Below are 72,089 nucleotides of genomic sequence, written 5' to 3'. Positions count from 1 at the left end.
ATCTCAGCTGGACTCTGGCATTGCTTCACAGTTGTGGCCTTTCATAATTATAAACCCTCTCACACACTGCAATCTCCAACAGGGCCAAGTGGTGACAACACCACACCATGACAATCGGACAAACTCATCTGGCATGTCACGTTAATCGTGTCTTTTTCTACACGCTGTTGTTGCCTTGTGAACGTCGATAGGAGATGAAAGGTGGAGGGATCAGAATGAAGTGCACTATAATTGGACATTATTGTGTTGATCGCAGGGTCTCAGTATTGTCAGAGGTTGTGAGCATCAGTAAAAAATGAATTATCTTCTTGTCAAAAGCATAAAGATTCTCTGCCAGAGAGACTGCATTAACCTTTTCTGATTGAGCCATGCTCAATAACTATTATGGGATGACGTCAGACCTGCTACCGTCCGGGGAAGAGGGGAGAAGTGACATAGAGTCAAGGTCGAGGAGGTGACGTGTGAGCAGCGAGCAGAGAAAACCACAGATTCAGGAAGTGAACTTGTTAACATCTTACGTTATCTGTGCTCCATGCAGTTTCTATGTGAGCCCTAACCCCACAGCACCATTCGATGGACTGTTTAATACAAAATAGCAATTCCTGTCCAGACCTGTGGACACTAAAGGGTGAGAATCATCCCGAGGGGAGATTATGTTAAACAGATATTGTCCAGCTCCTCCAGTGGCTCAGGATTGCTGGACTTGCAATCACACTGCGTGAGTTGGAGGTACAAACAGATACAAACACTCCATGATGGAGATTTGCACTCACACTGAAGAACATGTCACAGCGTCTGATCTCAGCTGGACTCTGGCAGTGCTTTAAATAGCGTTGCCTAGTTTGGTACTGAGGCAAACAGGGCCAGAAGGATCCCAAATTCAATCTGTGACCAGTGCTGAGGGAACTGTTCCCGGCTCGGGTCCAGTCAGTGCCCCAGTGCTGAGGGAACTGTTCCCGGCTCGGGTCCAGTCAGTGCCCCAGTGCTGAGGGAACTGTTCCCGGCTCGGGTCCAGTCAGTGCCCCAGTGCTGAGGGAACTGTTCCTGGCTCGGGTCCAGTCAGTGCCCCAGTGCTGAGGGAACTGTTCCCGGCTCGGGTCCAGTCAGTGCCCCAGTGCTGAGGGAACTGTTCCCGGCTCGGGTCCAGTCAGTGTCCCAGTGCTGAGGGAACTGTTCCCAGCTCGGGTCTCGGTGTCCCAGTGCTGAGGGAACTGTTCCTGGCTCGGGTCTCGGTGTCCCAGTGCTGAGGGAACTGTTCCTGGCTCGGGTCTCAGTGTCCCAGTGCTGAGGGAACTGTTCCTGGCTCGGGTCTTGGTGCCCCAGTGCTGAGGGAACTGTTCCTGGCTCGGGTCTCGGTGTCCCAGTGCTGAGGGAACTGTTCCCGGCTCGGGTCCAGTCAGTGCCCCAGTGCTGAGGGAACTGTTCCCGGCTCGGGTCTCGGTGTCCCAGTGCTGAGGGAACTGTTCCTGGCTCGGGTCTCGGTGTCCCATTGCTGAGGGAACTGTTCCTGGCTCGGGTCCAGTCAGTGTCCCAGTGCTGAGGGAACTGTTCCCGGCTCGGGTCTCGGTGTCCCAGTGCTGAGGGAACTGTTCCCGGCTCGGGTCTCAGTGTCCCAGTGCTGAGGGAACTGTTCCCGGCTCGGGTCCAGTCAGTGCCCCAGTGCTGAGGGAACTGTTCCCGGCTCGGGTCCAGTCAGTGCCCCAGTGCTGAGGGAACTGTTCCTGGCTCGGGTCTTGATGTCCCAGTGCTGAGGGAACTGTTCCTGGCTCGGGTCTTGGTGCCCCAGTGCTGAGGGAACTGTTCCCGGCTCGGGTCTCAGTGTCCCAGTGCTGAGGGAACTGTTCCCGGCTCGGGTCCAGTCAGTGCCCCAGTGCTGAGGGAACTGTTCCTGGCTCGGGTCTCGGTGCCCCAGTGCTGAGGGAACTGTTCCTGGCTCGGGTCCAGTCAGTGCCCCAGTGCTGAGGGAACTGTTCCCGGCTCGGGTCTCGGTGCCCCATTGCTGAAGGAACTGTTCCCGGCTCGGGTCCAGTCAGTGCCCCAGTGCTGAGGGAACTGTTCCCGGCTCGGGTCTCGGTGTCCCAGTGCTGAGGGAACTGTTCCCGGCTCGGGTCTCGGTGTCCCAGTGCTGAGGGAACTGTTCCCGGCTCGGGTCCAGTCAGTGCCCCAGTGCTGAGGGAACTGTTCCCGGCTCGGGTCTCGGTGTCCCAGTGCTGAGGGAACTGTTCCCGGCTCGGGTCCAGTCAGTGCCCCAGTGCTGAGGGAACTGTTCCCGGCTCGGGTCTCGGTGTCCCAGTGCTGAGGGAACTGTTCCCGGCTCGGGTCCAGTCAGTGCCAGGAGAGAATCAGGAGAGACACAGGTGGTTCAGTTGAACCCAGGTCTGAGCCGCAGGCTTCGCTGTGGCGTTGCCTGAGGTGAATCACTTCACTGTTCCACGGCCAGAGTTGGTCTGTGGCTCAGGTAGACCAAGAAAGTGAAGGGCAGGAGATGTCATTCTCAAAACAAAGGGTTAAAGATGACTTCAGTGTCTCCGTAATTTCACCACACCCAATGGAAAGTTCAGCGTTTGTGTTCAAAACAGCGGATTGTAAATGGTTCGTGTTTTCAAAATAAAACACCTAACCCTCCTTCATAGAGGGATGCCCTTTACTCTTATGTTTTTGGTGGTTCCTTGCTCTCGCCTCTGAGTCAGAAGGTCGTGGGTTCAAGTCCCACTCCAGAGCCACTCCCTCCCAGTGCCAGTACCGAGGGAGTGCCGCACTGTCGGCGGTGCCGTCTTTCAGGTGAGACGTTAAACTAAGGCTCCATCTGCCCTCTCAGGTGGACATGAAAAATCCCACTGCACTATTGGAAGAAGAGCAGGGCCGTTTTCCCCAGTGTCCTGAGGCCAATATTTATCCCCCATCCAACATCACTAAAACAGATTATTATCTGGTCATTATCTCATTGCTGTTTGTGGGATCTTGCTGTGCGCAATTCGGCTGTTGCGTTTCCTGCATTACAACAGTGACCACACTTCAAAAGTACTTCATTGGCTGTAAAGTTTTGGGATGTCCTACAATCATGAAAGGCAGCAAATAATGGAAATCTTTCTTTCTTTCTTCTTTTCTATCTTTCTTTCCAGATTTCTTTTGGCTTCTTTCTTTCTGTGCCTCAGACTACTCTTGGAGATGAACTGTTGCTCCCGATGTCTTGAAGGGACAGATATCTTGCCCAGATATTGAGTAAATCTGCAGCTCCCCCATGGATTGAGCAGAGAACTCCCTGATTATTTCAGCCTCTCACGTCCTCCTCTTTGTCCTTTGGCGACAGCGTGTGACACTTTACAAGATCTTATATTAGGTTTTGCTGTCAAACACATTTATTAAATGGTAATAGACCAAGTGTATAATACCAGTAACACAACATAGGCCCGGAATGTTCTCGATGTGAGTTACACCCGCCGGTCGCCAGCAGAGGGAATTACACGCAAGTTTCCTGGGTGAGCTCATTTGCATATCCATAGCTTCGACAGATGGTGAGAAGAGGAAAAGAACGGAAAAACATTCCAGATTCTTCAAATCCAAACAAGTCCTCATGTCCGCCTTGATCGTGTGACACAGGCAGCAGTCTATCTCACCCAGAGTGCGGTACGAGGGAAATCCAGTAAATTACCTGCCATCACCACCTCTCGTCATCCACTTGGACCAAAAAAAGATCGATCCGAGTATTTATTAAATGGCGAAAAGCTCGGAACAGTGGGGGTCCAAAGAGATTTAGGGGTCCATGTACAAAGATCACTAAAATATAGTGGTCAGGTACAAAAAGTAATCAAAAAGGCTAATGAAATGTTAGCCTTTATATCTAGAGGGCTGGAATATAGGGGAGGAAGTTTTGCTATAGCTATACAAAGCTCTGGTTAGACCACATCTGGATTACTGTGTACAGTTCTGGGCACCGCATCTTCGAAAGGATAGATTGGCCTTGGAAGGAGTGCAGCGCAGATTCGCCAGAATGTTACCAGGGCTCCAGGGGTTAAATTGTGAGGAGAGATTACACAAACTAGGCTTGTATTCCCTGGACTACAGAAGCATAAGGGGTGATTTGATTGAGGTTTTTAAGATTTTGAAAGGAATTGATAGGGTAGATAGAGTGAAATGTTTTCCGATGGTGGGGGAGTCTAGGACAAGGGGAGATAACCTTGAAGTCAGAGCCAGGTCATTCAGGAGAAAAGTTAGGAAACTCTTCTTCACACAAAGGGTGGTAGAAGTGTGGAACTCTCTCCCACAAAAAGCAGTAGATGCTCAACTAATAATTTTTCATCTGAGATCGATAGATTTTTGCTCGCCAAGGGTATTAAGGGATATGGAGCCAAGGCGGGTAAATGGAGTTAGGATACAGATCGGCCAAGATCTCAGTGAATGGCGGAACAGGCTCGAGGGGCTGAATGGCCTCCTCCTGTTCCTATGTTCCTGTATTAAACGGTCCCTTACTCCAGCACGTCACTAACCTCTGGGGAGAACGGGGTAAAAGTGAAATCAGGACAAATATTTCATTAAAAACTTCATCTTCCAGCTGTGGAGGTTGGATCAGATTGACCTCTGACCTCTGTTGACCTGTGGTCACTTACAATAGGCCGAGTCAGACTTTGTCGGTTTCAGTTTCTCAATGTGCCCGCAGTCTCCTCGCCCCTCCGCCAACCCCCTTCCCCCTCTCCCCGTGCGCTGAGGTAAATAAACTTTACTGTCTGAGAACTGACAGAAGTCGCTACACATGTGGTTGGTGGTTTGAAGTGATAGTTGGACCTCGGGCTCAAACCCACAACCACAGCAATGTGAAATATCTCCCACTCTCGGAGTGCTGACCTCCAGTCTGATCGCACCAGCTTTTCATCAAATCCGCTTCCTTTCAGTCCAAAATCTCTCGATTCACATTCTTCTAATGATGGCCCAATCTCAGAGGGAGGCCGTAAACGTAATGGGAAAGGAACAGTGCAGGTTGGCTGGGGAGTTACCTGGGATGAGGAGTAACAGTTAGGAAGAGAGACTTGAGAATTTGTGCCTTTTTCACTGGAGCTGAGAGGGTTAAGGGGAGACCTGATAGAGGCTTTCACGATTATAAAGGGTTCTGACAAGGTAAATAGTGAGAGATTGTTTGCACTGGTCTGCGAGAGGGTAACAAGACAATAATGAGAAGAAGAATTAAAGGGTTGTAAAAATTCTGTTTACACAGAGGCACGAGTTGGATCACAATCCTGTGGGAATTACCAGCAGAGGCCATTATTGGATCATGCAGGTTCCCCACAGGACCACTCCTGCACCCACCAGTCCACCTGAGAGGGCAGACAGGGTCTTAGTTTAACAACTCATCCGAAAGACAGCACCTCCGACAGTGCAGCACTCCCTCAGTACTGACCCTCCAACAGTGCAGCACTCCCTCAGTACTGACCCTCCAACAGTGCAGCACTCCCTCAGTACTGACCCTCCGACAGTGCAGCACTCCCTCAGTACTGCCCTTCTGACAGTGCAGCACTCCCTCAGTACTGACCCTCCGACAGTGCAGCGCTCCCTCAGTACTGACCCTCCGACAGTGCAGCACTCCCTCAGTACTGACCCTCCGACAGTGCAGCTCTCCCTCAGTACTGACCCTCCGACAGTGCAGCACTCCCTCAGTACTGACCCTCCGACAGTGCAGCTCTCCCTCAGTACTGACCCTCCGACAGTGCAGTGCTCCCTCAGTACTGACCCTCCGACAGTGCAGCGCTCCCTCAGTACTGACCCTCTGACAGTGCAGCTCTCCCTCAGTACTGACCCTCCGACAGTGCAGCACTCCCTCAGTACTGACCCTCTGACAGTGCAGCGCTCCCTCAGTACTGACCCTCCGACAGTGCAGCACTCCCTCAGTACTGACCCTCCGACAGTGTAGCACTCCCTCAGTTCTGCACTGGAGTATCGGCCTGGATCATGTGCTTAAATCTCTGGATTGGGACTTGAACCCACAACTTTCTGATTCTAGTCCTGAGGCGCTCCCCACTGATCCACGGCTGATAAGTTTAAAGTGTCCGAGTTATGGGGAGAGTTTGAAGAGCCCGGGATTTTTTACTTTGAATAGAATGGGAGAAATCATAAAAGGAATCCCGATCCTTCATGGAATCAATTAATTGGGCCCTGATAATATGTTGGAAATTGACACAATCTCTGGAACCAGGGGACACAGGCACAAGGTTAGGATGAGAGAGGGATTGAACTCTGAACTCAGAGGGGGGTGAGTGTGTGGGATGGACTGTCCAGGGAGGGGGTGGGGCAGAGTGTTTTTTTTGTTATTCGTTCATGGGATGTGGGCGTCGCTGGCGAGGCCGGCATTTTTTGCCCATCCCTAATTGCCCTTGAGAAGGTGGTGGTGAGCCGCCTTCTTGAACCGCTGCAGTCCGTGTGGTGAAGGTTCTCCCACAGTGCTGTTAGGAAGGGAGTTCCAGGATTTTCACGCAGTGATGATGAAGGAACGGCGATATATTTCCAAATCGGGATGGTGTGTGACTTGGAGGGGAACGTGCAGGTGGTGTTGTTCCCATGTGCCTGCTGCTCTTGTCCTTCTAGGTGGTAGAGGTCGAGGGTTTGGGAGGTGCTGTCGAAGAAGCCTTGGCTTCAGCACGGTGTGAGGACTTACGACTGGGAGATAGTCAATCTATTAAAGCTTGTTGTTTACTAACCACTCGGGCCCGAATCACACACGGAAGTTATTGTTGAAGGATTAACAATCATTTTGTAATGACAGTAATGGGAAAATCCGCTAACGCACGATAATCTCACAACATGTTCTTTCTTTTCTCTTTCAGAAATTGTTCTTGTTTCCTGCTCACTGTTTGTAGCAACTGTGAAACTTCACCGAAGTCAAGAATTAAATGGTCGTTTGCAGAAATGATTCTGTGTCTGAGGTGAAATCTGTTGCTTGGTAAATGACTCACTGATTTCACTGACTCCTCTAAAAAACAATCTCACCCTCTCTTGAAACTCAGGCCAGAGGCTGGAAACAGTGCTGATGTGGGCCAGTGTTTGCTCAGCTTGTTCTGATCACTGATACAGCCAGGACATCCTAATGAAATTATGGGGCTGGGGCAAAGGCCAATCACATTGTTTCTGAAGATGCTTTACCTCGCAGGTGGAGATGATCTGGATAAATCGGTACAGTCAATGGAGTGCTGCTTAAAATCTCACTTTTACTGCCCACCAACCTTCACCGTTCCTCAGGCAGTTCCTTTAGTGAAGACCGCCCTTTAGTAACCAGTCCAAGTAACCATTCTTCTTGTATGAACCTGGACTGTGGGTATGGAAATACTATTTGACTGTGGTGGGCATCACAGTTGACCCAGTCCCTGGACCTGTGTGGCCCAGGTTCATGCTGAGCTATCAGGATAGTGTCCTCGGTCTTATACCATGATCCTGTTTTTATTTCTGAGGGCACTTGTCCTTTATCCCTCTCAAGGTATGAACAATATTAAATACCGTACATAACATAAATCCAGATTGTGACATCAAAATCAGGAGTGGAGGAAAAAAATGGAAACAAGTGAAATTTAGTCCCCTCATATGGTGGGTGATAAAGAGGCTTCAGAAAAGGTTCAGGGAGGGGTCACAGAATGATTCCCAGCCTCATTAAACTTCGTCACTCAGAGAGGCTTAAACAGCTGGGGTCTGTTCATTTTACAGATGCAAAAACCCGGGGCGATTTGATAAATAATCAGAGAAAGTCCATCTGACTCATCAATCCTGCCCCCACAGTTGTGATGCCTGAAGCATCGTGATTGGACTCTTTCCTCCTCTCCTCCCCCTTCCCCCACCCTACCCGCACCCCCCCACCCTCCCCCTCCCCGCACCCCCCCACCCTCCCCCTCCCCCACCCTCCATCCCCACTCCCCTCCCCTCACCCACTCCCCTCCCAGTCCCCTTCCCCCACTCCTTCCTGCCCTCCACCTCCCCACCCTCCATTCCCACTCCCCTCGCCCACCTCTTCCCCTCCCCACCCCTCCCCCACTCCTTCCTGCCCTCCATCTCCCCACCCTCCTCCCCCTCCCCCACCCTCCTCCCCCACTCCCCTCCCCACCCAGTCCCCCTCCCCCACTCCTTCCTGCCCTCCCCCTCCCACTCCCCTCCCCCCACCCCCTCTGCCCTCCCCCACCACCCCTGCTCTCCCCATTCCCACCCTCCCACTCCACACCCTTCTCCCCTACTTCCTCTCCCCCCCTCCCCATGGAATCTCCAGGGAGAGGCAAAAAAAGCAGATAAAAACCCAAGAATCAATCAGGGGGAAAAATCTGGAAGATTCCTCTCTGACCTCCAGGGACCACATTGAACGAGTCCAGGGACCACATTGACTGTGTTTATATTTCCTGGTTTCTCACCTCCCTTTTGTAAGACTTGACCTCGGCCCCAGGAACCGGTTCCCTCTCGTTCGAGGGTTTGCAGAGAGTCAGCACTCACCGCACGACATGCCACCTTGTTCCATAGGTCGACTATCGACTGGGAACAGGAGAACCACCAAACATCGAACTTGGTCCCACCCACCTGACCCCGGTAACCCCCATCTATTGAATTGAAATAATCCATCAATTGGTACATAATTCAGTCCCCTAACTATTTTATATATCAAATCACCCCGAGTTTATGCATCTGTAAAATGAACAGACCCCCACAGCTGTTTAAGCTTCTCTGAGTAACGAAGGTTAATGAGGCTGGGACTCATTCTGTGACCCCTCTCTGAACCTTTTCCAAAGCCTCTATGTCACCCACCATATGAGGGGACCAAAACTGGACACAGTATTGTAAGTGAGGTCTAACCGAGGTCTAGTACAAGAACAAGACAGTGTGCTTTGTTTTATATTGAATCGTCAATTAATACAAATTAATACCCTATTTACATTGGCTATAGCTTCTCGGCATTGGTCATGAAGCTTTAGAGAACTATAGAATATAAATCCAAGATCCTTTCCTCTCTCAACTGATTCTGATTCTGTTCCAGGTGAAGTGTAAAGAGATCAGGAAACATTCCAGCGTTTGAATCTTGTGTGTCTGTTATTTGAATGTGATCACAATAGACCCACCCACGTATGGATGAACATAACCAGTCACCTCGGGCAGGGAATCAATCAGGCTTGAAAGTGGGTGCAGACACGGTGAAGCCCCTCCCTCTGGTACACTAACCCTCCCATCGAAGCCCCTCCCTCTGGTACACTAACCCTCCCATCAAAGCCCCTCCCTCTGGTACATTAACCCTCCCATCGAAGCCCCTCCCTCTGATATATTATCTCTCCCATCAAAGCCCCTCCCTCTGGTACACTAACCCTCCCATCGAAGCCCCTCCCTCTGGTACACTAACCCTCCCATCGAAGCCCCTCCCTCTGATACATTATCTCTCCCATCAAAGCCCCTCCCTCTGGTACACTAACCCTCCCATCGAAGCCCCTCCCTCTGATATATTATCTCTCCCATCAAAGCCCCTCCCTCTGGTACACTAACCCTCCCATCGAAGCCCCTCCCTCTGATACATTTTCTCTCCCATGGTAGCTTGGCAGCACCACACTGGGCCAAACTCTGTACTTTTATAAGAGTGACTGCTCCAGGTTCACCATGGGACAATACACAATGTTACCACAGTGAGTTGGCATTGGCTGAGAATTATCTGCTGAATTCCATCGCTTTTGCACAGACCTGGTCTTTCCTGTCTAACAACTGTGGCTCAATTAACAGGTTTGTTCAAGTCAACAGGTGTTGCAATATTTTAATTCTGAAGTTCTCCAAGTCGGGATGGTGTGCGACTTGGAGGGGAACGTGCAGGTGGTGTTGTTCCCATGTGCCTGCTGCCCTTGTCCTTCCAAATGGTGGAGGTCGCGGGTTTGGGAGGTGCCGTCGAAGAAGCCTTGGCGAGTTGCTGCAGTGAATCTTGTTGGAGTTCTTTGACGATGTAACTAGTAGAATAGATAAGGGGGAACCAGTGGATGTGGTGTATTTAGATTTTCAGAAAGCTTTTGATAAGGTCCCACACAGGAAGTTGATGAACAAAGTTAGAGCACATGGAATTGTGGGCAATATATTGGCATGGATTGAGAATTGGTTAACAGACAGGAAACAGAGAGTAGGAATAAACGGGTCTTTTTCAGGTTGGCAGACTGTGACTAGTGGGGTACCACAGGGATCAGTGCTTGGGCCCCAGCTATTCACAATATATATCAATGATTTGGATGAGGGAACCAAATGTAATATTTCCAAGTTTGCTGCTGACACAAAACTAGGTGGGATCGTGAGTTGTGAGGAGGATGCAAAGAGGCTTCAAGGGGATATGGACAGGTTAAGTGAGTGGGCAAGAACATAGCAGATGGAATATAATGTGGAAAAATGTGAAGTTATCCACTTTGGTAGGAAAAACAGAAATGCAGAGTATTATTTAAATGGTGAGAGATTGGGAAATGTTGATGTTCAAAGGGACCTGGGTGTCCTTGTACATGAGTCACTGAAAGCTAACATACATGTGCAGCAAGCAATTAGGAAGGCAAATGGTATGTTGGCCTTTATTTCAAGAAGATTTGAGTACAGGAGCAAGGATGTCTTACTGCAATTATACAGGGCCTTGGTGAGACCACACCTGGAGTATTGTGCACAATTTTGGTCTCCTTACCTAAGAAAGGATTTACTTGCCATAGAGGGAGTGCAACGAAGGTTCACCAGACTGATTCCTGGGATGGCGGGATTGTCGTATGAGGAGAGATTGAGTAGACTAGGCCTGTATTCTCTAGAGTTCAGAAGAATGAGAGGTGATCTCATTGAAACATTCAAAATTCTTACAGGGCTCGACAGGTTAGATGCAGGGAGTCTAGAACCAGTCTCAGAATAAGGGGTCGGCCATTTAGGACTGAGATGAGGAGAAATTTCTTCACTCAGAGGGTGGTGAATCTTTGGAATTCTCTATCCCAGAGGGCTGTGGAGGCTCAGTCATTGAGTATATTCAAAACAGAGATCGATAGATTTCTAGATATTAAAGTCATCAAAGGATATGGGGATAGTGCAGGAAAATGGCGCTGGGGTAGAAGATCAGCCATGATCTGATTGAATGGCGGAGCAGGTTCATGTTCTTCATGTGCCCGCCTGGACAATGGGTGTCAGTGACTGTGGAAGGAGGTCACAGCCAAACCCAATCGTGATCACACACACACACACACACCAACATGCACGGCAACACATGCACACATGCATGTACATGCCCATTTACATGTAAACACATGCATGTGCCCCAGAGCGCACATACACACACAGACACAGACACACACACAGACAGACACACACAGACAGACACACATACACACATACACACACACACGCGCAGACACACACAGACAGACAGACACACACACACAGACACAGACAGACGCACACACACACAGACAGACACACACACACACACACACAGACACAGACAGACACACACACGCACAGACACACACGCACAGACACACACACATACACATACACACACGCACAGACACACACAGACAGACACACACACACATACACACACAGACACTATTCCAGCAATAGTCACTGGCAGTGATGAGGAGTTGGTGCATTAACTGAGTTTACTGCTCCTTATCCCAGGACACTGAGACCGACTGTACGATCCCAACCTCTTCTCCAATTGAGATTATCTAACTCAAGATAGACTAGTGATCCAAGCTTCCTGCCTCACACTGGACAGTGTCCTTATTCACTGAACCATTGCATGAAAGAATTGAAAGAAAAATCTTTAAAAATTGTAAAACATAATAATAGTGAGTTGGGAGACAATGGACTTCATGTGGTTTATAAACTCTACAACATTTTGTTTTCTAATTCAAGATTTTCTGAAAGTATCTGATTTTGTCTCTCCCTCTCATTTCGAGCTTCTCTCACAATGAGCCACTCCCTTGTGTACTGACATCATTTGCAATCCCTTCAAACTTATGTTCTTTGCTAACCAATCTCCAGGTGGGTTTGGTACTGGCCGTGGGATGCCTGTGGATTGGTGGACATTATATGATGCATAAAACCAGAGCCTATCGGGCCTGTTTGCACACACCTTGCACAAACCTCTCTACTCAACTCGATTCATTGTCAGCAAACTCTTTGCTAAGAGTCCTCCTGACCCTAAAGATAAGATAAAGCAAAGCTCCAGAACTGCTGTTTATTACACACTACCTTTTGTTTCCTTTCTGGATATAATGTTTCCCTGAGCTCCTGTAGATCAGAACCACTCACACCACTCGATTAAGTCTGCATTTACCTTCATTTCCCTCAATCCCAATCCTAACCAATACAGGTGGGTGTTAACTGGTGTAGTGTTAACTGCTTAACAAACTTACAAAATTGCCGGGCAGGAAAAGACCAGCTGATCCATCAAACCGGCCCCTCACTCATGATGGCCAGAGCATGAGGACTAAACACTTCTTCCCTCCCTCCCCACCCAGAGACGTGGTTGCAAGGTGACCAAGGTCGGGAGCTAAATATTCAGGGTTATTTAACATTTCGGAAGGACAGGAGAAAAGGTAAAGGTGGTGGGGGAGCTCTGTTAATAAAGGATGAAATTGGTATAATAGTGAGAAATGATCTTGGCTCAGAAGATCAAGATGTCGAATCAATTTGGGTGGAGGTAAGAAATAGCAAGGGAAAGAAATCACTGGTGGGAGTAATATATAGGCCCCCTAACAGTAGCTACACTGTAGGGCAAAATATTAAACAGCAAATAAGGGGGGCTTGTAAAAAAGGTAATGCAATAATCATAGGTGATTTTAACTTTCACATAGATTGGACAAATCAAATTGGCAAAAATAGCCCTGAGGAGGAGTTCATAGAATGTATTAGGGACTGTTCTTTAGACCAATATGTCGGGGAACCAACCAGGGAACAGGCCATTTTGGATCTGGTAATGGGTAACGAAACAGGATTAATTAATGATCTCAAAGTAAAGGATCCCTTGGGAAGCAGTGATCATAACATGATAGAATTTCACATCCAGTTTGAGAGCGAGGATCTTGGGTCTGAAACTACTGTATTAAACTTAAATAAGGGCAATTATAAAGGAATGAGGGTGGAATTGGCTAAAGTGGACTGGGTAAACAGATTAGATGGGATGATGGTGGATAAGCAGTGTACAGGGTGCTGGTGAGACCACACCTGGAGTACTGCGTACAGTTCTGGTGCCCTTATTTAGGGAAGGACATACTTGTATTGGAGGCAGTTCAGAGAAGGTTCACTGGGTTGATTCCGGGTATGGAAGGGTTGTCTTATGAGGAAAGATTGAACAGGTTGGGTTTATACTCACTGGAGTTTAGAAGAATGAGAGGAGATCTTTTTGAAACATACAAGATTCTGAGGGGACTCGATAGGGCAGATGCTGAGAGGATGTTACCCCTCATGGGGGAATCTAAAACTAGGGGGCATAGTCTCAGAATAAGGGGTCGCCCATTTAAGACAGAAATGAGGAGGAATTTCTTCGCCCAGAGGGTTGTGAATCTTTGGAATTCTTTACCCCTAAAAGCTGTGGAGGCTGAGTCACTGAATACATTCAAGGCTGAGTTAGACAAATTTTTGATCAGCAAGGGAGTCAAAGGATATGGGGAAAGGGCGGGAAAGTGGAGTTGAGGTAAAAATCAGATCAGCCATGATCTCATTAAATGGCGGAGCAGGATCGAGGGGCCGAATGGCCTACTCCTGCTCCTATCTCTTATGGTCTTATGGTCTCACCCCTATCCTTTCCGCCTCTCCCGCAACCCCCCTCCCTCCTGGGAGAGGCAAAAAAAACAGAGGAAAACCCAGGGCCAATAAGGGAACAAATACTCTGGAAAATTCCTCTCCGACCTCCTCAGGCGATGGAAACTGGTCGAGGAGATCACACGGCTGGGAGTCCATTCCAAACAACCACCAGAAATTCTTCTCATCCCAAATCTTGCTTGAGGCCTGTTAACTTTATTCACGTGTCCTCTAGTTCTGGTCTTGTTTCGATCTGGTTTCAGGAGTGCAGTGTCTGTCAGCCAGTTCCCTGCACTTAGGCCGCTAAATTTACCTCCCTAATCCTGACAACAAAAAAGGGATCCATGATTTTGCAACAGAATAAAGGAAGGTGGGATTATCCAGGATAATGAGTTGGCCCCGGGGCTCAGTGAGCAGCATTCTCGCCTCGGAGTCACAACATTGTGGGTTCCAGCCCCATTCTAGAGTCTGGAGCCCATAATCCCAGTGCAGTACTGAGGGAGTGCTGCACTGTCAGAGGGTCAGTACTGAGGGAGCGCTGCACTGTCGGAGGGTCAGTACTGAGGGAGTGCTGCACTGTCAGAGGGTCAGTACTGAGGGAGCGCTGCACTGTCGGAGGGTCAGTACTGAGGGAGTGCTGCACTGTCGGAGGGTCAGTACTGAGGGAGCGCTGCACTGTCGGAGGGTCAGTACTGAGGGAGCGCTGCACTGTCGGAGGGTCAGTACTGAGGGAGTGCTGCACTGTCAGAGGGTCAGTACTGAGGGAGTGCTGCACTGTCAGAGGGTCAGTACTGAGGGAGTGCTGCACTGTCAGAGGGTCAGTACTGAGGGAGTGCTGCACTGTCGGAGGGTCAGTACTGAGGGAGCGCTGCACTGTCGGAGGGTCAGTACTGAGGGAGCGCTGCACTGTCGGAGGGTCAGTACTGAGGGAGTGCTGCACTGTCGGAGGGTCAGTACTGAGGGAGCGCTGCACTGTCGGAGGGTCAGTACTGAGGGAGTGCTGCACTGTCGGAGGGTCAATACTGAGGGAGCGCTGCACTGTCAGAGGGTCAATACTGAGGGAGCGTTGCACTGTCGGAGGGTCAGTACTGAGGGAGCGCTGCACTGTCGGAGGGTCAGTACTGAGGGAGAGCTGCACTGTTGGAGGGTCAGTACTGAGGGAGTGCTGCACTGTCGGAGGGTCAGTACTGAGGGAGTCCTGCACTGATGGAGGATCAGTATTGAGGGAGTGCTGCACTGTCAGAGGTGCCGTCTTTTGGATGAAACTGAGGACCTGTCTGCCCTCTCAGGTGAATGTTGAAGATCCCAAGGCCACTATTTGAAGAAGAGCAGGGGAGTTCTCCCTGGTGTCCTGGTCAATATTTATCCCTCAACCAGCATCACTGAAGCAGATTATCTTGTCATTTATCTCAATGCTGTTTGTGGGATCTTGCTGTGCAAAAATTGGCTGCTGTGTTTCCTACATTACGGCAGTGACTACACTTCAAAAGTATTTAATTGGCTGTGAAGCACTTTGGGACGTCCTGAGATCATGAAAGGCGCTGTAAAAATGCGAGTCTTTCTTTCTTTTTAAAAGTGAGGATCCCACTGACTGGTGTCCCAGAGACTGAAGTGATGAACTCTCAAGCCCTGCGGCCGACAAGATTGGTACAAGCAGAGGGTCAAGCTGGGGGGCAGAGTGCTTACCTCCCTGCTGACACCACACTCCCCATGTTCTACCTGGGGGTTTAGGGGGCTCTCATCACAGGCCTCATAAATAATCGAAAGTTAGTGTCTGAAGATATCATTCGGACCCTGACACCCCTCGCTGAACGCCAATCGCACCTGGGGAAACCGGCGATGAATGGATTGAGGGCCAGGAGAGGTCCAGCAAGATAAGTGGTTCAAAATTCAGAGTCAATATTGACACTACTCTGCAGCCAATAGGTTGAAAGAAAGAAAAGAAAAAAAAGACTTGTATTTATGTAACGTCTTTCATGACCTCATGACGTCCCAAAGCGCTTTACAGACGATGAAGCACTTTTTTTTGGTGTGTTGTCAGTGTTGCAACGTAGCGGTTGGAGGTGGGGGCGGGACTTGTGAGTCGCTGAACTCACGACCGAAACTACAGCAAAGTCTCCTGATAAAAGCAGGATTATTCCTCCAGCAAAATGCAGTGAGTGGAGGATAGTTACAGAACACAAGCTATGTGCATAAAATCAATCCCAGTCACTTCCAGCGGTGCAGTCTCCAGATGTGATTGACGGGGTCTTTCCCAAACACCTCCATTCTGGCCCCATTGTGAGGTCACTGTATGTAGCCTTTAAAATTTTCTCCAGGGCTATCCTGGAGGGTTGGCAACTCTATCTCCCATCATGGCCATTCCCCCAGTTCTGATAGAAACATAGGAACAGGAGGAGGCCATTCAGGTGGTTGTGAGGTAGAGCTGGGTGTTGTCAGTGTACATGTGAAACCTACCGTCGTGTTTTCAGATGATGTCACCGAGGGGCAGCATGTGATTGAGAAATAGGAGGGGGACAAGGGTAGATCCTTGGGGCTCATTCAACATGATGTGGGGTCAGTGATGAAATCTCCCGGAATACAGTCCAACCACAGTTGGCTGCCCGATGATGACACCTGGAGTACTGAGAGCAGTTCTGGGCACCGCACCTTCGGAAGGACATATTGGCCTTGGAGGGAGTGCAGCGTAGGTTTACTAGAATGATACCCGGACTTCAAGGGTTAAGTTACGAGGCGAGATTACACAAATTGGGGTTGTATTCTCTGGAGTTTCGAAGTTTAAGGGGTGATCTGATCGAAGTTTATAAGATATTAAGGGGAACAAATAGGGTGGATCGAGAGAAACTATTTCCGCTGGTTGGGGATTTTAGGAGTAGGGAGCACAGTCTAAAAATTAGAGCCAGATCTTTCAGGAGTGAGATTAGAAAACATTTCTGCACACAAAGGGTGGTAGAAGTTTGGAACTCTCTTCCGCAAATGGCAATTGATACTAGCTCAATTGCTAAATTTAAATCTGAGATAGATAGCTTTTTGGCAACCAAAGGTATTAAGGGATATGGGCCAAAGGCAGGTATATGGAGTTAGATCACAGATCGGCCATGATCTTATCAAATGGCAGAGCAGGCATGAGGGGCTGAATGGCCTACTCCTGTTCCTATGTTCCTATGTTCCTATCATCCGAAAACACGTCAGATTCCACATGTACGCTGACGACACCCAGCTCTACCTCACCACCACCTCCCTCCACCCCTCCAATGTATCTCATTTGTCACATTGTTTGTCCGGCATCCAGTTTTGGATAAGCAGAAATTTCCTCCAAATAAATATTGGGAAGATCGAAGCCATCGCCTTCAGTCCCCGCCGCAAACTCCATTCCCCATCCACCGACTCCATCCCTCTCCCCATCCACCGACTCCATCCCTCTCCCCATCCACCGACTCCATCCCTCTCCCCATCCACCGACTCCATCCCTCTCCCCGGCCACCGACTCCATCCCTCTCCCCGGCCACCGACTCCATCCCTCTCCCCGGCCACCGACTCCATCCCTCTCCCCGGTCACCGACTCCATCCCTCTCCCCATCCACCGACTCCATCCCTCTCCCCATCCACCGAGTCCATCCCTCTCCCCATCCACCGAGTCCATCCCTCTCCCCATCCACCGACTCCATCCCTCTCCCCATCCACCGACTCCATCCCTCTCCCCATCCACCGACTCCATCCCTCTCCCCGGCCACCGACTCCATCCCTCTCCCCATCCACCGACTCCATCCCTCTCCCCATCCACCGACTCCATCCCTCTCCCCATCCACCGACTCCATCCCTCTCCCCATCCACCGAGTCCATCCCTCTCCCCAGCCACCGACTCCATCCCTCTCCCCGGCCACCGACTCCATCCCTCTCCCCATCCACCGACTCCATCCCTCTCCCCGGCCACCGACTCCATCCCTCTCCCCGGCCACCGACTCCATCCCTCTCCCCGGCCACCGACTCCATCCCTCTCCCCGGTCACCGACTCCATCCCTCTCCCCATCCACCGACTCCATCCCTCTCCCCATCCACCGAGTCCATCCCTCTCCCCATCCACCGAGTCCATCCCTCTCCCCATCCACCGACTCCATCCCTCTCCCCATCCACCGACTCCATCCCCCTCCCCGTCCACCGACTCCATCCCTCTCCCCATCCACTGACTCCATCCCTCTCCCCATCCACCGACTCCATCCCTCTCCCCGGCCACCGACCCCATCCCTCTCCCCGGCCACCGACTCCATCCCTCTCCCCGGCCACCGACTCCATCCCTCTCCCCGGCCACCGACTCCATCCCTCTCCCCAAACACCGACTCCATCCCTCTCCCCATCCACCGACTCCATCCCTCTCCCCATCCACCGACTCCATCCCTCTCCCCATCCACCGACTCCATCCCTCTCCCCGGCCACCGACTCCATCCCTCTCCCCATCCACCGACTCCATCCCTCTCCCCATCCACCGACTCCATCCCTCTCCCCGGCCACCGACTCCATCCCTCTCCCCGGCCACCGACTCCATCCCTCTCCCCATCCACCGACCCCATCCCTCTCCCCGGCCACCGACTCCATCCCTCTCCCCATCCACCGACTCCATCCCTCTCCCCATCCACCGACTCCATCCCTCTCCCCATCCACCGACTCCATCCCTCTCCCCATCCACCGACTCCATCCCTCTCCCCGGCCACCGACTCCATCCCTCTCCCCGGCCACCGACTCCATCCCTCTCCCCATCCACCGACTCCATCCCCCTCCCCATCCACCGACTCCATCCCTCTCCCCGGTCACCGACTCCATCCCTCTCCCCATCCACCGACTCCATCCCTCTCCCCATCCACCGAGTCCATCCCTCTCCCCATCCACCGAGTCCATCCCTCTCCCCATCCACCGACTCCATCCCTCTCCCCATCCACCGAGTCCATCCCTCTCCCCATCCACTGACTCCATCCCTCTCCCCATCCACCGACTCCATCCCTCTCCCCGGCCACCGACTCCATCCCTCTCCCCGGCCACCGACTCCATCCCTCTCCCCGGCCACCGACTCCATCCCTCTCCCCGGCCACCGACTCCATCCCTCTCCCCATCCACCGACTCCATCCCTCTCCCCATCCACCGACTCCATCCCTCTCCCCATCCACCGACTCCATCCCTCTCCCCATCCACCGACTCCATCCCTCTCCCCATGCACCGACCCCATCCCTCTCCCCATCCACCGACTCCATCCCTCTCCCCGGCCACCGACTCCATCCCTCTCCCCATCCACCGACTCCATCCCTCTCCCCATCCACCGACTCCATCCCTCTCCCCATCCACCGACTCCATCCCTCTCCCCATCCACCGACTCCATCCCTCTCCCCGGCCACCGACTCCATCCCTCTCCCCGGCCACCGACTCCATCCCTCTCCCCATCCACCGACTCCATCCCTCTCCCCGGCCACCGACTCCATCCCTCTCCCCATCCACCGACTCCATCCCTCTCCCCATCCACCGACTCCATCCCCCTCCCCATCCACCGACTCCATCCCTCTCCCCATCCACCGACTCCATCCCTCTCCCCGGCCACCGAGTCCATCCCTCTCCCCATCCACCGACTCCATCCCTCTCCCCATCCACCGACCCCATCCCTCTCCCTGGCCACCGACTCCATCCCTCTCCCCATCCACCGACTCCATCCCTCTCCCCATCCACCGACCCCATCCCTCTCCCTGGCCACCGACTCCATCCCTCTCCCCATCCACCGACTCCATCCCTCTCCCCATCCACCGACTCCATCCCTCTCCCCGGCCACCGACTCCATCCCTCTCCCCATCCACCGACTCCATCCCTCTCCCCGGCCACCGACTCTATCCCTCTCCCCATCCACCGACTCCATCCCTCTCCCCATCCACCGACTCCATCCCTCTCCCCGGCCACCGACTCTATCCCTCTCCCCATCCACCGACTCCATCCCTCTCCCCGGCCACCGACTCTATCCCTCTCCCCATCCACCGACTCCATCCCTCTCCCCATCCACCGACTCCATCCCTCTCCCCATCCACCGACTCCATCCCTCTCCCCGGCCACCGACTCCATCCCTCTCCCCGGCCACCGACTCCATCCCTCTCCCCGGCCACCGACTCCATCCCTCTCCCCATCCACCGACTCCATCCCTCTCCCCATCCACCGACTCCATCCCTCTCCCCATCCACCGACTCCATCCCTCTCCCCGGCCACCGACTCCATCCCTCTCCCCGGCCACCGACTCCATCCCTCTCCCCGGCCACCGACCCCATCCCTCTCCCCATCCACCGACTCCATCCCTCTCCCCATCCACCGACTCCATCCCTCTCCCCATCCACCGACCCCATCCCTCTCCCCATCCACCGACTCCATCCCTCTCCCCATCCACCGACCCCATCCCTCTCCCCATCCACCGACTCCATCCCTCTCCCCGGCCACCGACTCCATCCCTCTCCCCAAACACCGACTCCATCCCTCTCCCCATCCACCGACCCCATCCCTCTCCCCATCCACCGACTCCATCCCTCTCCCCATCCACCGACTCCATCCCTCTCCCCGGCCACCGACTCCATCCCTCTCCCCATCCACCGACTCCATCCCTCTCCCCGGCCACCGACTCCATCCCTCTCCCCATCCACCGACTCCATCCCTCTCCCCATCCACCGACTCCATCCCTCTCCCCATCCACCGACTCCATCCCTCTCCCCATCCACCGACTCCATCCCTCTCCCCATCCACCGACTCCATCCCTCTCCCCATCCACCGACTCCATCCCTCTCCCCGGCCACCGACCCCATCCCTCTCCCCGGCCACCGACTCCATCCCTCTCCCCATCCACCGACTCCATCCCTCTCCCCAAACACCGACTCCATCCCTCTCCCCGGCCACCGACTCCATCCCTCTCCCCAAACACCGACTCCATCCCTCTCCCCGGCCACCGACTCCATCCCTCTCCCCAAACACCGACTCCATCCCTCTCCCCGGCCACCGACTCCATCCCTCTCCCCATCCACCGACTCCATCCCTCTCCCCATCCACCGACTCCATCTCTCTCCCCATCCACCGACTCCATCCCTCTCCCCATCCACCGACTCCATCCCTCTCCCCGGCCACCGACTCCATCCCTCTCCCCGGCCACCGACTCCATCCCTCTCCCCATCCACCGACTCCATCCCTCTCCCCGGCCACTGTCTGAGGCTGAACCAGACCGTTCACAACCTTGGCCTCCTATTTGACCCTGAGATGAGCTTCCGACCCCATATCCTCTCCATCACCAAGACCGCCTACTTCCACCTCCGTAACATCACCCGTCTCTGCCCTGCCTCAACTCAGCTGCTGCTGAAACCCTCATCCATGCCTTTGTTACCTTTAGACTTGACTATTCCAATGCTCTCCTGGCCAACCTCCCATCTTCCACCCTCCATGAAATTGAGCTCATCCAAGACTCTGCTGCCCGTATCCTAACTCGCACCAAGTCCCGTTCACCCATCACCCCCTGTGCTCACTGACCTACATTGGCTCCCGGACCGGGAACACCTCGATTTTAAAATTCTCATCCTTGTGTTCAAATCCCTCCATGGCCCCACCCCCTCCCTATCTCTGTAACCTCCTCCAGCCCTACAGCCCTCCGAGATCTCTGCGCTCCTCCAATTCCTGCCTCCTGTGCAACCCTGATTTCCATCACTCCACCATTGGCGGCCGTGCCTTCAGCAGCCTGGGCCCTAAGCTCTGGAATTCACTCCCTAAACCTCTCCGCCCCTCTAGGCTACAGCTTGAGTACAGTTGAGTACAGTTCTAGCCACCACATTGCAGGAAAGTTGCAACTGCACTAGAGAGGGTGCAGAGGAGATTTACGAGGATGTTGCCAGGGCTGGAGAATTTTAGCTATGAGGAAAGATTGGATAGGCTGGAACAGAGGAGGCTGAGGGGAGATTTAATTGAGGTGTATAAAATTATGAGGGGCCGAGATAGAGTGGATAGGGAGGACCTATTTCCCTTAGCAGAGGGGTCAGTAACCAGGGGGCATAGATTTAAAGTAATTGGTAGAAGGATTAGAGGGGAGCTGAGGAGAAATTTTTTCAAGATCAGAAAATAATTAGTGCTAATGAAGGCCATTTTGTCTATTTTAATTCATATAATCCGGAGAGATCTGAATGGTTTCCTCACCCCCAATGCCATATTTAAATGATTGTAGAGTTTTGCCACAGTGTCTCTACCCCAGAGTTTATTCCCCACATTGATCACTGTTTAGGGCAGGTCTTGACTTTGTGCATTGGTGTAAAATGGATGATAGCCAGACCGCAGCCCGTTCCACCTCACTCCCGACTTTGTGTGAAGAAGAATTTCCTGAGAAGCTGGCTCCCTTCTCCCACTGTCTCTGCTCCCAGGTCCTGCATGTGGTGTACGCAGCATCGAACCCGCCACTGAACCCCTTCGGGGTTGGGTCCTGAAGGTCCAATTAGGGAACCGTTCCTCGCAGCTCCTCGTTGCCATGGGCAACCTTCAAACAGGGGGTGGGGGAGAGGCTGCTCCATATCCCCATCACCAGGCCTTCCCTTCACTTCACCTGGGCCTGGAACTTCCACCGTCTCACTCCCCTCCTTGGCAGAGGACGAAGAATGTCAGAAATGAATATTTAAGCTTGATAATGGCTGAAAGAATATTTGAAAAGCTGATGGTTTGCATGTTTGATAATTATTCAAATGAGTGAAAAGGGGAACTTGGTAATGGTTGGTTCCCTGCTCCACCAGCTCATTAACCTCACTGGTGCTGCTGTAGTGAAGCATTTCCCCTGATATCTGCAGCCTTTAGTTATTCCCCCCCTCTCTCCCCTCCCTCCAGGTGCAGTACGGATGCAGTACCCCCATCGCACACTCCAACTGACCTGAACTGACCCCGCCTGGATTTCCAGATTCAGGCAGTCAGCATTGGCTCAACATTCCCCAAGCATGGGCCTGCCCCTTAGCTGAGGCCTTTTGTCCAGAATTGGGAGCTGACATTCAGCCACTGTTGCAGGCGGGAAGGCCTGGTCTGTGTCCTTTGGCCCTGTAGAAGGAGGCCAGTTACCTTCTGGCCTACTCTGATCCTCCGATTTGGGGATAGGCCTCAACTGAGGCCTGCTTTTACTGGAAGGCCCTCCAATTCAACTGGAAAACAAGGCAGGAGAGTCTGTTCAGGCCCATCTGCCTCATCTGCACAGCTGCCTGCTCTTGGTAAAGTGCTCTGCCCCGCCTAGGGGATCCCTAAGCAATCCCTGGGCCCCAATATTTCCTTTCTTTATTCTTCCTCCCAAAATGTATCACCTCATGCTTCTCCATATTAAATTTCATCTGACATCTACCTGCCTGATCTACTAACCTGTCCACGTCCTCCTATAATCACCAACAATCCTCGTCACAGTTAAGTATGTTGCGTAGTTTTGCATCATGTGCACGTGTTGATATTATGCCCTTATTGCCAAATCCAGATCATTTATCTATATTAAGAGCAATGGTCCCAACACTGACCCCTGAGGGACACCACTGTTTACATCCCTCTAGTCAAAATACACCCTACTCTCCATCTTCTGTCCTTTAACCAACTCCCTATCTGTGCTTTACACTCCCTTTAATACCATGAGGCTTAACTCTATTAACAAATCACTGATGCAGCACTTTATCAAATGCCTTTTGAAAATCCATATACACAACATCCACTACATTTCCTTTATGAATATATGCTGTTATTTCCTCAATCAACGCTATTAAATTTGTCAAACACAACTTGCCTCTTACAAGTCAAGTCTCTGGAGTGGGACTTGAACCTACGACCTTCTTGGTTAGAGGTACAAGCCCTTCCACTGAGCCACGGCTGACACCTAGAAGCAGGACATGGAGGAATGTCAGATGGGCAGATCGTAAGCTTATAACAGAGCCATCTGATGTTCTGTTCATTAATGGGTCAGAAATGGGTCAGGAAATGGGGCACAGAATGGGACCAGAATTGGGGCAGAAAATGGGGCAGGAATTGTGGCAAGAAATGGGGCAGGGAATGGGGCAGAGAATGGGGCAGGGAATGGGGCAGGGAATGGGGCAGAGAATGGGGCAAGAAATGGGGCAGGGAATGGGGCAGAGAATGGGGCAGGGAATGGGGCAAGAAATGGGGCAGGGAATGGGGCAGAGAATGGGGCAGGGAATGGGGCAGGAAATGGAGCAGAGAATGGGGCAGGGAATGGGGCAGGGAATGGGGCAGGGAATGGGGCAGAGAATGGGGCAGGGAATGGGGCAGGAAATGGAGCAGAGAATGGGGCAGAGAATGGGGCAGAGAATGGGGCAGGGAATGGGGCAGAGAATGGGGCAGGGAATGGGGCAGGGAATGGGGCAGGGAATGGGGCAGGGAATGGGGCAGGGAATGGGGCAAGGAATGGGGCAGAGAATGGGGCAGGGAATGGGGCAGGGAATGGGGCAGGGAATGGGGCAGGGAATGGGGCAGGGAAAAGGGCAGAGAATGGGGCAGGGAATGGGGCAGCGAATGGGGCAGAGAATGGGGCAGAGAATGGGGCAGGGAATGGGGCAGAGAATGGGGCAGGGAATGGGGCAGAGAATGGGGCAGGGAATGGGGCAGAGAATGGGGCAGGGAATGGGGCAGAGAATGGGGCAGAGAATGGGGCAGGGAATGGGGCAGAGAATGGGGCAGAGAATGGGGCAGGGAATGGGGCAGGGAATGGGGCAGAGAATGGGGCAGAGAATGGAGCAGGGAATGGGGCAGGGAATGGGGCAGGCTGCATTAACGGGGCACGATTCTCCATGAGCTCTCTTCTTCCTGTGTGTGCTGTGCCCGAGTAGTGTTACCAATTTCCAGGATTGTCCCGGAAATGCCAGGAATTAAGGATTAATCTCCTGGACACCGCTGCGAGAAACCGGGGAGTAAAATCACAGAGGCGTTAAAAAAATTGTGCATTTTTTTTAGTCTCTTTGAACACTTCTGTTTATTAGTTATAAAAATATTGGAGATGGGGAAAAAAAATTCTGTTTGACCGGGCCAGGCGGTTGGAGGCAGGAGGTCATGTGATGAAACCTCCAGGAATACGTCCAACCAGAGTTGGCAACACCTATCAGTGCAATCTGCCCCGAGAATCCTCCAGAATATTGGAGAAAATGTAAACAACAGTTTGAATTGTTTTGTCGCAGTGATTGAGGGAAAAGCAATGAATGGAGAAAACATCCATTTTCCTGTATGTTACAGGGGAGGAAGCACTAGATAGTTATTATAATGTAAACTTTGAGGAAGGAGAGATCTGATGTGGATGTAATGATGAGCAAGTCCGAGAAATACTGCAACACTATAAATTAAAATTGATTTATGAAAAGCATAGATTTTTCATGTGTGAAAAATGAGAGAAAGTGTTGATCAATATGTAACTCAAGTAAGAACTTGTAATAAAACTCGTGTATTTGGTGACCTAACTAAATCAGTAATAAAGAACAGGGCAGTGTTTGGAAAACTCGATAAATCTCTCAGAGACAGACTGTTTCATCGGGAATAACAGGTTAAGTGTGGCTATACAAACCTGTCAAGCAAGAACTTGCATTTATAAAGCACCTTTCACAACGTCCCAAACCACTTCACAGCCAATAAAGTACTTTTTGAAGAGTAGTCACTGTTGTAATGCGGCAGGTAATTTGTACACAGCAAGATCCCACAAATAGCAATGGAACAATCTGTTTTAGATGGTAGTTGAGGGATAAATATTGGCCAGGTCACTGGGGAAACTCCCCTGCTCTTACTTCAAATAGTATTATGGGATCTTTTATGTTCACCTGAGAGGGCAGACAGAGCCTCAGTTTAACATCTCATCTGAAAGACAGCTCCTCTGACAGTGCAGCACTCCCTCTGTACTGACACACTGAAGTGTCAGCCTGGATTATGGGCTCAAGTCTCTGGAGTGGGACTTGAACCCATGACCTTCTGACTCAGAGATGAGATTGTTACCCACTGCGCCACAGCTGAGACCTAAATTCAGAAACCATCAAAGAATGGCAAGTAACTGCAGTCAGGAAAGTGGAACAATTATGACATTGTAAAGAACGAGAAGGAGAAACAATCAAATCGACAATCTGAAATGCGATCTGTCAAATCTAAAACAGAGAGAAATGATGTGGATTTAATCAGGTGGCAGAGATTGAGGGCTGTCACTGGTAGTGTATGATTTAAACAAAGACACAAGTGAATGACATATCTGAGTAGAAGATTATGGCAAAGACCAGATTGCAATAGATTTAAGATAAAAGTACCAGGATCTAGTTTGCCCTCTTGGGTGGACGTAAAAGATCCCACACTATTCAACCAACATCACTAAAACAGATGATCTGGTCATTAATCACATTGCTGATTGTGGGATCTTGCTGTGCACAAATTGGTTTCCTACATTACAACAGTGACCACACTTTTAAATCTGAGATAGATAGCTTTTTGCCAACCAAAGGTATTAAGGGATATGGGCCAAAGGCAGGTATATGGAGTTAGATCACAGATCAGCCATGATCTTATCAAATGGCAGAGCGGGCTCGAGGGGCTGAATGGCCTACTCCTGTTCCTATGTTCCTATGTACTTCATTGGCTGTAAAGCCCTTTGGAACATCCTGAGGATATGAAAGGCGCTATATAAATGCAATTTCCTTCTGTATGTATTTAAAAAGTGGGTGGTGGGACTTTTGTCCACATGGAGGTGCTTAGTGACCATGGCTGACCGTCTAACCTCAAGATCATTACCACACTAGGGGTCCTGGGTCACTGACCCTGGGCTGTGGGGCTCCTGGGTTGCTGACCCTGGGCTGTGGGGGTCTTGAGTCGCTGACCCTGGGCTGTGGGGGTCCTGGGTTGCTGACCCTGGGCTGTGGGGCTCCTGGGTTGCTGACCCTGGGCTGTGGGGGTCCTGAGTCACTGACCCTGGGCTGTGGGGCTCCTGGATCGCTGGCCCTGGGCTGTGGGGGTCTTGAGTCACTGATCCTGGGCTGTGGGGGTCCTGGGTCACTGACCCTGGGCCATAGGGGTCCTGGGTCACTGACCCTGGGCCATAGGGGTCCTGGGTCACTAACCCTGGGCTGTGGGGCTCCTGGATCGCTGACCCTGGGCCGTGGGGGTCCTGGGTCACTGACCCTGGGCTGTGGGGGTCGTGGCTCACTAACCCTGGGCCATGGGGGTCCTGGGTCACTGACCCTGGGCCGTGGGGGTCGTGGGTCACTGACCCTGGGCCGTAGGGGTCCTGGGTCACTGACCCTGGGCCGTAGGGGTCCTGGGTCACTGACCCTGGGCTGTGGGGGTCATGGGTCACTGACCCTGGGCTGTAGGGGTCCTGAGTCACTAACCCTGGGCCGTAGGGGTCCTGGATCGCTGACCCTGGGCCGTGGGGGTCCTGAGTCACTGACCCTGGGCTGTGGGGGTCCTGTACAGCAGAGGGTCGAGCTTTGACGTGTGGGGCATTGGGGAAGTGATGTGTCGGGATACAAGTGGTCTCCATGTTGCACTGTCTTGGGCTTTTAGGAATGTTGTTTCTCTTAATCTCTGACCTCTCCCACCGATCTTATTCGTTACTGGGCCGACAGGAACAACTGCACAAGCCCTGCAATGGCTGCTCACTGATTTCCTGGCTCCTGTCTGCTGACTTTCGAACACTCTGTACCTGGGCCCAACATGTAGCCCCTGCCTCCAGCGCTCCTGAAATGCAGACAGCGGGAGACACAGTGAGGGTTCCCCTACGACTGGTCCCCAACTTGCTTTCTTCTCCAGCTGGTCCCAGGCCCACAAGTGGTGGAGGGGCGAGAAGCCTAAGTTTTGAAATATTTTTATTGAAATACGCCTTGGGCATGCAGGAACAGAGACTGGGGGGGTGACAGGTTGAGAAGGCTGTTAAAAAAGTATACGGGATCCTGGGCTTTATAAATAGAGGTATAGAGTACAAAAGTAAGGAAGTTATGCTAAACCTTTATCAATCACTGGTTAGGCTGCAACTGGAGTATTGTGTTCAATTCTGGGCACTTTAGGAAGGATGTGAAGGCCTTGGAGAGGGTGCAGAAAAGATTTACTAAAATGGTACCAGGGATGAGGGACTTCAGTTATGTGGAGAGACTGGAGAAGCTGGGATTGTTCTCCTTAGAGCAGAGAAGGTTAAGGGGAGATTTAATCGAGGTGTTCAAAATCATGAAGGGTTTTGAACACCTCGTGTAAATAAGGAGAAACTGTTTCCAGTGGCAGAAGGGTCGGTAACCAGAGGACACAGATTTAAGGTGATCGGCAAAAAAGCCAGAGGGGGGATGAGGAAACATTGTTTTACGCAGTGAGTTGTTCTGATCTGGAATTCACTGCCTGAGAGGGCGGTGGGAGCAGATTCAATAATAACTTTCAAAAGGGAATTGGAGAAATACTTGAAGGGAAAAAAAATTGCAGGGCTCTGGGGAAAGAGCAGGGGAGTGGGACTAATTGGATAGCTCTTTCAAAGAGCTAGCACAGGGATGATGGGCCAAATGGCCTCCTTCTGCACTTTATCATTCTATGATTTTTTTTTATTTATGCAATGTGGGTGTCACTGGCAGAGGCTGGCATTTATTGCCCATCCCTAATTGCCCTTGTGAGCCACCTTCTTGTGCAACTGAGTGACTTGCTCGGCCATTTCAGAATCAACCACATTGCTGTGGGTCTGGAGTCACATTTAGGCCAGACCGGGTAAGGACGGCAGGTTTCCTTCCCTGAAGGGAACCAGATGGGTTTTTGCAACAATCCAGTAGTTTTATAGCCACCATTACTGATACTAGTTGTTTTATTCCAGATTTTTATTTAATTAATTAAATTTAAATTCCCTAGCTGTTGTAGTAGGATTTGAACTCCTGACTGTAGAATATTAGCCCAGGTATCTGGATTCACTACTCCAGTAACATAACCACTATGCTACCGTACTCTATACAGTCTATGGGAGGAATTTTAACGCCCAAGAACGGGTGGGTTGGGGGCGGGCAGGAAGTTAAAATTATTGATTTTTCCAATGTGCCCACTTGTGGGTTTAACGGGGGTGTATGTGGATATGTGATTAACCTACTCGCTGGAGGTGGGCCACTAATTAGTGCAGGAGGGCGGGCCAGTATCGGAGACGTTAATTAGGTCTTTTTAAATTGATTTTAAGAGACCTTCAAATTTATCGCCTCCAGTGCGGGTTTCCCGGGGCTCGTGAATCTTGCCAGTGAAGGGGAGGCGGGGAGAGCTGGATCATCAGGTGAGGGCCTTTATTGCACTGCTTGTGGGCCCGGAGGGGCAGGAGTGTTTCCTCCAGGCTCAACAAGCTCATTTGCTGCAATCGGACCCCCGCGATCGGCCGACCCCTTCCCCCCGCAATGTCGGACTTCCCCCATCCCCCCCCCCCGCGCGTTATCGCCCCCCTCCATACAATCCCCGATGTCTCTGATCTTTCCCTGACTGCTTTTCTGCCTGATCGCCACTCAATCTGGTCGGCTGTCGGCCACGAAACCTGTTGAAAATATTTTAAAGACGTCCTAACGTCAAAATCGTCACGACATGTGGGAAATCCTCACTTCCAGGTTTCCTGTCCGAAAATCCCTCCCGTCCCCCAATCCCTGCTCTCTTCCCGGCTCTGAGTTAATATCCAGGCCTATGATTCGATGACTTTCAGGGGTTGGTTTTAGGAATTAGCACCAGGTAGAGTGATACAGATCGGGAATGAGGCCATGCACAGTGTCTGAGCTCCGCCTCTGACTTCTCAACGTGTGTTGAGCACTGGGAGCTTTAATTAATTAAATCTCGCCTGCAAAAAATGTTAACAAGTTAAAGTTTGTAAATACAACAATGTCTATCTGGTTATTGGGATTTAACAGAGTCTGGATAATTGAAGTCCCTTCTACTACAAAATCATCAGGAGTTGATGCAAGTGAAAAAATAGTAATGGAGCCATTTAATTCTAGATAAGTTGAAGTTTAGCTTTGAGAGGCGAATGTTGTCGTGATTTAATCAGATAATTTGTAGATGTTCCCTTACTTCAGTCCTGGGTGAAGCCCAGTGTCAAACACTGACCCAGAAGGCAGGCACCGGTGATAAATAACGAAAATGCTGGCCTGAAATATCTTGTAAATAGTAATTATGTGATTTGGATGCAGAAAGTATTCAATATCTAGCCTTGCCTGACCACTGTGCAAAGTTACTTCAGTGAGTGCCAATGTTTCATATTAGTTTGAGGATATAATTTAGAGACAATCCCTTAATAATAAGGGTCAGATTCTCTCCTTCCTGCACCCTGGGACTCTCGGCTCGCTGGGTGTGGCAAGTGCACGGGTGAGGGGGCTTCATTAGGGACCTTCCATCCCCGCCTGATTTTTCTGTACTTACTGATGTTGAGATTCTTCCCTTTTAATATCTGACAATGAGTTAATTAAAAATATTGCAAATGCTGGCAATACAAAGCAGGTCGTTCCCTCACCAGCTGATCGATGTCACAGAAGTCTCAGTTTTCCTGTTGAACAGTCTGCAGGTCATTCAACCCATTAAGCTCCTCCTTGTGATTGGACTATCTGCTATCTCCCAGCCCCTATACAATTTACCATTCCACTCTTCAAAGAACTTTGATTAAATCCCAGTTTTACACTCTGAGGAAAGGTCTCAGATTCTAAACGTCTTTATAGACGCTGACTCACTTGCTGTGCCTCAAACAACAATGGACTTGAAACAACTGCTCCAGGCAGAGCCCTGAGATTACACAGAACGTACATCACAGAAACAGGCCACTCGGCCCAACAGGTCCATGCTGGCCTTAATGCTTCACACGAGCCTCCTCCCCCCCTACTTCATCTCACCCTATCAGGATATCCTTCTATTCCTTTCTCCCTCATGTGTTTATCCAGCTTCCCCTTAAATGTATCTAAACTATTCACCTCAACTACTCCATGTGGGAGCGAGTTCCACATTCTCACCACTCTCTGGGGAAAGAAGTTTCTCCTGAATTCCCTATTAGATTTATTAGTGATTATCTTATATTTATAAGATGGAGTCCTGTTAGCAGAGGCTGAGTTGCTATATACAATGTTGGTTTTAAACCATAATGAAATTATTCCTTTTCCATTCAAACTTGATTGTTGATCCTGAAACAAGTTGAATATAAGCCCCTTGTGTGGGCAGAGGTCGGGGTGGGGGGCAGTACAAGGTTGGACGGTGGAGTCAGGGGGTGGAGGAGGCAGGGAAAGATAGGAAAATGGGCTCCTGACCTTCTCCGAGTCGCTCCCTCTGCCTCCTGCTGGAGTTACGACAGGAGTCCAGGAGAACGGTGGGGAAATGGAACCTCGAGGCATCTTGAGAGATTGGGGACCAATGTAGGTTAATGAGGTTTGGGGTGATGGTTGAGTGGGACTTGGTGCGGGGTAGGATTTGGGCAGGAGACTGTTGAATGAGCTGAAGTTTATGCAGGCTGGAGGATGGGAAGCCGGCCAGGATTGCATTGGATCTGGAAATGACAAAGGCCTGGATGAGAGTTTTCAGCAGCAGGAGGGCTGAAGTGAGTGAAACTATAGAGAGCAGAATCAGGAATATTTGAGAATTACACGAGTAGTGAAGATGTTCTGATATACTTTTTATGTCAATTTCTTAAAGATATTGAGAGGTGTTGAATATTATAAATGGAACAACCCATTTTTGAGGGAACATGAATGGTTGGGAGTGAACCCTGGAAAGCAAATGCATGAATCTTCCTGTATCGATCCGACACAGAGTGACTCCCGGAACCCGATATGTGAAACTTCCAGCTTCCTCCTTACCAGAATCTGGGGACAATTCACTCACACATTTTCCTGACCTCCCGACAGAAGCTCTGAAAAAGAAAAGTATTAGACAGAATTACATAGACATTACAGCACAGAAACAGGCCATTCGGCCCCACCAGTCCATGCTGGCGTTTATCCTCCACACCAGCAGTATCCTAATCCCACGTTCCGTCGTGTTCCCAGATCCCTTTATCCTCCTTCCCTTCAACCACCTATCGAACCTATTGTTAAATGATCTCTGCTTCAATTCCACGGCCTCACAATTGTCTGTGTAAGAAAACGTTTCCTGCTCTCTGTCCCAAATCTCTTGCATTTAAAGAAAGAAGAAAGAATGAACTCCCATTTCTATCGCGCCTTTCACCACCTCAGGACGTCCCAAAGTGCTTTATGCCAATGAATTACCTTTGAAGTGTAGTCACTGTTGTAATGTAGGAAATGCAGCAGTCAATTTGTGCACAGCAAGATCCCACAAACAGTAATGTGATAATAACCAGATGCTTTGTTTTAGGGATAAATATTAGTCAGGACACTGGGGAGAACTCCCCTGCTCTTCTTCAGAATAGTACCATGGGATCTTTGGCATTCAACTGAGAGGGCAGATAGGTTTAATGTCTCATCAGAAAGACAGCACCTCTGACAGTGCAGGACCCCCACTGGCATATTGACCTGGATGATATGCAGCAAGTCTCTGGAGTGGGGCTTAGAACCCACAACCTTCATGACTCAGAGGCCAGAGTGCGGCCCACTGAGCCAAGACTGACACAGCTAAGATCAACGTAGGAACACTAATCGAAATGAGTGGGATGCCTGATAATCTGAACCTCAACAGAGCCACCCCCAGGGGTGGGAGGGGGACACTTTCCACAGAGATAGCGGAAAGAAACATTCAGAGAATCAGAGAATGACTCAGTAACACACACGGTGGCAATAGATGTAAAAATGGAATTGATCATGAACGCAGATATAAGACGTTGTAATAACAAAGGGCAGAATGTGACTTGGCGCCTTTGTAAACGACAACAGCAGGTATTCTCATATTTCATCAAAGGAACAAGGGACACCCTTTCTCACTGTGAAAGCCAGCGCAACAGGAAGTGGAAAGAATGTGCTGTCAGACTGAGCACTGCTCCCAGCATCAAACAGGTCTTTAGGAGGCAACTACAGGGTAAAGATTTAACTATCTCTTCAATCTGTTTCTAACTTTCTCTCCCTTTCTCTGCCCTCTCCTGTAGGTGCTGACTTGGTCGGGGGTGCAGCTCTGTGGTTATGGGATGCCTGCTACCTCACCCATGCAATCATTGTTTATGAGTGAGCCTGGAGAGTGAGTGTGGGAAAGGCCATCATATCACAGCTCGTTCCCCCCCTCACTCACGGATAATTCTCTCCTTCACCTTGTTTTGTGTTCTGTTGTGTTGTCAGGGGCTGCGTTTAGACAATTGCACACGTTACACCTGTAGACCAAGCCCATCCTAATCTGCCCAGACATTGTTCGAATCAGGTCGATCACCTAGTTAGGGGAGACACAATAAAGATGAATATCCTCAGCCTCTCCTTCACCTACACCAGGCCATTATCACCGTGTCGTCAGCAAGACCTGTAGCCAGAGAGCTGGACCTCCTCACTGACCCTCCCGGACAGCCTGGCCTTCATAGACCACTGCAGAAAGATCGAGAGGGCTCCAGGGGCAACTCATTCTCACATTGACCCCTCTCAGCCCAGAGGGAGCTCTGTGCCCACAGACACAGTGACCCCCCCCACAGTCACAGTGACCCCCCCACACAGACACAGTGACCCCCCCCACAGTCACAGTGACCCCCCCCACAGACACAGTGACCCCCCCACACAGACACAGTGACCCCCCCACACAGACACAGTGACCCCCCCACACAGACACAGTGACCCCCCCCACAGTCACAGTGACCCCCCCACACAGACACAGTGACCCCCCCACACAGACACAGTGACCCCCCCACACAGACACAGTGACCCCCCCACAGACACAGTGACCCCCCCACACAGACACAGTGACCCCCCCACACAGACACAGTGACCACCCCACACAGACACAGTGACTCCCCCACAGTCATAGTGACCCCCCCACACAGACACAGTGACCCCCCCACAGACACAGTGACCCCCCCCCACAGACACAGTGACCCCCCCACACAGACACAGTGACCCCCCCACACAGACACAGTGACCCCCCCACACAGACACAGTGACCCCCCCACACAGACACAGTGACCCCCCCACACAGTCACAGTGACCACCCCACACAGACACAGTGACCCCCCCACAGACACAGTGACCCCCCCTACAGTCACAGTGACCCCCCCACAGACACAGTGACCCCCCCACACAGACACAGTGACCCCCCCACAGACACAGTGACCCCCCCTACAGTCACAGTGACCCCCCCACAGTCACAGTGACCACCCCACACAGACACAGTGACCCCCCCACAGACACAGTGACCCCCCCTACAGTCACAGTGACCCCCCCACAGACACAGTGACCCCCCCACACAGACACAGTGACCCCCCCACAGACACAGTGACCCCCCCTACAGTCACAGTGACCCCCCCACAGTCACAGTGACCACCCCACACAGTCACAGTGACCCCCCCCTACAGTCACAGTGACCCCCCCACAGACACAGTGACCCCCCCTACAGTCACAGTGAACCCCCACAGACACAGTGACTCCCCCACAGTCACAGTGACCCCCCCCACAGTCACAGTGACCCCCCCACAGACACAGTGACCACCCCACACAGACACAGTGACCCCCCCACAGACACAGTGACTCCCCCACAGTCACAGTGAACCCCCACAGACACAGTGACTCCCCCACAGTCACAGTGACCCCCCCCACAGTCACAGTGACCCCCCCACAGTCACAGTGACCCCCCCACACAGACACAGTGACCCCCCCACACAGACACAGTGACCCCCCCACACAGACACAGTGACCCCCCCACAGTCACAGTGACCCCCCCCCCACAGTCACAGTGACCCCCCCCCCACAGTCACAGTGACCCCCCCCCACAGACACAGTGACCCCCCCTACAGACACAGTGACCCCCCCTACAGACACAGTGACCCCCCCTACAGTCACAGTGACCCCCCCACAGACACAGTGACCCCCCCTACAGACACAGTGACCCCCCCCCACAGACACAGTGACCCCCCCACAGACACAGTGACCCCCCCTACAGACACAGTGACCCCCCCACAGACACAGTGACCCCCCCCTACAGACACAGTGACCCCCCCACACAGTTAGTTGAGGACAGTCACCTCCAAACGAGAGGACCCCTAGAGAGTGGGATCTTCTCATTCCCAGTCCACCTGAACCCAAGACCAAAGACAATTTGTTGGAGCTGTGAAACCCGTGTCACTGTCAGTGAATCACAATCAAAGCACGGGACTGAGGTCTCAGCGTAATCACTCAGCAAACCCCGAGCAATCCAAACATACAATGTCTTCAGAAAATATAAACATGAATGGATAATCATGAAAAATGATGAAAAAACTTTAAATAGGCTGTGTTGTGAAGGAGAGATGATGTGGAGATGCCGGTGATGGACTGGGGTTGACAATTGTAAACAATTTTACAACACCAAGTTATAGTCCAGCAATTTTATTTGAAATTCACAAGCTTTCGGAGGCTTCCTCCTTCCTCAGGTGAATGTTGTGGAAATGAAATCCTCGAACCCTTCGCATTTATAAATCACAGAACAATACCTGGTGATTACAGACATTCTTTCCAACTGCCCGTTGCCAAGGCAATCAGTGTGCAGACAGACAGGTGTTACCTACAAGGTCTCCGAATATACAAACCACCAAAAAAAAACACAGAGATAGAGAGGCAGAAACATGGAAAAGACAGCAAATGATCCGTTATAATGAACCCCCAGCTTCTGTCGCGACACTACAGACTTCCTACAAAAACTCAGTACCCACGGACCAGTTGAACCAGGAACACTTCTCACCATGATGGACGTCTCGGCACTCTACACCAGTATCCCCCACGATGACGGCATCGCTGCGACAGCATCAATACTCAACACCAACAACAGCCAATCTCCAGATGCCATCCTACAACTCATCCGCTTCATCCTGGATCACAATGTCTTCACCTTCGATAACCAGCTCTTTACCCAAACACACGGAACAGCCATGGGGACCAAATTCGCACCCCAATACGCCAACATTTTCATGCACAAGATCGAGCACAACTTCTTCACTGCACAAGACCTCCAACCAACACTATACACCAGATACATCGACGACATTTTCTTTCTATGGACCCACGGCGAGGAATCACTAAAGAGACTACATGATAACATCAACAAGTTCCATCCCACCATCAAGCTCACCATGGACTACTCCTCAGAATCAGTTTCTTTCTTGGACACACGAATCTCCATCAAAGACGGGCACCTCAGCACCTCACTCTACCGCAAGCCCACGGACAACCTCACGATGCTCCACTTTTCCAGCTTCCACCCTAACCACGTCAAAGAGGCCATCCCCTATGGACAGGCCCTGCGAATACACAGGGTCTGCTCAGACGAGGAGGAATGCGATGGACACCTACAGACGCTGAAAGACGCCCTAGTAAGAATGGGATATGACGCTCGACTCATCGATCGACAGTTCCGACGGGCCACAGCGAAAAATCGCATAGACCTCCTCAGAAGACTAACACGGGACGCAACCAACAGAGTACCCTTCGTCGTCCAGTACTTCCCCGGAGCGGAGAAACTACGCCATGTTCTCCGCAGCCTTCAACATGTCATCAATGACGACGAACACCTCGCTATGGCCATCCCCACACCTCCACTACTCGCCTTTAAACAGCCACCCAACCTCAAACAAACCATCGTTCGCAGCAAATTACCCAGCTTTCAGGAGAACAGCGTCCACGACACCACACAACCCTGCCACGGTAACCTCTGCAAGACATGCCAGATCATCGACACAGATACCACCATCACACGAGAGGACACCACCCACCAGGTGCATGGTTCATACTCCTGTGACTCGGCCAACGTTGTCTACCTCATACGTTGCAGGAAAGGATGCCCCAGAGCATGGTACATTGGCGAGACCATGCAGACGCTGCGACAACGGATGAACGGACACCGCGCAACAATCGCCAGACAGGAGGGTTCCCTCCCAGTCGGGGAACACTTCAGCAGTCAAGGACATTCAGCCACCGACCTTCGGGTAAGCGTACTCCAAGGCGGCCTTCGAGACACACGACAACGCAAAATCGTCGAGCAGAAATTGATAGCCAAGTTCCGCACCCATGAGGATGGCCTCAACCGGGATCTTGGGTTCATGTCACGCTACACGTAACCCCACCAGCGAACAAATGTTATCTGTCTTTAATATAACGGATCATTTGCTGTCTTTCCCATGTTTCTACCTCTCTATCTCTGTTTTTTTTTTGGTGGTTTGTATATTCGGAGACCTTGTAGGTAACACCTGTCTGTCTGCACACTGATTGCCTTGGCAACGGGCAGTTGGAAAGACTTTCTGTAATCACCAGGTATTGTTCTGTGATTTATAAATGCGAGAGGTTCGAGGATTTCATTTCCACAACATTCACCTGAGGAAGGAGGAAGCCTCCGAAAGCTTGTGAATTTCAAATAAAATTGCTGGACTATAACTTGGTGTTGTAAAATTGTTTACAATTGTGAAGGAGTGTCAGTGTTTACATAGAATTATAGAATCATAGAAAGTTACAACACAGAAGGAGGCCATTCAGCCCATCGTGTCCATGCCGGCCGAAAAAGAGCTATCCATCTTAACCCCACTTTCCAGCACTTGGTCCGTAGCCCTGTGGGTTACGGCACTTCAGATGCACATCCAAGTACTTTTTAAATGAGTTGAGGGTTTCTGCCTCTACCACCCTTTCAGGCAGTGAGTTCCAGACCCCCACCACCCTCTGGGTGAAAACATTTCTCCTCAGCTCCCCTCGAATCCTTCTACCAATCACTTTAAATCAATGCCCCCTGGTCACTGACCCCTCTCCCCCTCCCCCGCAATTTCTTCCTCCCCACCATCTCCCCCTCCCCCGCCATCCCCTCTCCCTGCCATCTCCTCTCCCCGCCATCTCCCCCTCCCCCGCCATCCCCTCTCCCCGCCTTCTCCCCCTCCCCCACCATCTTCCGCTTCCCTGCCACCTTCCCCCTCCCCCATGCTCGCAAATTCCCATTGGACGCGGGGTTAGAATCAACCCTCTGGGCTCTGGCCCGTGTGTCTGTCCATCCAGTACGGATTCGGCAGATTACAGGAGGATCCAGGCGAAGGAATTGTGATTGGCGGTGATCTCGGAGGTCACTCCATCAATGATGTGTTTGCAATGAGATGGAGAGGCCGAGGATTAACACTATTGTTCTCAATAAGCTGCGAGAAATTCATATCAGATTCTGAAATGTTCCACTGATCAATAATCTGAGGGGTTTATTGTGAGACTCATTCATTTAATGATTGCCGCTCCCTTCACAGGAATATTGATCTCAAACCCGACTGATAACAAATCCCAGCTATCCAAGCAAACATCTTCCTGTTAATCACACCTGCACTTGTTCAGTTTGTGGGCCACTGTTGCTCAGTAGATTATCTCAGAGGACAATTCATAGCCTTTATTAGAGGGCAGTGTGAGGGTCTATTAGATGCAGCACAGGTCTGTCCTGCCTCCTCTTCCTCAAACAATATCCCAGTGAAGCAGCAGTGCTCTGAAGGTTCATGGGTTTATTCCCACCGGGAACGGGTGGAAATTGGACAAGGACCATATTAATGAGGCCTGGGAATTAAAATGGCCTGAGTCTCACATCGACCAGGGTCTGAATCCGTGTCTGATTTTTGTATCATTATATCTCTCTAACCCCCAAGCCCTTTCCCAATTTTGATCCAGCTCCTTTTACAAATGGAAGTTGACCCCAATTAGGTCCCTTCTCTGGGCGCCTGCTCCAAGTCCACTGTCCTGGGGAGAAAAATATATTTTTTAATAATCTCTAACCTCGTACGAGCTGAGTGAATGTTGTGGATGCGTGTAATTCAATGTTCACTGGCCAAATTAAATAGCTTGTACTTCACCATATCTACAATGTCCATTGCTTTGTTGTCCTGTATTATAGGGGGATTTTAACTGGGAGCTAGTTTTGGGCGTGTGTCATCACTTTGGCTATTTTAACTCCAGGGTCTCGGCGGCCAGCCTCCGGCCTGAAACAGGCAGAAGGAGAAAGGTCAATATTGTAGAGTACTGAGGCTGCCCGCTGGCATCAAGGTAAGTGTTGGAGCAGGAGATTGGGCAATTCATGGGTGGGACGAGGAGGCGACCTGGGGCAGCAGAGGCCCAGATTCTCCTTGTGGTTCCTGGAGGAGCTCTCCTGGTCCTCCTGACCCCGCAGGGAAAGCTTCTGACCTTGTTAGCAATCCTCCTCTTCTTCCCCACCAGGTTGCTCACTGGGCCTCAATCAGGCAGGTGCCTCAGCTGCCTGATAAAAGGGCCTGGTTATGATGACAGCGGGTGGGAATCGAGGGGGATGGGCACAAAGTTCCTATATTCCGATGTTCCGATGTTCCTATCTATGTTCCTATGTTCCTATCTATGTTCCTATGTTCCTATCTATGTTCCTATGTTCCTATGTTCCTATCTATGTTCCTATCTATGTTCCTATGTTCCTATCTATGTTCCTATGTTCCTATGTTCCTATCTATGTTCCTATGTTCCTATCTATGTTCCTATGTTCCTATGTTCCTATCTATGTTCCTATCTATGTTCCTATCTATGTTCCTATGTTCCTATCTATGTTCCTATCTATGTTCCTATGTTCCTATGTTCCTATGTATGTTCCTATCTATGTTCCTATGTTCCTATCTATGTTCCTATGTTCCTATCTATGTTCCTATCTATGTTCCTATGTTCCTATGTTCCTATCTATGTTCCTATCTATGTTCCTATGTTCCTATCTATGTTCCTATCTATGTTCCTATCTATGTTCCTATCTATGTTCCTATGTTCCTATCTATGTTCCTATCTATGTTCCTATGTTCCTATGTTCCTATCTATGTTCCTATCTATGTTCCTATGTTCCTATCTATGTTCCTATGTTCCTATCTATGTTCCTATGTTCCTATCTATGTTCCTATGTTCCTATGTTCCTATCTATGTTCCTATCTATGTTCCTATGTTCCTATCTATGTTCCTATCTATGTTCCTATCTATGTTCCTATGTTCCTATCTATGTTCCTATGTTCCTATGTTCCTATCTATGTTCCTATCTATGTTCCTATGTTCCTATCTATGTTCCGATGTTCCTATGTTCCGATGTTCCTATGTTCTTATCTATGTTCCGATGTTCCGATGTTCCTAAGTCTTTGCACGGCTATTTTATCCAACCTCTGCCACATTCCCACGGGCGCGATGGGTTAAAATTCCCCCTAAGTCTCTGCTCTACTCAAATGAAAAAGAGCCTTTTTGAAGGTTGATGATGCATATCTCCCTACAGTAGATGGGAGGGTCTGTGATAGGACTCTACTACTGGGCTTTCAAAGTCCCATTAGCACAGGATTTAAAGGGCAGAGACATAAAAAGAGGAACGCAGAATGATGTCATTGCGACATTGATTGCATCTTCTCAACCATCATCAAGAGCAAAGTTTTATTGCATTATAAATGGTCATATAGTCAATGCAGGACATGTTGAACTTTCACTGATGCAGAGAGGTTTTAAATACCAGTGACAGCACAGTGAGAGGCACATTAGACAAACACCAAACACTAAACTGGGCACCGCACCTCAGGAAGGATATATTGGCCTTGGAGGGGGTGTAGCGCAGATTCACCAGAATGATCCCAGGGCTAAAAGGGTTAAATTATGAGGACAGGTTGCATAAACTAGGCTTGTATTCCCTCGAGTAAAGAAGATTAAGGGGGGATCTAATTAAGGTGTTTAAGATGATTAAAGGATTTAATAGGGTAGAATCATAGAAGTTTACAACATGGAAACAGGCCCTTCGGCCCAACATGTCCATGTCGCCCAGTTTATACCACTAAGCTAGTCCCAATTGCCTGCACTTGGCCCATATCCCTCTATACCCATCTTACCCATGTAACTGTCCAAATGCTTTTTAAAAGACAAAATTGTACCCGACTCTACTACTGCCTCTGGCAGCTCGTTCCAGACACTCACCACCCTTTGAGTGAAAAAATTGCCCCTCTGGACCCTTTTGTATCTCTCCCCTCTCACCTTAAATCTATGCCCCCTCGTTATAGACTCCCCTGCCTTTGGGAAAAGATTTTGACTATCGACCTTATCTATGGCCCTCATTATTTTATAGACTTCTATAAGATCATCCCGAAACCTCCTATTCTCCAGGGAAAAAAGTCTCAGTCTATCCAATCTCTCCCTATAAGTCAAACCATCAAGTCCCGGTAGCATCCTAGTAAATCTTTTCTGCACTCTTTCTAGTTTAATAATATCCTTTCTATAATAGGGTGACCAGAACTGTACACAGTATTCCAAGTGTGGCCTTACTAATGTCTTGTACAACTTCAACAAGACATCCCAACTCCTGTATTCAATGTTCTGACCAATGAAACCAAGCATGCTGAATGCCTTCTTCACCACCCTATCCACCTGTGACTCCACTTTCAAGGAGCTATGAACCTGTACTCCTAGATCTCTTTGTTCTATAACTCTCCCCAACGCCCTACCATTAACGGAATAGGTCCTGGCCCGATTCGATCTACCAAAATGTATCACCTCACATTTATCTAAATTAAACTCCATCTGCCATTCATCGGCCCACTGGCCCAATTTATCAAGATCCCGTTGCAATCCTAGATAACCTTCTTCACTGTCCACAATGCCACCAATCTTGGTGTCATCTGCAAACTTACTAACCATGCCTCCTAAATTCTCATCCAAATCATTAATATAAATAACAAATAACAGCGGACCCAGCACCGATCCCTGAGGCACACCGCTGGTCACAGGCATCCAGTTTGAAAAACAACCCTCCACAACCACCCTCTGTCTTCTGTTGTCAATCCAATTTTGTATCCAATTGGCTACCTCACCTTGGATCCCGTGAGATTTAACCTTATGTAACAACCTACCATGCGGTACCTTGTCAAAGGCTTTGCTAAAGTCCATGTAGACCACGTCTACTGCACAGCCCTCATCTATCTTCTTGGTTACCCCTTCAAAAAACTCAATCAAATTTGTGAGACATGATTTTCCTCTCACAAAACCATGCTGTCTGTTCCTAATCAGTCCCTGCCTCTCCAAATGCCTGTAGATCCTGTCTCTCAGAATACCCTCTAACAACTTACCCACTACAGATGTCAGGCTCACCGGTCTGTAGTTCCCAGGCTTTTCCCTGCCGCCCTTCTTAAACAAAGGCACAACATTTGCTACCCTTCAATCTTCAGGCACCTCACCTGTAGCTGTCGATGATTCAAATATCTCTGCTAGGGGACCCGCAATTTCCTCCCTAACCTCCCATAACGTCCTGGGATACATTTCATCAGGTCCCGGAGATTTATCTCCCTTGATGCGCGTTAAGACTTCCAGCACCTCCCTCTCTGTAACATGTACACTCCTCAAGACATCACTATTTATTTCCCCAAGTTCCCTAACATCCATGCCTTTCTCAACCGTAAATACCGATGCGAAATATTCATTTAGGATCTCACCCATCTCTAGTGGTTCCGCACATAGATGACCTTGTTGATCCTTAAGTGGCCCTACTCTCTCCCTAGTTACTCTTTTGCCCGGGTAGATAGAGAGAAACTATTTCCTCTGGTGGGAGAGGCCAGATCAAGGGGGCATAACCTTAAAATTAGAGCCAGGCCGTTCAGGGGTGATGTCAGGAAGCACTTCTTCACACAAAGGGGAGTGGGAATCTGGAACTCTCTCCCCCAAAAAGCTGTTGAGGCTGGGGGTCAATTGAAAATTTTAAATCTCAGTTTGATAGATTTTTGTTGGGTGAGGGGATTGAGGGATATGAGGAGACATATAAGATTGCCAGAAAAAAGCAGCAAGCCTGAGGATTGGGAGCAGTTTAGAATTCAGCAAAGGAGAACAAAAAGATTGATTAATAGGGGAAAAATAGAGTATGAGAGTAAACTAGCAAGGAACATGAAAACTGACTGTAAAAGCATCTATAAATATGTCAAGAGAAAAAGATTAGTGAAGACAAATGTAGGTCCCTTACAGTTAGAAATGGGGGTAATTATAATGGGGAACAAAGAAATGGCAGAACAATTAAACACATACTTTGGTTTTGTCTTCACAAAGGAGGACACAAATAACCTCCCAGAAATGTTAGGGAACCAAGGGTCTAGTGAGAGGGAGGAACTGAAGGAAACCAGTATTAGTAAAAAAATACTGCTAGGGAAATTAATGGGACTAAAGGCTGACAAATCCCCAGGGCCTGATAATCTACATCCCAGAGTACTAAAGGAAGTGGCCCTGGAAATAGTGGATGCATTGGTGATCATCTTCCAAAATTCTATAGACTCTGGAACAGTTCCTACAGATTGGAGGGTGGCAAATGTAACCCCACTATTTAAAAAAGGAGGGAGAGAAAAAGCAGGTAATTACAGACCAGTTAGCCTAACATCAGTAGTGGGGAAAATGCTAGAGTCTATTATAAAAGATGTGATAACAGAACACTAGGAGGGGCATTAACGGGATTGGACAAAGTCAGCATGGGTTTATGAAAGGGAAATCATGCTTAACAAATCTACTGGAGTTTTTTGAGGATGTAACTAGTAGAATAGATAGGGGAGAACCAGTGGACGTGGTGTACTTGGATTTTCAGAAGGCTTTTGATAAGGTCCCACACAAGAGGCTAGTGTGCAAAATTAAAGCACATGGGATTGGGGGGAATATACTGGCATGGATTGAGAATTGGTTGACAGACAGGAAACAGAGAGTAGGAATAAATGGGTCTTTTTCCGGGTGGCAGGCAGTGACTAGTGGGGTACCGCAGGGATCAGTGCTTGGGCCCCAGCTATTCGCAATATATATCAATGATTTGGATGAGGGAACCAAATGTAACATTTCCAAGTTTGCAGATGACACAAAGCTGGGGTGGAATGTGAGCTGTGAGGAGGATGCAAAGAGGCTCCAATGTGATTTAGACAAGTTGGGTGAGTGGGCAAGAACATGGCAGATGCAGTATAACGTGGATAAATGTGAGTTTATCCACTTTGGTTGTAAAAACAAAAAGGCAGATTATTATCTGAATGGTGATAGATTGGGAAAAGGGGAGGTGCAACGAGACCTGGGTGTCCTTGTACACCAGTCGCTGAAAGCGAGCATTCAGGTACAGCAAGCAGTTAGGAAGGCGAATGGTATGTTGGCCTTCATTGCAAGTGGATTTGAGTACAGGAACAGGGATGTCTTACTGCAGTTGTACGGGGTCTTGGTGAGACCATATCTGGAGTATTGTGTGCAGTTTTGGTCTCCTTATCTGAGGATGTCCTTGCCATGGAGGGAGTGCAACGAAGGTTTACCAGACTGATTCCTGGGATGGCAGGACTGACGTATGAGGAGAGATTGGGTCGACTAGGCCTATATACACTAGAGTTTAGAAGAATGAGAGGTGATCTCATCGAAACATATAAAATTCTAACAGGACTAGACAGACTAGATGCAGGGAGTATGTTCCCGATGGCTGGGGAGTCCAGAACCAGGGGCCACAGTCTCAGGATACGGGGTATGCCATTTAGAACTGATGTAAAGAATCTTACAACACCAGGTTATAGTCCAACAATTTTATTTGAAAATCACAAACTTTCGGAGGCTTTCTCCTTCGTCAGGTGAAAGCCTCCAAAAGCTTGTGATTTTCAAATAAAATTGTTGGACTATAACCTGCTGTTGTAAGATTCTTTACATTTGTCAACCCCAGTCCATCACCGGCATCTCCACATCATTTAGAACCGAGATGAGGAGAAATTTCTTCACTCAGAGGGTGGTGACCTGTGGAATTCTCTACCACAGAAGGCAGTGGAGGCGAAGTCATTAGATGTATTCAAGAAGGAGATAGATATATTTCTTAATGCTAAAGGGATCAAGGGATATGGGGAAAAAGCAGGAACAGGGTACTGAGTTAGATGATTAGCCATGATCATCTTGAATGGCGGAGCTGGCCCGAAGGGCCGAATGGCCTCCTCCTTCTCCTATTTTCTATGTTTCTATGTTTCTTTGAACAAAGGCTGTAAAATGGAGTTAAGATACAGATCAGCCGTAATCTAATTGAATGGTGGAACAGGCTCGAGGGCTGAATGGCCTCCTCCTGTTCCTATTTTCCTGTGCAATTATATCAGGCAGATAAATCAAAAGGCTCACATGCTGGAGACTTGCAAAATGTAATTACCTAAGTGGACTGAGCACAGTTCCCAGAGATACTGGGCAGCGGGGCCGACAGTCTCGAGTCAGTGCCAGGCCTGGGGGAGAGCAGAAGAAGCCCCAACTCTAGAGGGGAGAAATTGGTCGTATTTATAGGACGGCTGCCAAGGGATTTTTAAGGACTTTCAGTGGTCAAAGGGTAGGGAGCCGTGATATGCCCACTGGTCAATGGTCAAAGGGTAGGGAGCCGTGATGTGCCCATTGGTCAATGGTCAAAGGGTAGGGAGACGTGATATGCCCACTGGTCAATGGTCAAAGGGTAGGGAGCCAGGATGTGCCCATTGGTCAATAACCAAAGGGTAGGGAGCCGTGATGTGCCCATTGGTCAATGGCCAAAGGGTAGGGAGCCAGGATGTGCCCATTGGTCAATGGTCAAAGGGTAGGGAGCCGTGATGTGCCCATTGGTCAATGGTCAAAGGGTAGGGAGCCGTGATATGCCCACTGGTCAATGGTCAAAGGGTAGGGAGCCGTGATGTGCCCATTGGTCAATGGTCAAAGGGTAGGGAGCCAGGATGTGCCCATTGGTCAATGGCAGAGCAGATTGAAAATAAAGGCTGTGTTTTTCTATATTGTGGACCAAGGCACATGGTGCCAAATTTAGAAAGAGTAGGAAAGAAGAGAAGATCGATCAGGAAGTAGTGATTAGGAGACACCAAGCTTGGGTTTTAAAAGCCTGTAGATTGTGGGAGGAAGGGAAGACTGAGGGGAGGGGAGGAGTTCCACAGTTTAGAGATTCTGAGAATGAGTTAAAGTAGGAGATGGTGCAATGAATTTTGATTTCAATACAGTGAGGACATAGGGAGGAGGGAGAATGTGTAGGACAGGGGAATGGGAGCATAGGAGAAATGTGGAGGAACATTCAGAGGAGAACTGACCATAGTATCAGAAAAATAGAGAGAGGTTGGAGTGAGAGAGTGGTTATCTATCAAACAATAAGCTTCTTGTTGTAACCTAGAAGGGTGTCCCCAGGCGTGGGAGTAGTGTTCAAACCTGGAAGGGTCTCGAGCTTCATTGAGAATTAAGAGCTGTTGAGGGAAATGAAGAATTTGGGATGAAAGAGGGAACTTGAAGGTTTTGGAAGTAGCTTTACCAATGGAGCAGTGATGTGTCAGTGGTAAAATGTGGTGTGGTGTGAAACCATCGATAGGTCCCAGAAATGTCCCAGCTTCAAACATTGGTCTGTGCTGAATTGGCTGCCCTTACCTGGAGGATGTGCTGGAATTAACCTCAGTGTTCCTGCACCAGAGGGGAAAATCCGTCCAAGGCCCTCGACTCCTAACTTCAATCAAAAGTTAACTGTCGTGTCTTCAGTCTATTGTGGCCTGGCAGTGTCTGATAGATCAGAGTTAACTCCACCTGCATGGAGGTGTGTCCAGTGATCCAGAATGGCACCAGCACCAGACCTGCCAACCTGAAGGGTATCACCTGCCAACCTGAAGGGTATCACATCCCTATCGTTGATGATGGCAGGATGGAAGCAGCTTGTAACTGGGGAGTGCTGAGGTCAGTGGTGGAGATTATTAATATGAATAATGGTGTCCATTTCCAATTACTCGCTGACTCTCCCAGCTAGTGCAAGACCCATTGTTTAAAGGGAAATCAATGTGTTTGATTATTTCTTATTAAAACACTTGTCATAAATCAGTGACACAATACAACGAGGAAACAAGATAGTTTATTAAAAGGGAATGTACAGCACTTGTACAAACTCACAGCCAATAGAAAACAATAAACACCAGCAGGGACCGGGAACAGCGGGATTTCTGGCACATTCTCGAGGTTTCACACCTTTCCATTTAGTATGTGGGATACGCCAGGTCTAAGCTGGGTAGGGGCAGTGCCAGGGCTGCAGCTATGTTTTAGGGAGGGGAAGGTCAGCCAAGGACCATCACTGGCCCCTCCTGTAAAGTACCTATGTAGATTTTGAAGGAGGGCAGAATCGTGCTCAGCTGTGATGCACTCCTCAGTCGAATATCTTGTGAATGCTCACAGTCTAGGCTCACACACGAAGAACAGCACTTAGGTGAAGGGCCGGAGGGCACCCAGTGACCGAGGACCATTGCCCCACAAAGAGCCAGCAACTTCAGGGGAGGAGCAGAGGTCCCTGGCTAAAAAAACCCAGCATCTTCAGTGTAAAGGTTTGCTGATGTTAAATACACAGAACCTTTACAGCAGCGAATTGAAGATAGATAAGTAGGCACTGGCCGCCTACGGATGAATCTCGCTTGGCTGCGCAGAATTAGCAGGTGCTGTGAGTTACTGATGCATTCTCGGGTTTCCTGTCATTCACACCAAGTTCCACTTTCATTACATCCCACACTTTCCAACACACAGAGAAATTAAAAGTGCAGAAAAGCCCTCTCAGTGCAATCCGCTCACTCAAACACAACCACAAAACCCAACTGTGCTGCTGCGACAAAGGGATGCAAAGTCTATGATTTGTTTTTACTTTTGTAAACTAAAATGCCGAATGCATTTTTCTAAAAGAGCCTGCAGCCCGCTCTGATTTTCCTGCTCTGGGCTGTAGTACATGGTGTCTACACATGACCTTTAAGTTGGTAAAACACTGAAACCCGAGATCTAAATATAGTTGACAGGAACTCAAGACAGCGACATTATTGAGGTTGTTGTTTTTTTTCTGCGCTTCTCTCTGTTAGAAATCTAATTTTAAAAAATCTTCACGTTCAACAGTGGTTTTTATTTCCTTTGTTTCGTATTTTCAGTTAAAGAAAACAGCACAATTTACTGACAGTCAGTTTGTTTGGATGAATGTACATTACTGGTCTGACACTCCAGTGTGGTCCTGAGGGAGCGCGGCACTGTCGGAGGGGCAGTACTGAGGGAGCGTTGCACTGTCGGAGGGTCAGTACTGAGGGAGCGCTGCACTGTCGGAGGGTCAGTACTGAGGGAGCGCCGCACTGTCGGAGGGTCAGTACTGAGGGAGCGCTGCACTGTCGGAGGGTCAGTACTGAGGGAGTGCTGCACTGTCGGAGGGTCAGTACTGAGGGAGCGCCGCACTGTCGGAGGGTCAGTACTGAGGGAGCGCCGCACTGTCGGAGGGTCAGTACTGAGGGAGCGCTGCACTGTCGGAGGGTCAGTACTGAGGGAGCGCCGCACTGTCGGAGGGTCAGTACTGAGGGAGCGCCGCACTGTCGGAGGGTCAGTACTGAGGGAGCGCTGCACTGTCGGAGGGTCAGTACTGAGGGAGAGCTGCACTGTCGAAGGGTCAGTACTGAGGGAGAGCCGCACTGTCGGAGGGTCAGTACTGAGGGAGTGCTGCACTGTCGGAGGGTCAGTACTGAGGGAGAGCCGCACTGTCGGAGGGTCAGTACTGAGGGAGTGCTACACTGTCGGAGGGTCAGTACTGAGGGAGAGCTGCACTGTCGGAGGGTCAGTACTGAGGGAGAGCCGCACTGTCGGAGGGTCAGTACTGAGGGAGTGCTGCACTGTCGGAGGGTCAGTACTGAGGGAGCGCTGCACTGTCGGAGGGTCAGTATTGAGGGAGTGCTACACTGTCGGAGGGTCAGTATTGAGGGAGTGCTGCACTGTCGGAGGGTCAGTATTGAGGGAGTGCTACACTGTCGGAGGGTCAGTATTGAGGGAGTGCTGCACTGTCGGAGGTGCCGTCTTTCCAATGAGATGTTAAACTGAGGACCCGTCTGCCCTCTCAAGTGGATGTAAAAGATCCCATGGCCACAATTTTGAAGAAGAGCAGGGGAGTTCTCCCTCGTTGTCCTGGTCAATATTTATCCCTCAACCAACGTCACTAAAAACAGATTATCTGGTCATTTATCACATTGCTGTTTGTGGGATCTTGCTGTGTGCAAATTGGCTGCCACATTTCCTACATCACATGTTTTTGTGACTGGAAGGCTGTTTCCAGTGGGGTTCCGCAGGGCTCAGTACTCGGTCCCTTGCTTTTTGTGACATATATTAATGATTTCGACTTAAATGTAGGAGGCATGATTAAGAAGTTTGCAAATGTTACAAAAATCGGCCATGTGGTTGATAGTGAGGAGGAAAGCTTTAGGCTGCAGGAAGATATCAATGGACTGGTCAGGTGGGCAGAAAAGTGGCAAATGGAGTGCAATCCAGAGAAGTGTGAGGTAATGCATTTGGGGAGGGCAAACAAGGCAAGGGAATACACAATAAATGGGAGGATACTGAGAGGTGTAGAGGAAGTGTGGGACCTTAGAGTGCATGTCCACAGATCCCTGAAGGTAGCAGGACAGGTAGATAAGGTGGTTAAAAAGGCATATGGGATACTTTCCTTTATGAGCCGAGGCATAGAATATAAGAGCAGGGAGGTTTTGCTCGAACTGTATAAAACACTAGTTAGGCCACAACTTGAGTACTGCATACAGTTCTGGTCACCACATTACAGGAAAGATGTGATTGCACTAGAGAGAGTACAGAGGAGATTTACGAGGATGATGCCAGGACTGGAGAATTTTAGCTATGAGGAAAGATTGGATAGGCTGGGGTTGTTTTCCTTGGAACAGAGGAGGCTGAAGCGAGATTTAATTGAGGTGTATAAAATTATGAGGGGACTAGATAAAGTGGATAGGGAGGACCTATTTCCCTTAGCAGAGGGGTCAGTGACCAGGGGGCATAGATTTAAAGTGATTGGTAGAAGGATTAGAGGGGAGCTGAGGAGAATTTTTTCACCCAGAGGGTGGTGGGGGTCTGGAACTCACTGCCTGAGATGGTGGGAGAGGCAGAAACCCTCAACTCATTTAAAAAGTACCTGGATGTGCACCTGAAGTGCCGAAACCTACAGGGCTACGGACCAAGTGCTGGAAAGTGGGATTAGGCTGGGTGGCTCTTTTTCGGCCGGCACGGACACGATGGGCCGAATGGCCTCCTTCTGTGCCGTAACTTTCTACGATTCTTAGTAAACACTGACACTCCTTCACAACACAGCCTGCTATTTTAAAGCTTTTTCCATCATATTTTCATGATTTTCGATTCCTGTTTACATTTTCCAAAGCCGTAAATTTTCTGTGTTTATATTACAACAGTGACTGCACTTCAGAAAGAACTTCATTGGCTGTAAAGCACATTGGGACGTCCTGAGGTTGTGAAAGGCACGATAGAAATACAAAATAAAAAGTTCTTTCTCTCTTTCTTTAGTGTATTTGAGGGGGTGGGGACGATCTGTTTAGTAACAACGCTTGTATAGTTGGAATCTAGTGAGGCTGACACTCGCATAGACGTGGACGTCCATGTGAGTCGTGTTGTCGGGTTTGTCTAGTTATCTATTGGTCCCACAGGCACCCTATGGTGATCAGACACAAAGTTCAGCTCAGCCTTTATCTCCAGTATCTTATCTCTGGAGAGATACATTAGGTGTTGACAGACACAGACCCTCCTCACCATGGCTCCCCCGGTTGGAACAGAGGGTAAATCCACTGCCCAGTCTGTCAGAGGTGCCGTCTATCGGATGAGACGTTAAACTGAGACACCGTCTGCCCTCTCAGGTGGATGTGAAAGATCCCATGGCCACTATTTGAAGAAGAGCAGGGGAGTTCTCCCCAGTGCCCTGGGGCCAATATTGATCCCTCTACTAACATCACTGAAAAACAGATTACCTGGTCATTATCACATTGCTGTTTGTGGGATCTTGCTGTGCATAAATTGGCTGCTGTGTTTCCTACATTACAACAGTGACTACACTTCAAAAATCCTTCATTGGCTGTGAAGCATTTTGGGATATCCTGAGGTGGTGAAAGACAGAGCCACTGACGCAAGGTTTGCTGCTTCACTCTGAAGGTGGACAAGCCAAGGCTGATGAGCAGAAAACTCCAACATTGGACGTGAATGACCCTCAGCTACACCACATGGAGGTCCGGGCGAGGGGCTGGAGCTACTGCCACACTATCCCTGCCCAGCTACAACATCACCCTGGCAACCTCGTTACTGCTGTCCATTGTCTTACCTGGAAGCAATAAAATTGTCAAAAGCGACAGTGAATCTGCCATTAGTTTTACCTCCTCCCGATTGTCTTCTGTTGACTTGGATGGTGGAGTTAATCGGCTGGGTGCAAAGCAGGTGGCCCATTCATCATCGCCCATTATGCACTGTGCCAAAGATCAATTTCACCCTCAAGGGGTCTTTTATTTATTAAAGAAGTCCAAGGAACGGGTGCAGGACACAGTGCAGGACACCAACAAGACTGAGAAGGAGAGAAGACGAGATAATCGGGAAATACTGATTAGGTGGCACCAAGGTTGGGTTTTAGAAGTTTGTAGACTGCAGGAAGAAGGCAACACTGGGGGAGCTGAGGAGTTGAGAAAGAGGAGACTTGGTTTTGACACAGTGGCGATGCCAGGAGGAGTAGGAAAAGCTCACTGAAAGCTTCAAATAATGGAACACGAGCCGCTGGAAGAGGTGACAACTGAATAGCTGGCCTGACTATAAGCCTGTGTGCTGTGAAACATAGTAGATAAACCACCCTTTGTACCTGGAGCTGTGGATACACCCAACCTCCCCTCTCTGAAAGGCCTATGGAGAAGTCCAAATGTTCCTGACACTAAATTGGTGGAATCCTCGAGGCTGGGGGAACACTCTCCAGGAACACCTTCAACCTTCACACTAAGCATGGGGCATTCTGCTTAATCCAAAGCACTTTTATATTCCACAAATTATATATGTTTATTCTAAAAATAGGAAAAACAAAGTGACATTTGGATTTTCGGTAAACCGACCAGATCCTTACTCCCAACCCCATGGTGTGAGGGATAAATATTGACCAGGACAAACTCCCCTCCTCTTCAAATAGTGGCCATGGGATCTTCTACATCCACCTGAGAGGGCAGATGGGGCCTCGGTTTAACTTCTCATCCGAAAGACGGCACCTCTGGCAATATAGCACTCCCACTGGGAGTATCGGCCTGGATTATGGGCTTAAGTCTCTGAAGTGGGACTTGAACTCATGACCTTTTGACTCAGAGGCGAGAGAGTGCTGCCACTGAGCCGCAGAGAGGAACGTCCAGAGGGAGAATGAATACAGACAAAGCAAAAAAACAAGTTTAATAATTACAAGACTTAACTGTCACTTGAGTGGAATCTTTCATTTGTTCAGTACTGAACCACTGAGAGTTCTGTTAATAATACGGGACTGTTCTAGTTCAATTCCAATATTGATTTGGAGGCTCACTGCTAACACTGCCCAATCCCCGAATGTCTCTCAACTTGTGTGTTTAATAAATAGTTTTGCTTCTGACACTACTTGGACATACAGGCAAGAGGAAATTACATGAATTAAGCAGAAGTGTCTGTTTGCAATTTCTACACAATAATGTTTCCCCACATCCTGGTATTTCTCACACACACAGCCATGGGTCGATGGGCCAATAACAACTGGTGCCTTGCACTTATTTGGGGGAAGATCTGCAATGAGGTTCATTGAAAGGAAATTCTCACTGGCTGAGGGTGAGCTTCAACCTTTAACAATCAGTCTTATTGAAGGATGGGATTTTTAAACAGGAAAAAAAACCCTGCAAGTGCTGGAAATCTGAAACATAGAAACTAGGAGCAGGAGCAGGCCATTCGGCCCTTCGAGCCTGCTGCTCCATTCAATATGATCATGGCTGATCCTCTATCTCAATACCATATTCCTGCTCTCTCCCCATACCCCTTGATGTGTCTAGAAATCTATCTAGCTCCTTCTTAAATATATTCAGTGACTTGGCCTCCACAGCCTTCTGTGGTAGAGAATTCCACAGGTTCACCACCCTCTGAGTGAAGAAATTTCTCCTCATCTCAGTCCTAAATGTCCTACCCCAAAATAAAAACTGAAACTGCTGGCAACACACACAAGGTCAGTCAGCAAACAGAAAGAGACAGGTTATTGACCTGCCCTTGAAACGTACACAGCCAAACATCGGCCCCCTTTCCTTTCGCTTTCCAGATCCTGACTGGCTTGCTGTATATTTTTAAAATTCATTCTGGGATGTGGGCGTCGCTGGCGAGGCCGGCATTTATTGCCCATCCCTAATTGCCCTTGAGAAGGTGGTGGTGAGCCGCCTTCTTGAACCGCTGCAGTCCGTGTGGTGACGGTTCTCCCACAGTGCTGTTAGGAAGGGAGTTCCAGGATTTTGACCCAGCGACGATGAAGGAACGGCGATATATTTCCAAGTCGGGATGGTGTGTGACTTGGAGGGGAACGTGCAGGTGGTGTTGTTCACATGTGCCTGCTGCTCATGTCCTTCTAGGCGGTAGAGGTTGCGGGTTTGGGAGGTGCTGTTGAAGAAGCCTTGGCGAGTTGCTGCAGTGCATCCTGTGGATGGTACACACTGCAGCCACGGTGTGCTGGTGGGAGACGGGGTGGGTGTTTAAGGTGGTCGATGGGTTTCCAGCGTTTTCTGTTTGTATTTAGGATTTCTTTAAGTTGGGGGGATTAGTTGTTTTATTCTACACAATCTGGCATTGATGTGAGACGGTTTAAGTTCGGTATTCACACCGTCTTAACTTCACACCAGCTGCTGTCTCACTGCACCACGTGTGGGAAGGATTTAAACTTTAGCTGTACTCACTCAGACATCATGGACTGCACTGTACCTCCGGCTCTTCACTAAGATTAGACCCAGGGACTGGAGGCCAACTTGTGCCTGATTATTGGGGGTTCCCTCAGCTGCTTTACCCCTCCCCTCACTACTGGCCTGAAATCAGACGTTTAATAAAGCTCCCATATCTTCCCTGGTTGGCCATGACAGTTTGGTGAAAAGATGGCAGTGGGAATTCATTATCTGGTTTAAATCCATCATTTCCGCAGGTCACTCCATTCAAACCTTCCTGAAGTCATGACCTCAATGGTCTGAGCCTGGAAGAATGAGCAGTTTACACCAGGGACATTAAAGATCTGTAACACTCCCAGAGCCAGCACACTGCTCACTACCAATACAAGTTAAAGGTGTCAGCAAATTAAACAAAAGTTTGGCAAAAATCCTTATTTTGCTTGAGAAGAAAAGGTCACGTTTTCTTGGCCACTGAGGGGTTTCCTCACTTCATGTCTGGGTCTGCTGGACACTCACTCATGGCGATTGATTACTATGATTAGTCAACATGTGACTACCAGGATGGTGGAAGTTGAACGAGACGGACCTCAGGCTCTTTTTGTCAAGCAATTTCTATGTTCGTCATGGTAACATCACACACAAGAGGCGTAGTGATATAGTTAAACACAATTTATTTCAATGTCTTGCCTGTTTGTGGACAAATGAGAAGAGGTTTATGGAAAACTCTTTGCTGCAGAGGCTGCCTCTTTAATCAGCGTGTGCTGGAGGTGACTGGAATCCTGAACAGATACTGGAATCATACAGGACACGGGCTGCCGTTCATCCCGTGCTCAGCTGCCACATGTGGACAGATGTTGAGGGCAAGGCCACCAAGGTCTTTGTCACAATCCCGGTTAACTGGGACACAAGGGAGGGAGGGACACAAGTCCAGCAAGATTCCCACTCCCGATCGCTGTGTGACTACTCCGGGGGGAATGCTGGGCGAGAACAGGATCAGGCTCGAGTGTGATGCCCTTCACAGTTCAATAACCTGCCAATACTCACTGATCAGACTTGTGTGTAAAGAATGGCCAATTTGGCAGAGTACTGGAAGGCTGGTTAGTGCTGGGAACAATTCCCAGTGACAGCCAACACCTTCCCGGGAATGGCAGGAGGGGAAATTTCATCGGCACAAACTTTGGATAAAAATCCTCAATGATTGGGAATATAATGACACGTAGAAATCGAAAGATAATAAATATTTCTACTTTTGGACAATTTGGTAGATCTCGGGGACTGCGCTGGATGCTGCAATGCAGGTGCAACCTCAGATCAATAATGCAACACCCTCAACAACTCGTTGGCTGCAATCCACATATAAGAATGAAATTTCATAGCTAGGATATTGTAGCCTGAGGGAGCAAACTGTGGGACTCAGCAGTCCCAACTGTGCTCAGGAGGGGTGAAAAAAACTTTTGTAAATGAAACCAAACTCACAGTACCATCATAGTCAGGTACAGCACAGAAGGAGGCCATTCAGCCTATCATGGCCATGCTGGGTCTTTGAAAGAACATAAGAAATAGGAGCAGGAGTTGGCCACACGGCCCCTCGAGCCTGCTCCGCCATTCAATCAGATCATGGCCGATCTTCAACCTCAACTCAGCTTTCCCGCCCAATCCCCATATCCCTTGACTATCCAATTAGTCCCATTCCCCTGCTCTTTCCCCAGAGCTCTGCAAATTTTTTCCCTTCAAGTATTTATCCAATTCCCTTTCGAAGTTATTATTGAATCTGCTTCCACCGCCCTCTCAGGCAGTGAATTCCAGATCATAACAACTCGCTGCATAAAAAAATGTTTCCTCATGTCGCCTCTGGTTCATTTGCCAGCACCTTAAATCTGTGTCCTCTGGTTACCGACCCTTCTGCCACTGGAAACAGTTTCTCCTTATTTACTCTGTCAAAACCCTTCATGATTTTGAACACCTCTATCAAATCTCCCCTTAACCTTCTCTGCTCTAAGGAGAACAATCCCAGCTTCTCCAGTCTCTCCACATAACATATCAGGGAGGTTATGCTAGAACTGTATAAAACATTGCTTAGGCCACAGCTTGAGTACTGTGTACAGTTCCAGTCACCACATTACAGGAAAGATGTGATTGCACTAGAGAGGGGTCAGAGGAGATTTACGAGAATGTTGCCAGGACTGGAGAATTTTAGCTATGAGGAAAGATTGGATAGGCTGGGGCTGTTTTCTTTGGAACAGAGGAGGCTGAGGGGAGATTTAATTGAGGTGTGTACAATTATGAGGTGACTAGATAGAGTGGATAGGAAGGACCTATTTCCCTTAGCAGAGGGGTCAGTGATCAGGAGGCATTGATTTAAAGTAATTGGTAGAAGGATTAGAGGGGAGCTGAGGAGAAATGTTTTCCCCCAGAGGGTGGTGGGGTCTGGAACTCACTGCCTGAGAGGGTGGGAGAGGCAGAAACCCTCAACTCATTTAAAAAGTACCTGGATGTGCACCTGAAGTGCTGTAACCTACAGGGCCACGGACCAAGTGCTGGAAAGTGGGATTTGGCTGGATACCTCTTTTTCGGCCGGCCCGGATACGATGGGCCAAATGGCCTCCTTCTGTGCCGTAAATTTCTATGATTTTATAACTGAAGTCCCTCATCCCTGGGACCATTCTAGTAAATCTCTCTGCACCCTCTCTAAGGCCTTGACATCCTTCCTAAAGTGTGGTGCCCAGAATTGGACACAATAGTCCAGCTGAGGCCTAACCCAGTGTTTTATAAAAGTAACATTCGCGCCAGATAAGTGCCAGGCAATGACCATCTCCAACAAGAGAGAGTCTAACCACCTCCCCTTGACATTCAACGGCATTACCATCGCCGAATCCCCCACCATCAACATCCTGGGGGTCACCACTGACCAGAAACTTAACGGGACCAGCCATATAAATACTGTGGCTACGAGAGCAGGTCAGAGGCTGGGTATTCTGCGGTGAGTGCCTCACCTCCTGACTCCCCAAAGCCTTTCCACCATCTACAAGGCACAAGTCAGGAGTGTGATGGAATACTCTCCACTTGCCTGGATGAGTGCAGCTCCAACAACACTCAAGAAGCTCCACACCATCCAGGACAAAGCAGCCCGCTTGATTGTCACCCCATCCACCACCCTAAACATTCACTCCCTTCACCACCGGCGCACAGTGGCTGCAGTGTGTACCATCCACAGGATGCACTGCAGCAACTCGCCAAGGCTTCTTCGACAGCACCTCCCAAACCCGCGACCTCTACCACCTAGAAGGACAAGGGCAGCAGGCACATGGGAACAACACCACCTGCACGTTCCCCTCCAAGTCACACACCATCCCGACTTGGAAATATATCGCCGTTCCTTCATCGTCGCTGGGTCAAAATCCTGGAACTCCCTTCCTAACAGCACTGTGGGAGAACCTTCACCACACGGACTGCAGCGGTTCAAGAAGGCGGCTCACCACCACCTTCTCGAGCAATTAGGGATAGGCAATAAATGCTGGCCTTGCCAGCGACACCCACATCCCATGTACAAATAAAAAAAAAGCATAACTTCCTTGCTTTTGTACTCTATGCCTCTATTAATAAAGCCCAGGATCCCATATGCTTTTTTAACAACCTTCTGAACTTGTCCTGCCACCTTCAAAGATTTGTGTACATTCACCCCCAGGTCTCTCTGTTCCTGCACCCCCTTTAAAATTGTACCATTTAGTTTATATTGCCTCTCCCCATTCTTCCTACCAAAATGCATCACTTTACACTTCTCTGCGTTAAATTTCATCTGCCATGTGTCTGCCCATTTCACCAGTCTGTCTCTGTCCTACTGAAGTCTGTTACTATCCTCCACATTGTTTACTACATTTCTGTGTTTTGTGTCATCTGCAAACTTTGAAATTATACCCTCTATACCCAAGTCCAGGTCATTAATATATATCAAAAAGAGCAGTGGTCCTAACACTGACCCCTGAGGAACACCACTGTAAACTTCCCTCCAGTCTGAAGAACAACCTTTCACCACTACTCTCTGCTTTCTGTCCCTTAGCCAATTTTATATCCACACTGCCACTGTCCGTTTAATCCCATGGGCTTTCATTTTGCTAACAAGTCTATTATGTGGCACTTTATCAAATGTCTTTTGGAAGTCCATATACACAACATCAACCGCAGTACCCTCATCAACCCTCTCCGTTACTTCATTAAAGAACTCAATTCAGTTAGTTAAACACGATTTTCCTTTAACAAATCCGTGCTGACTTACAATTGAGGCACAACAGACCTGTGACGAGTGCACCGAATGGTGATTCCCAACAATGACCCGAGTCTGGAGCAGGTTTTGGGGGGAAAGGGCTTGAATGGCGGAGTGAGTGTTACTGTGGCCTGAGCTCACCTCACAGTTCCAGACCAGTTGGGCTGGTGTGATTCAGAGCAGGCCGCTGCCCGAGCTCTCCCAGAGCACAACTGACCCTCAGGACCAGGGACTTGGAGAAGGCCCCACAGGACTGTCCCTGGGATACCTGGCTGGGCCTCTACTGACTTCTCATATGTTGCTAGGCAACATATAAGGTGCTAAAAATGGTTATAAACCCAGACATACCCAGATCGCAAATACTCCAATACTTCATCTATCAATAGACTAGGTGGTGGGCACAAAGCAGAGACTAAGGATTGAAATGCCACCCTTCATGCTCTGTATGATCAGGAGCACGCTGGTCAGTGCAGTTACACACACGGCCATCGGCATTATAGTATTTCTAACTTTAAAACTAAATTTTCAATTCCTTTAATTATTTTCTTTCTCCAAAGACCATTTATTTTTGCCAATCCGCTGTCAGGATATTGACGGCCGATCCACTCACTTCATCGATCAGCTCAATCTCTAACACAACAATCAGACATAAACTGATCCAATGGGAGCGCCCAGATTCGTGAGCATTTACACGCTGCCCTCGAGTGTCGAACGTCACAGCACATCACATACATGCAAAGCTTTTATTCTCCCCACGTTTTGTCTGATTGCGCCCCTGTGGAGCGCCTTGGGGCATTTTATGATGTTAAAGGCACGATACAAATGCAAGTTGCTGCAGTTATTCTACTTTTGATGTGTCGTCACTGTTATGGAGTCAAATGTGGCGGTTAATTTGTGCATAACAAGATCCCAAAAACAGCAAACGACATGACCGACAGATAATCCACTTACGACATTTCAGAGTTTTACTTGTACTGCTTGCACTAGGGATTTTTTTAAACTTATAATAGTATCATACAGCACAGAAGGAGGCCATTCAGCCCATCGCACCTGTGCCAGCTCTTTGAAGGAGTTATCCAATTAGTCCCATTCCCCATGGTCCTGCAAATTATCCCCCTTCGAGTATTTATCCAACAACATCAACAGCATTATGATCCCAGCTCACACTATTAGTTTATTAAATATTGGGCAGTAAAATATTAATTCTGTATTATAGTGATTGAAAGGGCACCGAGTCCCGCTCGGGCGCGGCCCCCCGGGCACCGAGTCCCGCTCGGGCGCGGCCCCCGGGCACCGAGTCCCGCTCGGGCGCGGCCCCCCGGGCACCGAGTCCCGCTCGGGCGCGGCCCCCCGGGCACTCAGTCCCGCTCGGGCGTGGGCCCCCGGGCACCGAGTCCCGCTCGGGCGCGGCCCCCCCGGGCACCGAGTCTCGCTCGGGCGCGGCCCCCCTGGGCACCCAGTCCCGCTCGGGCGCGGCCCCCCGGGCACCCGGTCCCGCTCGGGCGCGGCCCCGCGGGCACCGGGTCCCGCTCGGGCGCGGACCCCGGGCACCGGGTCCCGCTCGGGCGCGGCCCCCCGGGCACCGGGTCCCGCTCGGGCGCGGGCCCCCCGGGCACCGGGTCCCGCTCGGGCGCGGGCCCCCCGGGCACCCGGTCCCGCTCGGGCGCGGGCCCCCCGGGCACCGGGTCCCGCTCGGGCGCGGCCCCCCGGGCACCGGGTCCCGCTCGGGAGCGGGCCCCCCGGGCACCGAGTCCCGCTCGGGCGCGGGCCCCCGGGCACCGAGTCCCGCTCGGGCGCGGCCCCCCGGGCACCCAGTCCCGCTCGGGCGCGGGCCCCCCGGGCACCGAGTCCCGCTCGGGCGCGGGCCCCCGGGCACCGAGTCCCGCTCGGGCGCGGGCCCCCCGGGCACCGAGTCCCGCTCGGGCGCGGGCCCCCCGGGCACCGAGTCCCGCTCGGGCGCGGGCCCCCCGGGCACCGAGTCCCGCTCGGGCGCGGGCCCCCCGGGCACCGAGTCCCGCTCGGGCGCGGGCCCCCTGGGCACCTCTCTGTGTATGAGGCCAGACAGTGAGCGTTACCTCCAGACTCGATTATTCCAATGCTCTCCTGGCCGGTCTCCCATCTTCCACCCTCCGTAAACTCTGCTGCCCTTAATCTATCCCGCACCAAGTCCCTTTCACCCATCACCCCTGTGTTCACTGACCTACATTGGTACCCGGTCCAGCAACGCCTGGAATTTAAAATTCTCATCATGGAATCATAGAAAATTACAGCACAGAAAGAGGCCATTCGGCCCATCGTATCCACCCCAGCCAAAGGAGAGCCACCCAGCCTAATCCCACTTTCCAGCACTTGGTCCGTAGCCCTGTAGCTCACGGCTCTTCAGGTGCACATCCAGGTACTTTTTAAATGAATTGAGGGTTTCTGCCTCTCCCACCCTTTCAGGCAGTGAGTTCCAGACCCCCACCACCCTCTGGGTGCAAACATTTCTCCTCAACTCCCCTCTAATCCTTCTACCAATTACTTTAAATCTATGCCCCCTGGTCACTGACCCCTCTGCTAAGGGAAATAGCTCCTCCCTATCCACTCTATCTCGGCACCTCGTAATTTTATACACCTCAATTAAATCTCCCCTCAGCCTCCTCTGTTCCAAAGAAAACAACCCCAGCCTATCCAATCTTTCCTCATAGCTAAAATTCTCCAGCCCTGGCAACATCCTCGTAAATCTCCTCTGCACCCTCTCCAGTGCAATCACATCCTTCCTGTAATGTGGTGACCAGAACTGTGCGCAGTATTCAAGCTGTGGCCTGACCAATGTTTTATACAGTTCCAGCATAACCTCCCTGTTCTTATATTCTATGCCTTGGCTAATAAAGGAAAGTATTCCATATGCCTTTTTAACCACCTTATCTACGTGTCCTGCTACCTTCAGGGATCTGTGGACATGCACTCCAAGGTCCCTCACTTCCTCTACACCTCTCTGTATCCTCCCATTTATTGTGTATTCCCTTGCCTTGTTTGCTTTCCCCAAATGCATTACCTCACACTTCTCTGGATTGAATTCCATTTGCCACTTTTCTTCCCATGTGACCAGTCCATTGATATCTTCCTGCAGTCTACAGCTTTCCTCCTCACTATCAACCACATGGCCAATTTTTGCATCATCTGCAAACTTCTTGATCAAGCCCAAATCATTAATATATACCACAAAAAGCAAGGGACCTTGTACTGAGCCTTGCGGGACCCCACTGGAAACAGCCTTCCAGTCACAAAAACACTTGTTGACCATTACCCTTTGCTTTCTGCCACTGAGCCAATTTTGGATCCAATTTGCCACTTTCCCTTGGATCCCATGGGCGTTTACTTTTTTGACCAGTCTGCCGTGTGGGACCTCGTCAAAAGCCTTGCTAAAATCCATATAGACTACATCAAACACACTACCCTCATCGACCCTCCTTGTTACCTGCTCAAAAAATTCAGTAAAGGTTATTCAGACACGACCTTCCCTTAACAAATCCATGCTGACTGTCCTTGATTACTCCGTGCCTTTCTAAATGACGGTTTATCCTGTCCCTCAGAATTGATTCCAATAATTTGCCCAGCACCGAGGTTAGACTGACTGGCCTATAATTACTCGGTCTATCTCTTTCTCCCTTTTTAAACAATGGTACGATGTTAGCAGTCCTCCAATCCTCCAGCACCACGCCTGTAGCCAGGGAGGATTGGAAAATGATGGTCAGAGCCTCCGCTATTTCCATCCTCGCTTCTCTTAACAGCCTGGGATACAAACTCTTTGGCTCCTACTCCAGGGTGTCTCTTACCCGAGCACTCCAGAGGCAGCACCTTTCAGTGCCTTGTACAAGCCCCTGCCCATCCCCTGTTCTTTGCTGACCACTTGCTCCCCTGATGGATGATCATCCCCTTCTCCCCACCTCACCTCACTAACATCCCAAGAGCCCTCAGCTTCCCAAATGTCAGCGAGTGTCACCAGCTTCCCCTTGAGTTGGAGTTTTCACATCGTTCACCTGACGAAGGAGGAAGCCTCCGAAAGCTTGTGAATTTAAAATAAAATTGCTGGACTATAACTTGGTGTTGTAAAATTGTTTACAATTGAGTTGGAGTGTAAGCAGTCAGAGAGACTTGCTGCAGAGGCAGGTCCTCCCAAACACTCAAAACTCCCAAACCCCCAGATTGCACGGGTACCTCCTGTCACAGGGGCAAAGAGCTTTTCTGTCCAATCCTAAACTAAACTGCTTTCTCTTAAAAGTTTAATATCGATCAAAGTCAACAACTTTAGTGGCTTTAACCCCTCAATTATAATTTTGGGCCAACTCTACCTAAAGACAGAAATCTCTCCGAGGACAAACCCCACTCACCAATAAGCTTTTTAAAAAATTCATTCTGGGGATGTGGGCGTCGCTGGCAAGGCCGGCATTTATTGCCCGTCCCTAATTGCCCCGAGGCGGGGGTGGGCCGCCTTCTCAAACCACTGATCGTGGTTTGATACAACTGAGGGGCTCGCTCGGCCACTCAGAGGGCAGTTAAGGTCAGCTGGTGTGGGACTGGAGTCACATATAGGCCCAGACTGGGTAAGGACGGCAGGTTTCCTTCCCTAAAGGACATCAACTGTCGAGTTGTGATGATCTGGAATGCGCTGCCTGAAAGGGCGGTGGAAGCAGATTCAATAATAACTTTCAAAAGGGAATTGGATAAATATTTGAAGGGGAAAAATTTCCAGGGCTATGGGGAAAGAGCAGGGGAGTGGGACTCATTGGATAGCTCTTTCAAAGAGCCAGCACAGGCACGATGGGCCAAATGGCCTCCTTCTGTGCTGTACCTAATACGATACAATGAACAGCCCAACTGCCATAGGCAAAACAATCAGGAGAGCTAATTACTCCAGTAATGTAACCAATTAATTAACCTGTAACTGGCTCGGAGCCAAGTCACAAATAAAGTAACAAATAAAATAATGAAGTGGAAATGTGGGTGCATGTTCCCCAACCACTCCTCCTGTGGGTGAACTCCACACTCCCCCGGCTTTTCCCTCATCTTCTTTTGTAAATACGCCTTTTCCATCAGAACAGAGATAAAGGATCTCAGGTTAACATTTCATCTGAAGACAACATCGCTGACTGTGCAGCATTCCCGCAGTACTCAATGCTCGAGTGGGGCACTCACAATGTCCAGAGCAGGAAAGTGTCCGCTGGAGCTCAGTGGGTAATTCTATCACTGCTGAGTCAGAAGGTCGTGGGTTCGAGCCCCACTCCAGAGAGTTGAGCCCATAATCCAGGCCGACACTCCCAGCGCAGTACTGAGGGAGTGCTGCACTGTCGGAGGGTCAGTACTGAGGGAGTGCTGCACTGTCGGAGGGTCAGTACTGAGGGAGCGCTGCACTGTCGGAGGGTCAGTACTGAGGGAGTGCTGCACTGTCGGAGGGTCAGTACTGAGGGAGCGCTGCACTGTCGGAGGGTCAGTACTGAGGGAGTGCTGCACTGTCGGAGGGTCAGTACTGAGGGAGCGCTGCACTGTCGGAGGGTCAGTACTGAGGGAGCGCTCCACTGTCGGAGGGTCAGTACTGTGGGAGCGCTCCACTGTCGGAGGGGCTGTACCGAGGGAGCGCTGCACTGTCGGAGGGTCAGTACTGAGGGAGTGCTGCACTGTCGGAGGGTCAGTACTGAGGGAGCGCTGCACTGTCGGAGGGTCAGTACCGAGGGGGCGCTGCACTGTCGGAGGTGCTGTTTTTCAGGTGAATATAAAAGATCCCATAGCACTATCTGAAGAAGAGCAGGGGAGTTCTCCCCAGTGTCCTGTTGAATATTTATCCCTCAACCAATGTCACTAAAACAGATTATTTGGTATTATCACATTGCTGTTTGGGGGATCTTGCTTTGTGCAAATTGGCCACTGTATTTTCTATATTACAATAATATCTACACTTCAAATGTATTTCGTTGGCTGTAAAGCACTTTGGGACGTCCCAAGGTCATGATAGATGCTATATACATGCAAGTTCCATGTCCTTGGAGGCAAGTGGGCTCTGAGCCTGTGCACAAAGTGATGTGACAGCACAGGGACAGGGCGAGCGATGTGCGGGGTGAGCAAGGACCGCACAGGGTGAGTGAGCTCCCCTCTTTCACAATCTTTCCTCAACTCGACTGGTGCCAGGGAACAGATCCAGGAGTGAGGGCTAGCAGACTATTTTACCATGGGGGGCATCGGAGCTGAGGGCAACCACGTTTTCTCCAAACACACACGCACACATGTACACATACGCACACATGTACATACACACACACACACACGTGCACATGGATACACACACGTGCACATGGATGCACCCACACACAGAAAGGGTCAGCAGTAGCCTAACTAATTGCCCTCTGACCCCCAAGAACTGATGCCAAATTGGAGCGCTTTTAAACATTAAGCTTTAAAGTTTTACTGCAGCTGGTGTCCGAGGCCTCGCCCGACAATCTCTTCAATGCAGTTCTCAGAAGCCACTAGCACCAGATTGCAATTTGGTATCAGACGCCGGTGCATTTACTCCCAAACATGCAGGATAAATGCACCGCATGGTGACATCCGACACACACTGCAAGGATGCAGATCAATCTCACTGAAGTGTCAGCCGTGAATCAGTGGGTAACTCTCTCGCCTTAAGTCCCACTCCCGAGACTTGAGTATAAAGTCTAGACTAACGCTCCCAGTGCCAGTACTGAGGGAGTGCTGGACTATCAGAGGTGCCGTCTTTTGGATGAGACGTTAAACCGAGGCCCTGTCTGCCCCCTCAGGTGGATGTAAAAGATCCCACGACCACTATTTGAAGAAGAGCAGGGGAGTTCTCCCCGGTGTCCTGGTCAATATTTATCCCTCAACCAACATCACCAAAACAGATTATCTGGTCATTATCTTACTGCTGTTTGTGGGATCTTGCTGTGCGCAAATTGACTGTTGCATTTCCTACATTACAACAGTGACTACACTTCAAAAAATACTTAATTGCCTTTAAAGTGTTTTGGGACACCCTGAGGTTGTGAAAGGTGCTATATAAATGCAAATCTTTCAATCGTCACATTCTCATGTTTCATTAAATGCCATCACTGCCACAAATCATCTCTGATTTATAAGGACATAAGAAATAGGAGCAGGAGTAGGCCATTCGGCCCCTCGAGCCTGCTCCTCCATTCAATCAGATCATGGCTGATCTTCGACCTCAACTCCACTTTCCCGCCCGATCCCTGTATCCTTTGATTCCCCTAGAGGCCAAAAATCTACCGATCTCAGCCTTGAATATACTCAATGACTGAGCATCCACAGCCCTCTGGGGGAGAGAATTCCAAAGATTCACAATCCACTGAGTGAAGAAATTCCTCCTCATCTCAGTCCTAAATGGCCGACCCCTTATCCTGAGACTATGCCCCCTAGTTCTAGACTCTCCAGCCAGGGGAAACAACCTCTCAGCATCTACCCTGTCAAGCCCCCTCAGAATCTTATATGGTTCGATGAGATCACCCCTTCCCCCAACCCCCACTCTCCCCCATCCCCTACCTGACCCCACTCTCACTCATTCCCCCTGAGTTCACTCTCCCTCTCCCCCCTGACTCCACTCTCTCCCCCTCAATCCTAACCACATTCTGTCCCCCCTGACTCCACTCTCTTCCCCTCCCACTTGACCCCACTCTTTCCCCTGACCCCACTCTCCCCGACACCACTCTCTACCGCCTTAACCCCACTCTCCCCTGACGCCACTTTCCCCCCCTTGACCTCACTCTCCCCCCCTTGACCTCACTCTCCCCCCCTTGACCTCACTCTCCCCCCCTTGACCCCACTCTCCCCCCCTTGACCCCACTTTCCCCCCTTGACCTCACTCTCCCCCCTAACCCCACTCTCCCCCCCTTGACCTCACTCTCCCCCTAACCCCACTCTCCCCCCCTTAACCCCACTCTCCCCCCCTTGACCTCACTCTCCCCCCTTGACCTCACTCTCCCCCCTAACCCCACTCTCCCCCCCTTAACCCCACTCTCCCCCCCTTAACCCCACTCTCCCCACCCTTGACCTCACTCTCCCCCCCTTAACCCCACTCTCCCCCCCTTGACCTCACTCTCCCCCCCTTGACCTCACTCTCCCCCCCTTAACCCCACTCTCCCCCCCTTGACCTCACTCTCCCCCCTTGACCTCACTCTCCCCCCTAACCCCACTCTCCCCCCCTTGACCTCACTCTCCCCCCTTGACCTCACTCTCCCCCCTTGACCTCACTCTCCCCCCTTGACCTCACTCTCCCCCCTTGACCCCACTCTCCCCCCCTTGACCTCACTCTCCCCCTAACCCCACTCTCCCCCCCTTAACCCCACTCTCCCCCCCTTGACCTCACTCTCCCCCTAACCCCACTCTCCCCCCTTGACCTCACTCTCCCCCCCTTGACCCCACTCTCCCCCCCTTGACCCCACTCTCCCCCCCTTGACCTCACTCTCCCCCCTTGACCTCACTCTCCCCCCCTGACCCCACTCTCCCCCCCTTGACCCCACTCTCCCCCCCTTGACCTCACTCTCCCCCCCCCTGACCCCACTCTCCCCCCCTTAACCCCACTCTCCCCCCCTTGACCTCACTCTCCCCCCTTGACCTCACTCTCCCCCCCTGACCTCACTCTCCCCCCCTTGACCCCACTCTCCCCCCCCTTGACCCCACTCTCCCCCCCTTGACCTCACTCTCCCCCCCTTGACCTCACTCTCCCCCCTTGACCTCACTCTCCCCCCTTGACCTCACTCTCCCCCTAACCCCACTCTCCCCCCCTTGACCCCACTCTCCCCCTAACCCCACTCTCCCCCCTTGACCTCACTCTCCCCCCTTGACCTCACTCTCCCCCCCTTGACCCCACTCTCCCCCCCTTGACCCCACTCTCCCCCCCTTGACCTCACTCTCCCCCCTTGACCTCACTCTCCCCCCTTGACCTCACTCTCCCCCCCTTGACCCCACTCTCCCCCCTTGACCTCACTCTCCCCCCTGACCCCACTCTCCCCCCCTTGACCTCACTCTCCCCCCTTGACCTCACTCTCCCCCCCTGACCTCACTCTCCCCCCTTGACCCCACTCTCCCCCCCTTGACCTCACTCTCCCCCCTTGACCTCACTCTCCCCCCCTTAACCCCACTCTCCCCCCTTAACCTCACTCTCCCCCCCTTAACCCCACTCTCCCCCCCTTGACCTCACTCTCCCCCCCTTGACCCCACTCTCCCCCCCTTGACCCCACTCTCCCCCCTTAACCCCACTCTCCCCCCCTTGACCTCACTCTCCCCCCCTTGACCCCACTCTCCCCCCTTGACCCCACTCTCCCCCCCGAGTGCTCGCTATCCTGAGCCAGTTTCTTCTCACCAGATCCGAACCAGCTGGAAGATACAAACCGCCCGAGATCGAGCGCTGGCTCAGGCCGCGGAGCGGGAACCTGCAGCCGGTCCGGCAGAGCTCGGCGCTGCCCCATCGCGCACCAGTTTAAAGAGCCGGCCCTCCCCGGGCTGTCAATCAGCGGCCCGGCCCCGCCCCGGCCCCGCCCCCTGGTGGCCCAGCCCCGCCCCGGTCCCGCCCCCCGACGGCCTGGCCCCGCCCCCTGGCAGCCCAGCCCCGCCCCCCCAGTTCTCAGAATTCGGAGACAATATATCAATTTCAGCCGATACGTCAGTCCTGGAAGTAGCCACGTGATGGGTGAAACCAACCGGCTGGATGTGAGGGGGGAGATCAGGGCGAACGGGACACCCGAAACGCCGGCGGGACCCCCGCAAACCGGAGCAGGAGGCGGGAGCAGGGGCATGAGGTCAATCTGTACCCCAGGATCGCGGGTTCGGGCCAGGCCCTGCGGCCGAGGGGCCGCGGCAGGCTCAGGGTACCCGGCTCCCCCCTCCCCCTGCCCCGGTGGTACAGGCCGCAACTCAAATTCCGGGAATTGTCCGGAGCCGATTCTTAGAAGCGGCGGTTCCTGGAAGGAGAGGCCGCGGGTTTCCAGGAACAGCGGCCAGGTGACCGAGCGCTGCTGGCGGGCTGGGCTGGGCGCGCTGCCCGGGGCCTCGGGCTAGCGCTGGGAGCGCTGCGCTCTCTGTCTCTCTCCCCCCTCTCCCCCCGCTCCCCTCCTCTCTCCCCCCGGCCCGGGCTCTCGGCTCCTCGGCCTGCGCCGGTCCCGGGTGGGAGCGCTGCTGGCGGCGGCTCTGCCCCGAGTGTGAGTGAGGAGTCCCGGTCCCCGGGTCTGTCTCTGCTCCGCTCCCCGTCCCCGGGCCTGAGTCTCACCCCCCCCCCCCCCCCACTCTGTTTATTCCTGTGTTTTTATATCGTTCCCTCTCCCCCTGTCCGGGTCCCCGTCTCTCGGTCCCCGTCTCTCGGTCCCCGTCTCTCGGTCTCTCCCCCTGTCCCTGTGGGTCTCCCTCTGTCTCTCTCCCTGTCCCCGTGTCTCTGTCCCCTGTGGGTCTCTGTGTGTCTCTCCCCCCACCCCCCCCTGTCCGTGTCTCTGTCCCTCTCTCTCTGGGTCTCTGTCTCTGTGTCTGTCCGGGTCTCTCCCCCTCTCTGTCTGTGTGTCCGGGTCTCTCCCCCTCTCCCTCTCCCTCTCGGTGTCCCCCCGGTTCCCGGTGCCGAGTCCGGGAGCTCCGGGAAGGGATGAGCCTGTTTGTTTTGACCGGTTCCTCTGCCTGGAGGCCCCTTGAACTTGAACCCGGGGTCTGGGCCCCCTCCCCCGGAGCTCTCGGTGGTTTGGTGCCGGGTGCGGGAGGCGGGTCCCGGGGGGTGAGGCTCCCCCAGGAGCCGGGTCCGAGTTGGGTTGTTGGGGGTGAGCCGGTCGGTGGTCCTGCCGCCCGGGGCCGCCCCGATCACCGCGCGGAGCCCGGCTCCAGCCCCGGGTCTTGTGTCCAATGTTAAACCGAGTGCCCCCGGGTTAATGCGGCCCGTGCCCCCGGGGGAGGGTCGCTCGGTGACGGTCGCGGTTTGAGCGGCGCTTCGCTCCTCGGCTCTCGGTTCATTTTATTGCCGGATGTTGATGTCGGATCCGATCCCCGGGAATGAATTTCATGGGTCCCGGGGGGAGGGAGGGGGGTCCCGGGGGGGCGGTCTGTGGGGCCCCGGGGGGAGGGAGGGGGGTCCCGGGGGGGCGGTCTGTGGGGCCCCGGGGGGAGGGAGGGGGGTCCCGGGGGGGGCGGTCTGTGGGGCCCCGGGGGGAGGGAGGGGGGGTCCCGGGGGGGCGGTCTGTGGGGCCCCGGGGGGAGGGAGGGGGGTCCCGGGGGGGGCGGTCTGTGGGGCCCCCGGTTGCGGGGGTTCGGGTCCCGGGGGGCGGGCGGTCTCTCTCGGCCCCGGGCCCCGGGCTGTTGTTTTGAGGCCGATTCGCTTTTCCTGAACTTGGCAGAAGTTCAAACATCGACTCGTGGACCCGCTCCCCCCGGGACCCCCCCCCGGACCCCCCGCTCCCCCCCGGGACACCCCCCGGACCCGGGACCCCCCGCTCCCCCCCGGGACACCCCCCGGACCCCCCGGACCCCCCCGCTCCCCCCCGGGACACCCCCCGGACCCGGGACCCCCCGCTCCCCCCCCGGGACCCGCCTCTGACCCGCTCCCCCCGCGGTTTCTTCCTGGAGGAGCGGCGGGTTCAGCCGGACCGGGGGCTCCCCAAAAATCACAGTGCAAACCCCGGGCTGGGGGTCTCCGGGGGTCGGGTCTGGGGTCTGTCTGTAGTCGGGTCTCCGGGGTGTTTCCGCGGGGTTCGGGCCGAGTTTCTCCCCCGCGGCGGTGCCCCGGGCCCCGGGTGTTTGACCGAGTGCCGCCGGGCGGGCGGGCGATCTGTAACCGGCCAAATATTGCGAGACCCGAACTGAAGGTCGCGGCTCGGCCCCGGCTCCGGCTCCACTCCCGGGTCACAGCGCCCGGGGCCCGGCCCGGCGGCACAGGAGCGCGGCCTGCCGGCGGAGGGCGGGACTGCAGCCCGGGCCCCATTGCCCGGCCCCGGGGGGAGACAGGACCGGGCCCCGGGGGGGAGACAGGACCGGGCCCCGGGGGGGGGACAGGACCGGGCCCCGGGGGGGAGACAGGACCGGGCCCCGGGGGGGAGACAGGACCGGGCCCCGGGGGGGAGACAGGACCGGGCCCCGGGGGGGGAGACAGGACCGGGCCCCGGGGGGGAGACAGGACCGGGCCCCGGGGGGGGGGGGGGGACCGGGCCCCGGGGAGGGGGACCGGGCCCCGGGGGGAGATTACCGCCCGGGCCCCGGGGTCACCACTCGCTTTACGGGGATGTTCCCGGTGAACCTTGAATCGCCCCCCCGATCCGAGACCCGTTGAATTGGGGGGCCCGGGTCCGGGCCTCGGGTCTCAGGCTCTGCCTCTCCCCCTGTCCCGGGGTGTCGGGCTCAGCCTGTGGGGAATGGGAGCGGCCCCGGGAAACGGGTCAAGTTCCGGGACCGACGGGTCTGGAGATCAGGCGGCCATTCGGCCCCTCGAGCCTGTGCTGGCTCTTTGAAGGAGCTTCCGGTCAGTCCCTTCCCCGGAGCCCGGGGATTTCCCCTTTAGGAGGAGGCCATTCGGCCCCTCGAGCCTGTTCTAGTATTGGGCTGGTTGAGGGTTGGTTGGTCTCTAACTCCAGCCCCTCGATCCCCCGCCCAACAAAACTCTGCCCCCAGTTTTTAAATTTTCAATTGACCCCCAGCAGCCAAGTATTTCTCCAATTCCCTTTTGAAAGTTATTATTGAATCTGCTCCCACCGCCCTTCAGATCAGAACAACTCGCTGCGTAAAAACAATAATAATTCTACTTTCCCGCCCCTGTCTGTTTTGCCAATCTCCTTAAATCTCCGTAAATCTGTGTCCTCTGGTTACCGACCCTCCCGCCGGTGGCAACAGTTTCTCCTTATTTACTGTCAAAACCTCATAATTTTGGACAACAATTTGCATTTATTTTGTGCCTTTAATGTGGTAAAATGTCCCAAGGTGCTTCACAGGAGCGATTATCAAACAAAATTTGACACCAAGCCACATAAGATATTGGGACAGGTGACCAAAAGCTTGGTCAAAGAGGGAGGTTTTAAGGAGCATCTTAAAGGAGGAGAGAGAGGCGGAGAGGTTTAGGGAGGGAATTCCAGAGCTTAGGGCCGAGGCAGCTGAAGGCACGGCCGCCAATGGTGGAGCGATGGAAATCGGGGATGGACAAGAGGCCAGAATTGGAGGAGCGCAGAGATCTCGGAGGGTCGTAGGGCTGGAGGAGGTTACAGAGATAGGGAGGGGTGGGGCCATGGAGGGATTTGAAAACAAGGATGAGAATTTTAAAATCGAGGCGTTCCCGGACCGGGAGCCAATGTAGGTCAGCGAGCACAGGGGGTGATGGGTGAACGGGACTTGGTGTGAGTTAGGATACGGGCAGCAGAGTTTTGGATGTGCTCAAGTTTATGGAGGGTGGAAGATGGGAGGCCGGCCAGGAGAACAGTGGAATAGTCCAGTCTGGAGGTAACAAAAGCATGGATGAGGGTTTCAGCAGCAGATGAGCTGAGGCAGGGGCGGAGATGGGCCATGTTACGGAGGTGGAAGTAGACGGTCTTGGTGATGGAACGGATATGTGGTCAGAAGCTCATCTCAGGGTCAAATAGGAGGCCAAGGTTGTGAACGGCCTGGTTCAGCGTCAGACAGTGGCCGGGGAGAGGGATGGGGTCGGTGGCCGGGGAGAGGGATGGAGTCGGTGGCCGGGGAGAGGGATGGAGTCGGTGGCCGGGGAGAGGGATGGAGTCGGTGGCCGGGGAGAGGGATGGAGTCGGTGGCCGGGGAGAGGGATGGGGTCGGTGGCCGGGGAGAGGGATGGAGTCGGTGGCCGGGGAGAGGGATGGGGTCGGTGGCCGGGGAGAGGGATGGGGTCGGTGGCCGGGGAGAGGGATGGGGTCGGTGGCCGGGGAGAGGGATGGGGTCGGTGGCCGGGGAGAGGGATGGGGTCGGTGGCCGGGGAGAGGGATGGAGTCGGTGGATGGGGAGAGGGATGGGGTCGGTGGATGGGGAGAGGGATGGAGTCGGTGGATGGGGAGAGGGATGGAGTCGGTGGATGGGGAGAGGGATGGAGTCGGTGGCCGGGGAGAGGGATGGGGTCGGTGGCCGGGGAGAGGGATGGAGTCGGTGGCCGGGGCCGAAGACAATGGCTTTGATCTTAATATTTAGTTGGAGGAAATTTTTGCTCATCCAGTACTGGATGTCGGACAAACAGGGTGACAAATGAGAGACAGTGGAGGGAGGTGGTTGAGGTGGAGCTGGGTGTCGTCAGTGGACATGTGGAATCTGAGTTTCCGATGGTCACCAAGGGGCAGCACGTAG

General features: G+C 51.5%; 2 long non-coding RNA genes across 2 annotated transcripts in view; one reads left to right on the top strand and one right to left on the bottom strand.

Annotated features, from left to right (window-relative positions):
• The window catches only part of LOC137331210 (uncharacterized), a 90,087-nt gene extending 83,201 nt beyond the window's left edge, over positions 1 to 6,886 (top strand). Inside the window, exon 3 of the long non-coding RNA XR_010965399.1 lies at positions 6,813 to 6,886. This is a non-coding gene — a long non-coding RNA (uncharacterized lncRNA). The remainder of the gene's footprint in view (positions 1 to 6,812) is intronic.
• Positions 6,887 to 21,880: 14,994 nt separating this feature from the next.
• On the bottom strand, positions 21,881 to 67,252 carry LOC137330960 (uncharacterized). Its single transcript, XR_010965341.1, has 3 exons — positions 67,150 to 67,252; positions 31,557 to 31,609; positions 21,881 to 22,370 (listed from the first exon to the last, which is right to left on the bottom strand). It is a non-coding gene; the product is annotated as an uncharacterized lncRNA (long non-coding RNA).
• Positions 67,253 to 72,089: the final 4,837 nt, after the last annotated feature.

This window comes from Heptranchias perlo, chromosome 13 (genome assembly GCF_035084215.1).
Source record: "Heptranchias perlo isolate sHepPer1 chromosome 13, sHepPer1.hap1, whole genome shotgun sequence".
Classification (NCBI taxonomy): Eukaryota; Metazoa; Chordata; class Chondrichthyes; order Hexanchiformes; family Hexanchidae; genus Heptranchias; species Heptranchias perlo.
This window is presented reverse-complemented; position numbering and strand designations above follow the sequence as displayed.